We start from the raw sequence: 72,089 nt of genomic DNA on the forward strand, positions 1-72,089 counted from the left end.
GAGCAGAGTCAGAAGAAGATGATTTCATACCAAGTCCACTCTAGCCAGGAACTACTTACCTTTCATCTTAGTTTGGGTTTAGGGCCAGGAAATCCTGTAGGTTTTTGAACATGAATGCAGCAGATGTAGTTGGTTGTTCAGTAATGCAGGATTCAGACGAAGATTACATTCCACAAATTGTTGATACAGACATTGATCTGCAAGCTGATGATGACTTGTTTGACAAAAATGTTGATTGTCAGAAAGGCAAAGGTAAAGCAGTCCAAGAAGAAGCTGATGATCCTGCTGAAGATGTGGACATGTGCTTGCCTTCATCTAATGAAGATAAGGTTAAGCTGAATTTCAAAAGTTTCAAAGAGGAAGACCTGACTAAACCAGAGTTTCAAGTTGGCCAGACCTTTGGATCTGTTGTGTTCCTGAGGAAAGCTATCAAATAGTACAGCTGTCAGGAGAGAGTTGACATTAAATGCCCCAGAAATGATAGGAAAAGACTCAATGCCATTTGTGAAGATGGGTGCCCTTGGACCTTGTCTACATCATTTGATGGGAGAATCAACTGCTCCATGATCAAGAAATACAACCCAAAGCATAAATGCATAAAGAAATGGCGTGTTAAGTCATTCACTACTCCTTTTATGGCTGGAAAATATGTTGATTCTTTCAGAGCAGATGAAAACATGAATATGAATTTTTTTGCAAGGGTGGTTCAGAAAGATTGGAACATGACAGCAACAAGGAGCAAGCTCAGAAGGGCTAAGAGGCTAGTGAAGAAAGTCATTGAAGGAGATGAGTTGGAGCAGTACAACAGCATGTGGGATTATGCACAAGAATTCAGAAGATCAAACCCAGGCAGTTATTTCTATGTGGGTGTTAGTGATGGCATACTTGGAAGTTGTTATTTCTCTCTGGATGCCTGCAAAAGGGGTTTCATGCAAGCTTGTAGGCCTGTCATTTGTTTGGATGGATGCCACCTGAAGACAAAGTATGGAGGTGTTATGCTGTGTGCTGTTGGCATGGATCCTAATGACTGCATTTACCCTCTAGCTTTTGCAGTTGTTGAGGTAGAGAACACTGACACATGGAAATGGTTTCTGTCAAATCTGAAGAGTGACTTGAGAATTGTAAACACAGAGCCATGGACTATAATGTCAGACAAGCAAAAGGGGCTGATCAAGGGAGTGAGGCAGCACTTTCCTGATGCAGAGCACAGACACTGTGTTAGGCATATATGGCAAAAAATTCAGCAAACACACAAAGGAGATGTTCTTAAGAACCAGTTGTGGAAGTGTGCAAGGAGCACAACACCAGAACTGTGGGCTGAAAGCGTGGAGGAAATGAAGGTCATCAGCCTAGAAGCATACAAATGGCTTGAGCAGCTACCACCCAACACTTGGGTTAGGGGCTTCCAAAGAGAATTGGTCAAGTGTGATAGCCTTCTGAACAACAACTGTGAGGTTTTCAATAAATATATTCTTGAGGCTAGGGAGATGCATCTCAGATCAATGATATACAAGATCAAAACACAACTCATGGTCAGGTTCTACAACAAAAGAAAGGGGGTAGAGACCTGGCCTGGCTTAATATGCCCAAAAATTAGGAAAATAATTGAGAAGAATATAGAGCTGTCAGCTACATGCATGGTTTCAGGGGCTGCTGATGACATATTTCAGGCTGACAACAGGAACAAGACATACATTGTTGCCATGAAGGAAGAAAGTTGTACATGCAAAAGGTGGGATCTTAGTGGAGTTCCATGTCACCATGCAATTGCATGCTGCAGACATGAGAGGATTGATCCTAAGAGTTTGGTGCACTCCTGTTACAGTATAGAAGCATTCAAGCTAGCATAAAAACCCATTATCAAGCCTTGCAGAGATAGGAGTGAGTGGCAGAAGATGAATGGTTGTGAAGTCAAGCCATCTGTCTATGAAAAAAAGTAGGGAGGCCTTCAAACAAGAGTAGGAGAAAGCAGCCATATGAGATTGAAAAGAAAGATGGAACCAAGGTGACGAGCAGACATGGAATCACAATAACACATTCATACTGCCATGAAACAAGCCACAACATCGAAGGATGTAATCAAAGAAAGGCTGGCCTTTTGCCAAATCTAGCAGAGAGAACAACAAGAAGGGGTCCAAGGGTCAGGAAGGGTCATTCCTGATGATGTGTGAGATGATGAAATTGTTTTGGCACAACAAGATGATGGCCAAGGTACACAAGAGGAGGTTCACGTCACACAAGATGATGGTCAAGTTACACAGGAGGAGGGCCATATTGATTTCCAAGTTACATATGAGCAGGCCCATGTTGATGGCCATGATACACATGAGGAGGTCATTGTCACACAAGATGATCGAGAAGATACACCAGTTGTTTTTCAAGCAAATTCTCCACTTTTGTCCCTTCATTTTGACCACTTTTGCCCAATCCTTTTTGTTGTACTAATGCTAGCATGTGATGATTGTTTTGTACAGGTGCAGGACTTTGGATTTACAATGCTTCATAGGATGCAACAATCCAGACCTATTCCTAGAAAAGATACTGAAAGCATTTTGCCAGATTCTTCATTCATCTCACTAGAGCCAGTTCTCACACTTCAGCACAGACAACAACAACTACAAATAAAGGCAACCAGACCATGAAGTTGCTGAAGATGAAGAGAGAGAAAGAAAGACAGATGGCAGCCAAGAGAGATGCAGCACTTGAGGCCATGAATGAGATGGCAGAGAAGAAAGTAGAGGAGGCAGAAGCAAAAAGGCAAGAAATTGCAAGGAGGAAAGCAGAGTCTTCAGAAAGAAGAAGAAGAGGAGCACAAGCTCTGTTGGAAAAGGCAGTGCCTAGGAGGCGCTTAGGCACGCCTAGGCGCTAGGCAATGGCCAAACGCCTCGCCTAGGGCATAAATGGAGGTCTAGGCAGGGTAAGCAAGGAATTGCCTACGCAAGCAAGAAATCATGCCACATACTGCACTAATATGCCAAACGGTTTATATTCCAATGGTAGTAGATGGTAGTTAACTTATTTATATGCCCTAAACTAATATCAACACCCAAAATAATCACAAGTACACTACGAGTAAAAATATATTACCGCCTAGGCACCGCCTAGGCACTAGGCGAAGGCCAACCGCCTCGCTTACGCCTACCGCTTTTTCCAACCTTGAGCACAAGAGAAGAAAGCTCTGGAATCTGCAGCAAGGCTGGAAGCTGCAGCCACAAGAAAAGCTTCATTGCAAGAATAGAAGGAGGCTAGATCCCTTGAAGCAATGGCAGCTAAAGCAGAGGCAGCACTAAAGAGAAAAGAAGATCAAGAAGCAAAGAGAGCTATGGAAGCACTGAGGAGAAAAGAAGATCAAGACGCAAGGATGAAACAACAAGAAGAGGCCAAGAGAATAAGATCTGAGCCGAGGAAGCATGTAGGGCCAAGTGGACATGTGCCCAAGAAGCTGAAGAGAGTGAACATGTTTGATGAGTTTAGATGATTCAGTGTTGTTGCACTTGTAATTTTTTGGCAAAAACTACAATGATACTCTTTGAAACTGTTCGAGTTGAGATGATTCAGTGCTTTTGCTCTTGTAATTTTTTGGCAGAAACTACAATGCGACTCTTTGAAACTATTGGAGTTTAGATGATTCAGTGCAGTTGCATTTGTACTCATTCAATGGCTTCATTCACTGAATTCAAAATGAAAACTGTTAGAGTTTAGTGCAGAATCAGTGGCTTTATTCACTGAATTCAAATTGAAAACTGCAATGAACTAGTGGTTCATTTCTCTCTTCACTGGTTTTGTACTTATTTGTAAAAAATAACAAAATAAAAAAGGGTGGCCTGGATCTCGAACCCAGGACCTATGGTGTGAGAAACTGCATGCAATGCCAGTGTGATAGGAATGGTGCTTTGCTCAAGTGTTACTTGACAACCTACTTATTATGATTCCACTCCCCTCCCTGTTAACTGAATTATAACAGTTAATTGAACTTTAACAGTTGTCTGAATTTAGTTTGAAAAGAAAACTGAATTTTACAGTTAACTGAATTTAGTTTGCAAAGATAACTGAATTTTTCCAGTTAACTGAATTTAGTTTGAAAAGTTAACTGATTTTTTACAGTTAACTGAATTTTAACAGTTGTCTGAATTTAGTTATCTAAGAAATTTCAGTTAAGACAAAGTTCGGTTAAGACAAAATTCAGTTAAGACAAAGATTCATTTTTCTGAAAACCTTAGCAGCTGCTTCTTTTGGAATTATTGCCTTATATAGCAACAAGACACTTTTGGATTTTTTCCTTATATAGCAACAAGACTGCATCAACAACATTATATAGCATCAACTGCCACTTATATAGCATCAACACAGTTAAACACTTATATAGCATCACAGCCAGTTCAACACTTATATAGCATCAATAGCCAGTTCAACATTGCCAGCAGAAATTACGAATAACTTATGTGCTTAATATACAAGCACACCTAACAAACTACTATTTTATAACTTATATGCTAAAAATCTATATATTTCGGCACACTTAACTACTGCAACTGCATATTCTTCATGCCTGCTACTGCATCTTCTTCATCTTCAGTTCTTCATCTTCTCGAGGTGCTCCGAGCGGCGAACCTCCATGTCAAGTGCCACCTTCCTCTTCTTCTTCCTCTCTGGTTGCGCTGCAATGTCCACCTGTGCTTGCAGGGCCAAGACCACCTCCACCTCCTGCTTGACGATGTCAAGAACATTTGGAAGCAGCTCGATGTCAATGGGGCAGTGCTTGTCACCCTCCTTGGCGACGGGTTCCACCATCTGGACCTTCGGCTCGAGGACGACGGGCGCCGCCACCTTGACCTCCGGCTCATTGTCAGAGAGGACAATCACCTCGGGCTCCTTCCAGCCAATCGACCAGGATGAGTCAGCAGCATAGCCAGAGTCATCGTCGAAGCCAGAGTCGTACTCCAAGTCGGACGAGATGTACTCAGAGACGTTGTCACGCCCAAGGATATCGGGCTGGTACTGGTCCCAGTAGTTCATGTTGACAGGCGGTGGGACGGCCAGGTCGACATTGTGGATGCGCTCCGTTCACGAGCCAACGCGCGACGGATCCGGCTGCCGTGGCGCGGTGGCAGACCAGTACATCCACCACCAGGCTCGCTGCCCTGGGTCGTCGGAGCGCGTCTCCTGCATCGCGAAGCGGAGGATGAGAGCAGAAGGGATACCGTTGGGGTCGGTGCAGGCGTGGTCTAGCTCGTTGTTGGTCATGACCTTGAGGAGGCCACGCACGTAGTGATCCAGCATCCCAATGCTGGGGAACCACTTCCCGGTCTCCGTCAGATCTGTGTGCATCACCTTGTCATCGCCTGCGAGGTCATCGATGACCCTCTGCCAGGCGGGGTTGTTCTCCATGTCGTCGGCGGCGAGGGTTTTCTTGACGGCATAGTGGGGGTTTGGTAGCGGGGTAACCAAGGCGACGTGGGTGGACTGGAGGTGAGTGGACAGTGGAGCGGTGGGTGGGTGGGCTTAAAGAGCAGAGAAGAAAATCGAAAAGGCATGGGCCATTGGGCCACTAGCAACTACTAAATAGTTAGTTTAGTACCTGCCCTTGATCAAAGCACTACTACTTACCCCACTGGCATTTCCCCCAACGTTCAATACCACAGGTCCTGGGTTTGAGACCCAGGCAAAACTCTTTTTGTGTAATTTTTAATTTTTTTTCTTTAATCAAAATATGGTACATGCATACAAATTCAGACATAGAAAACAGCAAATCTTTCCAAAAGAAGAAACACCGACAATTAACTTCAATTTCTTATCTACATTTACTTATCTGAACCCAATTTAGTTAACATTTGACAGAAAGTACAAATGACACAAATCCAAGAGGAGGTTCATGTTCATTTGACATAAGGTACACATTCTAGGAAAGATACAAAGTCATTTTTTACAATGACACAAATTCAATCAAATTCGTTCAGCATGCCCTTCAGCTTCCTTATCTTCTCCTTGGTGGCCTCTTTGTGTTTGAATAGGTCACCAACCATGTACTCAAGCTTCCTTTTCTCATGCTTCAAATCATCCCTCTCTTGAATCACTTGGTCTCTCCTGCACTGCTTGGTCCCTCTCTTTCTCTGCTTTAACCCTGAAGACCTGATGAATGTTGGTTACTGACTTGTCTGTCATCTTCTTCTTCTCAAGTTCTTCCTTTAGATCAACCACCATCTTAGCAAAATCAAGCTTGAAATGCCTCAACTCATTCTCCATCTTCTTCTTCTCTTCAAGAACCTTCAAGTTTTCTTCAGCACTCACAACATTCTGTCTGAGCCTCTGTTTTTTCTCCTCTTCATACATGGTCCATATACTATCTAGGCTCATCTTCAGAGCATCAGGCCACTCAGAGTCAACCCACTCAACATATCTGCATTTAGGTACCTCCTAACAATTTAGACCAAACAAAAAATTCAGTTAACTGCTAGTATTCAGTTTTGTGCATGATGATGAAACTTAAAACATACTACAAATGACTTCCTGTTTAATAGTGCCAAATGTAAAAAAAATACTAACCTTTTGTGCACAAGCTAGAAACCTTCTGCCACTATCAACAGATTCAAATGCCACATGCTTCTCACACAAAGAACCATGCCCACATCTAAAGCTAGGCAGATATGTAGCTAAGCCACTCCATTCCTCACAGGAAATTGTGGCAGGTGGCTAAACAAAAGAGAGACATTTGGAATCAACTGAGAGAGAAACTCTAGCTGAGAAACCCTAGACTAGGTGGGGAGCACACTAACCTTGCTGGTCACAGAGTCATCTTCGGAAGAACTGGGAAGATCATCCCAGGACACCATGGTTGCTGCTAGATGAAGATGAGCAGGGGATCTGTTGGTGCTATTGGACAGAGGAGAGAAGAGATCTGGTGGTGCATGAAATTGAAGATGAAAGATGAGGAAGAAGAAGGGGATCTGGTGGTGGTGGTGGACTGGTGGTGGACCAAAGCTACATGTAGAGTGAAAGTTGCTGGGTGGGTGTTTGCAGCAGGTGCAAGTACATGCTTGCTTTTGAGTTTAGTTGTGTTGAGAAAGGGGGCATGGGCTGACATGAGTTACATTTATGACAGAAATTAGTTAACATAAGTTAGTTCAGTTATGACAGCAATTAGTTAAGTGCATTTCTGTTAGCAATTAGTTAACCCTAATTAGGTTAAGTGCATTTCTGTCAGCAATTAGGTATGAAAGCATTTCTGTTAGTAATTTGAAAGCAATGAGGTTAAGTACAATTCTAACAGAATTTGAATTAGGTAAACTTCTGCCAGAGGTAGTTTAACTACACTTCTGACATCAAATACATCTGTTAGTAATTTCAAAGCAATTAGGTCAAGCAGACTTCATATTACTGACATATTATCCATTACAACAAGCATTCCAACCAAGACTTCATACTGAGCAAACAAGAGATCTCTACACTGGCATTTAGTATGCTAAACTTAGAACAAGAGATCTCTTAGAACACCTACACCTACTCATTTAACAACACTTCACTTCTTCATAATTAAGGTGAAATACATCACAGAAAGCACTATAACAAAAGCCATCAGCAGCAGCAAAATCTCTCTACCTAATCTTAAAAGCATAGCAATTTGCTGCTTGGTAGCATACTTATTCTCACTGGAGCTGGCATAATTAGCTCCGCCTACAGTGCCTCTTCCATCCATGCCTCTTCCAGCCATGCCCCTTCCGGTTGTGCCTCTTCCTACCATTGATTCAGTCCTCTGCCTCTCAAGCTCTTCCCTCCTATCCTCAGATGCACCAATTGCATCTACAGCGGCATCACCAACCAGACGCCTTGTTTCAACCAGATGCTCCACATATTCAAGCTCCCAGCGCCAGAAATCACAAGTGACCTGAGAACACAAAATTACAGAGTGATAGTAAACTTCAAAGTGCATGAATCAATGGTAGACTAGTTAACCAACTAGTTCTGTCAGTAATTTTGCAAACAAGGACAGTCTAAACTATTGTATTAATCAGAGCAATGACTAGTTAACCAACTAATTTTGCAACCAAGGACAATCTCAACTACTGGAGAGCACCTAAAGACCAATTTAATCAGTGCTCTGCTCCAATACTACAGTGAGTTGACACGACATGAATCAATCAACATGAAGCTAAGAACTGGCACTTACAGTGTGGTTGACGCACTTGTAGAAGATCCATCCATCATGCTCATCGGTGCTAGACTGGTAGAACCTCACCTGCTCGCCGCAATCCGGGAACCCGATCAATGGTATAGCAACAGAGCAGCCATGCAATGCAGAGTGGACGGAGCTGGAAGACGACATGACGACGGGGACGGAGGAGGTGGAGCAGGGCATTGTCGGTGTCAAAACTGGCGGGTCTCGGGTAGAGGGTCCCGAACTGTGCGTCTAAGGTCGATGGTAACGGGAGACAGGGGACACGATGTCTACCCAGGTTCGGACCCTCTCTATGGAGGTAATACCCTACTTCCTACTTGATTGATCTTGATAAATATGAGTATTACAAGAGTTGATCTACCTCGAGATCGTAACGGCTAAACCCTAGAAGTCTAGCCTGTATGACTATGATTATGATTCTCCTCCCTATGGACTAAGCCCTCCGGTTTATATAGACACCAGAGGGGACTAGGGTTTATACAAAGTCGGTTACAGAGAAAGGAATCTTCATATCCGGGCGCCAAGCTTGCCTTCCATGCCAAGGAGAGTCCCATCCGGACACGGGTGAGAGTCTTCGGTCTTGTATCTTCACCGCCCATCAGTCCGGCCCATGTCCAACAGGTCGGACACCCGAGGACCCCTTAATCCCGGACTCCCTCAGTAGCCTCCGAACCAGGCTTTCAATGACGATGTGACCGGCGCGCAGATTGTCTTCGGCATTGCAAGGCGGATTCCTACTCTGATGACTTCAAAGGGCTATATTCGGCCTTCCATTTAATGTCGTTCCCATTGGCTTTTGTGCATCCATAGCTTCAGCTTTCACATGTCGAGTGAATACGAGAGGTCGGGGTATTTTTTGCATATAACACCCCGGCTATGCAAGAAAAGTGTCTATTTAAAGGGATTGGATCTCAGATCTGTTCCGCATCACGCAAAAAATCCTTAGAGCTTGCTAGGAAAAACCACTCCAACATGGCCAATGCTCCCAGCTCTTCCTCCCGTCCCCGTGATCCAAAAAAAGGCGATTGGGAGAGATGTTCCGTATCCCACGGTCAGCTGGTGAAGCTACCAACACAGGGATTCACCCCCTCCCCCTCGCGGATCTAGTCCCTGTTCGAGCAGGATTGACTTCTTTCAACGGCAGGGCTCAGGCTGAGAATTTCCCCAATCCATCCAGGGGGAACGAGTGGGCTTCGTTCCCTACTTGCTAAGAGGTGTTAGATTTCCAATCCATCTATTCCTCTGAGGGCTTCTGGAGTATTATGGCATTCAACTGTACAACTTCACTCCTGCCTCCATCCTGCACATCGCGGGTTATGTCGCTCTTTGCAAGCTATTCCTGGGTTGCGAGGCCCATTTTGAATTGTGGAGGAAGCTATTCTGCCTCGTCCCCCACAACCAAGATGGATCAATATTTGAAGTGGGCGGAGCCGATGTATGGCGTATCGCGAGACCGAATACCTGTCCGGCACAATGAAGAAGGCATCATAAGAGTGGCCTTCCGAATGGTTCTATATCAAGGACGTCACACTTCTTGGCCCAGTTCAAATGGGTCTTCCTGAATTTACAAGTGTTCTGTGGAAGAAACGCCACAGTTGGCGCCCTCAGAGCTTCGAGGAGGAAAATAGTGTGGAAGTCCGTCAACTGATGAGAAAGATAAAGACGCTTGCCCAGTCTGGATTATCAATAGTCGAGGTAATGGCGACTTCCATAGTGCGAGGGGTGCAGCCACTCCAATACAGAGGGCTTCCCATGTGGCACTATAATGGGGAATATGACGCCTCCCGCTGCGGTCGGAAGGGTCCGGACACCCCCGCCGCTTTGGCAAAAATATTGGCCGAGCCGTTCAAAGGGGAGGAAGAGGAATTTATTTGTATTAAGCGTAGAGATGGATTCTCCATGTACAATCCTCCTAGCTGGGTGAGTTCCAACCCCGCTGTTCCACTTGTTCTACTCCCTGAGTCCCTTTTAATGAACATTAATCCGTCCATTTGTAAGAGAAATGGCAAAAGATCACCGAGGGGCTACACAGCCCTGCCCCACAGTCAGAGGACCACAACCAGGACCTTGACCCCAGATTTGAAGAGGATCCAGACATATTCGTTGTGCTCGAGTATGGGGTGTTCTACCAGGCGAGCTATGACGGCACGGAAGTGGCCATCACCGTCGGATATCCCGGTCTTCTCCCTGCCTCACACGTAAGTAATCAGGAGACATCTCCTCCAAAAGAGCCTCCTCGTTCTGCCTCACCCACCGCAGTGTCTCGTGCTCCAAAGGGGAGACGTTTGGCGCGCCATGTTGCGCCAGAGGCCACTCTAGAGAGAGCGACATCCATGCCGGGCAAGCCTTCAAAGAGGAAGGCAAACGAAGACCAGGACGAGCCTTCACCGAAGAGGTATGGCTTCGTAAATATGCCCCTTGGCAGTCACATCCAACTGTGACATTTTTCGTTTGTGCCTTCTTAGGAAAAGCGTTCGCCGGACTATGTCCGGGGTTACTGCTGGTCATACTCCCAACAGCCAGGTTCCAGACCCTGCCGTAAAGACAAGGGCAGATACAGGAGTGATGCCGGATTGTTCTTTGGCCGAGGATTCAGATGATGTATCCGTCACAAACTCGGAAGTGGAGAGCGCCATGGGTCATTGGTGTCAGAGGGCCGTTCTTCACGACCCTGGTTTTACAAAAGAGGCATTCGATGGCTTCAGCTCGGCGGATGCATACATCCGAGCTGCTCGAGTCGGGCTTACCATAGCCGCGTACCAGCATTTGAAAGATATGCGGGTAAGTTTATATTATACCAATCTGATAATTATATACCAGTAGCCCCTGAGACTTGAAGCAGTTGATACAACTGATTTAAGGATCATTGTATAACCAGGTGCTTACGGAGAAGAACAACCTGTTGTCTCAAGAACTAGAAAAGTATCGGACCAGCTAACTGCTGCTACTGTCAAACTGGAGAAATCCAAGAAGGCATCCCCTGGTAATGTTCCCCTCCATCGAGAAAACATAATTATATACCAGCAATGCTAACACTAGTGCTCATCTCATGGCAGGGTCATCAGATCAACTGAAGGAGCAACATAAAGCCACTCAAGCGGGGGAACAAGAAGCCAAAAGACTACTGGCCGTGGGAGAATGTGTGCTGACACGAGTCAGGGAGGAGAAAAACAAGCTCCAGGATTCCAACACCCAGCTGGGCGAAGAACTGAAAGATGTGCGGGCCCAGCTGGCTGACTCCGTGAAGGAAAATAAGAGGCTTCGAGGCAGCATATTGAGTATGTGGTCAAACTTACCTCAGTGTAATTTGGAGATAAAAGGGACTGACAGAGTTATTTTGTAGGTATGCTGACTGGCCGTCCCGAAGAGGAGATGTCCGGATTCTCGGGTGATCTGCTAGAAGAGTTGTCGCAAATGCACGAGCAAGCTCAGCAGGCGATGCAAAGTGTTGCCAAGGCTTTATGGCCATCCGCCTCCCCTCCATGAAGGATGCATGAGCTTATACAACTATTCAGGGGAGCACGACGGCGTTTCCAATTATGGAAGATATCAGCCTGTCGGGAAGGTGCACGAGAAGCCTGGGCCATGGTGAAAACACGGTATACCAAGCTTGATCCGAATCATATGGCTCGGGTCAGACCTCTAGGGTCATATGGAAAAGAAATTCCCGTTAATTTGGTATATGACCAAGTCGAAGTAGCCGCCAAATATTCCCAACAGGATTGTAAGTTAGACAACATGTTAGATGGTATAGAGGAGGAAATCTTTGAGTCCAAGTGATTATGTACTTTCCTTGACATATTTGTCCCCAGCCGGATTGTAAAACGATTGTCATGGCAGACCCTTTCGCTTCGACCTTTGGACCCGAAGGTGCGGAGTGTTTCCGAATACCTGAGCGGCAAAAATAGACCGGGGTATGCGTGGAAACTAGGCGTAGGGGTCATACTTGCTTGAACAAACAAGTTGTATCCGGCTAGCTATTTTATATTACATTGTTATTGTAAGAAACATCTTCTAGAGAGAATAGTTCTGTTAAGGGTTCCTTTCCCTGGGTGTACATGCATTAATGTGCATGTCCGAACTGTGATGGAAAAAAATCGCAGTGTATGTAACATCTGGGGGTTCACAATGGGGCGAATGCAAAAACATCTTTAGTCCGCTGACCGAATATTCCCTTAAGAACGCTAGCTTTCGGCTTCACCCAGTCTGAGGTACACATCCGGATGACCCGGCAGTAACAATCACAGAGGTGCTCCCTTTATGCCCTAGCTGAACTAATGGGAATGTAGGGCATAAGCACAGGAGCCAGGAAAACCAACTTGGCCAAAACTTAAGTCATATTGATGCATATAATGGCGAAGAAAAGGTACATATGGGGAAAACGCGCATTTGTGATGAGCGTGATGCTCGGAAAATAACAATAGTAAGCTTCTGTCCAAGAAGCCCCCAGGTACAATGGACGTACATATTTGAGGATGTGTATGTCATGGGTGCACGGTTTAGCCATGGGAAAGCTTTAAGGCTAAAAAGGAAAAACCGAAAAGAGAGTAAAAAATAATGGAAATAATAGGGAGAAGGAGACGAACAAAGAGTTCGGCGCTAGGCATAGAATCTTCGAAGTCTGTCGCGTTCCAGGGGTTTGGCTCTAGGCGATTGTGTGATGCATCATGCAGGCGGTACGGTCATCGAGTGAGAACTTCATCAATGATGAAGGGACCCTCCCACTTGGGCTTGAGTTTGTTCTTTTTCTTCTCCGGCAAGCGTAGAACAAGTTCGCCAACATTGTAAGTTTTGGCCCGTACTTCTCTGCTTTGATATCTGCGGGCCTATTGTTGATAAAATGCGGAACGGGCTTTTGCAACATCGCGCTCCTCCTCGAGGGCATCTAGGCTGTCTGATGACCCACAAGTGTAGGGGATCTATCATAGTCCTTTTGATAAGTAAGAGTGTCGAACCCAACGAGGAGCATAAGGAAATGATAAGCGGTTTTCAGTAAGGTCTTCTCTGTAAGCACTGAAATTGTAGGTAACAGATAGTTTTGTGATAAGATAAATTGTAACGAGTAACAAGCAGTAAAAGTAAATAAAGTGCAGCAAGGTGGCCCAATCCTTTTTGTAGCAAAGGATAAGCCTGGACAATTTCTTATAATGAGAAAAGAGCTCCTGAGGACACATGGGAATTATCGTCAAGCTAGTTTTCATCACGCTCATATGATTCGCATTTGGTACTTTGATAATTTGATATGTGGGTGGACCGGTGCTTGGTTACTACCCTTACTTGGACAAGCATCCCACTTATGATTAACCCCTATTGCAAGCATCCACAACTACAAAAGAAGTATTAAGGTAAACCTAACCACAACATTAAACATATGGATCCAAATCAGCCCCTTACGAAGCAACGCATAAACTAGGGTTTAAGCTTCTGTCACTCTAGCAACCCATCATATACTTATTACTTCCCAATGCCTTCCTCTAGGCCCAAATAATGGTGAAGTGTCATGTAGTCGACGTTCACATAACACCACTAGAGGAAAAGAAAACACACATCTCACCAAAATATCGAACCAATACCAAATTCACATGACTACTAATAGCAAGACTTCACCCATGTCCTCAGGAACAAACGTAACTACTCACAAAGCATATTCATGTTCATAATCAGAGGAGTAATAATATGCATTAAGGATCTGAACATATGATCTTCCACCAAGTAAACCAATTAGCATCAACTACAAGGAGTAATCAACACTACTAGCAACCCACAGGTACCAATTTGTGGTTTGGATACAAGATTGGATACAAGAGATGAACTAGGGTTTTGAGAGGAGATGGTGCTGGTGAAGATGTTGATGGAGATTGACCCCCTCCAGATGAGAGGCTCGTTGGTTATGACGATGATGATGATTTCCCCCTCCCGGAGGGAAGTTTCCCCGGCAGAACAGCTCTCCCGGAGCTCTAGATTGGTTCCGCCAAGGTTCCGCCTCGTGGCGGCGGAGTTTCGTCCCGTAAGCTTGCCCACGATTTTTTCCAGGGTAAAAGCCTTCATATAGCAGAAGATGGACACCGGAGGGCCACCAGGGGGCCCAGGAGACAGGGGGCGTGCCCAGTAGGGGTGGGTGTGCCCCCCACCCTCCTGGCCAGGGTGTGGGCCCCCTCTGGTGTTTCTTCCGCTCAATAATTCTTATTAATTCCAAAAATAAGTTTCATGGAGTTTCAGGATTTTTGGAGCAGTGCAGAATAGGTTTCCAATGTTTGCTCCTTTTCCAGCCAGAATTCCAGCTGCCGGCATTCCCCCTCTTCATGGTAAACCTTGTAAAATAAGAGAGAATAGCCATAAGTATTGAGATATAATGTGTAATAACAGCCCATAATGCAATAAATATTGATATAAAAGCATGATGCAAAATGGACGTATCAACTCCCCCAAGCTTAGACCTCGCTTGTCCTCAAGCGGAAGCCGAAATCGAAAAATATGTCCACATGTTTAGAGATAGAGGTGTCGATAAAAATAAAATACGGACATGAGGGCATCATGATCATTCTTATAACAGCAACATATACAGATTTTGTCATATGATTTCTTATGCTCAAGTAACAATCAATTCACAATGTCAAGTATGGTTCAGAAACTTCATTGGGAACTAACAAACTATAATCTCAGTCATTGAAGCAATTGCAATTTATCATAACATCAGAAAGAGTCAAGAATAGAGCTTTTCAGCAAGTCCACATACTCAACTATCATGTAGTCTTCTACAATTGCTAACACTCACGCAATACTTGTGGTTATGGAGTTTCAACCGTACACTGAGAAAGATAGGGGCCTATTGTGTTGCCTCCCAACGTATTCACTTTAGGTGATGTCAACAATAATAGTCCATGCTAACTTACATCCAATTGGATATATATATATCAAGATCTTTCAAACACGAGGAGCTTGCCAAAGGATAAAATGAAAAAGGGAAAGGTGAAGATCACCTTGACTCAAGCATAAAGTAAAAACATAAAGTAAAAGATAGGCCCTTCGCAGAGGGAAGCAGAGGTCGTCATGTGCTTTTAGGGTTGGATGCATGAAATCTTAATGCAAAAGAATGTCACTTTATATTGCCACTTGTATGTGGACCTTTATTATGCAGTCCGTCGCTTTTATTGCTTCCACAACAAGATCGCATAAAGCTTATTTTCTCTGCACTAATAAGTCATACATATTTAGAGGGCAATTTTTATTGCCTGCAACATGACAACTTACTTGAAGGATCTTACTCAATCCATAGGTAGGTATGGTGGACTCTCATGGCAAAACTGGGTTTAAGGATATTTGGAAGCACAAGTAGTATCTCTACTTGGTGCAAGGAATTTGGCTAGTATGAGGGGGAAAGGCAAGCTCAACATGTTTGGAAGGTCAATGACAATATACTTTAACGGAGATGTGAGAAAACATAAACCATTACGCTGTCTTCCTTGTCCAAGATCAACTCTTTTAGCATGTCATACTTAATGAGTGCTTCACAATCATAAAAGATGTCCAAGATAATATATTTGTATGTGAAACCTCTCTTTCCTTATTACTCCCTATTAATTGCAACGATGACCAAAACTACGTTTGTCAATTCTCAACAACATTTATGCCTCATACTTTCTATGTGTGAAGTCATCACTATCCATAAGATCAATATGAACTCTTTTATTCTTTTTATTCTTTCTACTTTCTCAAGATCATAGCAAGATAGCAAAGCCCTTGACTCAACACTAATCTTTATTATAGATAGCTCACGGACTCGATTACATAAAGAGATCACAAAGCAAAACTCAAAACTACTTGATACTAAAACTTCAATCTACTAGATCAAGATACTACTAAAAGGATCGAACTAAATAAAACGGTAAAGATAGGAGCGTGATGGTGATACGATAACGGGGCACCTCCCCCAAGCTTGGCAGTTGCCAAGGGGAGTGCCCATACCCATGTGATTATGTCTCCTTCTTCACGGTTGGTGTTATGATCTTCTTGGCGATGATGCCCCTCAGGATACGGTTCTCCTCCTCGAGCTTATTGACTTGTTGTTTGAGGTCCATAATTTCTTTACGGAGCTTGCCCGTAACGGTTAAAGCTCCCTTTACCCAAGGATGCTGCATAGCTTCTGGAGAACAAGTGACACTCTTTTTCATATTTTCATAAGAAAGAAATCTAAAGTTGGAAGGGATGACCGAATTTGGAATAGCCGAGCTATGTAGTTCCCCCATCATGAATTCTGCTTGGAGACGAGAGGTAACTTCTTGATCTTCCTCCATGGCATCTATCCTTTTCAAATCGGCCTCCATCTCATCCTTCGTTGATGGTCCAAAGTGATAAGCACTGCTATTTGCTCCTGGACCTGGTGTTGGGTGAGACACCCGACTCTCCCCGACTGACTCTTGAGAAGACATCTTGCTCTTAATCTGCAACAGGAACAGCTCGAAACGAAAACAGAGGATATTTGCGTGATACGGTGGTCAAAACCTTCGGGAGATTATATAATGAATTTTTACCAACCAAAATACGTAACGTGCAAGAAAACGGAGTCCGGGAGGCACACGAGGTGGCCACGAGACAGGGGGCGCGCCCAGGAAGGGTGGGCGCGCCCTCCACCCTCGTGGAGGCCTCGTGTCCTTCCCGGACTACTTCTTTCTTCCTAAAATTCTTAAATATTCCAAAACTGATAAAAATTGCCATTAGAATTGTTTTGGAGTCGGTTTACTTACCGTACCACATACCTATTCCTTTTCGGAGTCTGGAACGTTCTGGAAAGTGTCCCTTATGTATTCCTCCGGGGTTAGGGTTTCAATAATATTAGTTTCAACATTGATAGGATTACCTGAGATATAATGTTTAATTCTTTGACCGTTCACCACCCTCGGACTTGTGCCTTCGAAGTTGTTGATTTTTATGGCACCAGAACGATAGACCTCCTCGATAACGTAAGGACCTTCCCATTTAGAGAGAAGTTTTCCTGCAAAAAATCTTAAACGAGAGTTGAATAATAACACATAATCACCTACGTTAAACTCACGCTTTTGTATCCTTTTATCATGCCAGCGTTTGACTTTTTCTTTGAATAGCTTGGCATTCTCATAGGCTTGGGTTCTCCATTCATCAAGTGAGCCAATATCAAACAACCTCTTCTCACCGGCAAGTTTGAAGTCATAGTTGAGCTCTTTAATAGCCCAATATGCTTTATGTTCAAGTTCAGAGGTAAATGACAAGCTTTTCCATAAACCATCTTATATGGAGACATACCCATAGGATTTTTGTATGCAGTTCTATAGGCCCATAATGCATCATCAAGTTTTTTGGACCAATTCTTTCTAGATCTATTGATAGTCTTTTGCAAAATTAATTTGAGCTCTCTATTGCTCAACTCTACTTGACCACTAGACTGCGGATGATAAGGAGATGCGATTCTATGATTAACATCATACTTAGCAAGCATCTTACGGAAAGCACCATGAATAAAATGTGAACCACCATCAGTCATAAGATATCTAGGGACTCCAAACCTCGGAAAAATAACTTCTTTAAGCATTTTAATAGAAGTGTTATGATCAGCACTACTAGTTGGAATAGCTTCTACCCACTTAGTAACGTAATCAACAGCAACTAAAATATGTGTATAACCATTAGAGGCAGGAAAGGGTCCCATATAATCAAAGCCCCAAACATCAAACGGTTCAATAACAAGAGAATAATTCATAGGCATTTCTTGACGTCTACTAATATTACCAATTCTTTGACATTCATCACAAGATAAGACAAACTTACGAGCATCTTTGAAGAGAGTAGGCCAATAAAAACCAGATTGCAATACCTTATGTGCAGTTCTATCTCCAGCATGGTGTCCTCCATATGATTCAGAGTGACACTAGGATCTGTTCCTATTCATGCTTAGGTACCCAACGTCTAATAACACCATCTACTCCTTCTTTATAAAGGTGTGGGTCATCCCAGAAGTAATGTCTTAAATCATAAAAGAACTTTTTCTTTTGCTGGTATGTGAAACTAGGTGGTATAAATTTAGCAACAATGTAATTAGCATAATCAGCATACCAAGGAGCAGTACAAGAAGCATTAACGACCGCCAATTGTTCATCAGGAAAGCTATCATCAATAGGCAGTGGGTCATCAAGAACATTCTCTAACCTAGACAAGTTGTCTGCAACGGGGTTCTCAGCTCCCTTTCTATCAATAATATGCAAATCAAATTCTTGGAGCAAGAGAACCCATCTAATGAGTCTAGGCTTAGCATCTTTCTTTTCCATAAGATATTTAATAGCAGCATGATCAGTGTGAATAGTAACTTTGGAATCAACAATATAAGGTCTAAACTTATCACATGCAAACACAACTGCTAAGAATTCTTTTTCAGTAGTAGCATAATTTCTCTGGGCAGTATCAAGAGTCTTACTAGCATACTGGATAACATTCAATTTCTTATCAACTCTTTGCCCTAGAACAGCACCTACAGCATAATCACTAGCATCACACATAATTTCAAAGGGTAAATTCCAATCAGGTGGCTGAACAATAGGTGCAGTGATCAAAGCTTTCTTAAGTATTTCAAATGCTTCTACACAATCATCATCAAAGACAAAAGGAATATCTTTTTGCAATAAATTAGTCAGAGGCCTAGAGATTTTAGAAAAGTCCTTAATGAACCTCCTATAAAAACCGGCATGACCAAGGAAACTTCTTATACCTTTTATGTCCTTGGGACATGGCATCTTTTCAATAGCATCAACTTTAGCTTTATCAACTTCAATACCTCTCTCGGAAATCTTATGCCCCAAGACAATGCCTTCATTAACCATAAAGTGGCACTTTTCCCAATTCAAGACGAGACTAGTGTCTTCGCATCTCTGCAAAACTCGATCAAGGTTGCTCAAGCAATCATCAAAAGAGGATCCATAAACGGAGAAATCATCCATGAATACCTCACAAATCTTTTCACAAAAGTCAGAGAATATAGCCATCATGCATCTTTGAAAGGTAGCAGGTGCATTACATAAACCAAAAGGCATACGTCTATAAGCAAAAGTACCGAAAGGGCAAGTAAAAGTAGTTTTTGATTGATCCTTCGCTGACACAGGTATTTGAGAGAAACCAGAATAACCATCTAGAAAGCAGAAATGTGTGTGTTTGGATAGTCTTTCTAGCATTTGATCAATAAAAGGTAAAGGGTAATGATCTTTCTTAGTAGCTTTATTTAATTTACGGAAATCAATTACCATCCTATAACCTGTAATAATTCTTTGCGGGATCAATTCATCTTTATCATTAGGAACGACAGTAATACCTCCCTTTTTAGGAACACAATGGACAGGGCTTACCCAATCACTATCAGCAACGGGATACATTATACCTGCCTCAAGGAGCTTTAACATCTCCTTTCTTACCACTTCTTTCATCTTAGGATTCAACCGTCGTTGAGGGTCTCTAACTGGTTTGGCATTGTCCTCCAAATTAATTTTGTGTTGGCATAACGTGGGACTAATGCCCTTGAGATCATCCAGAGTATATCCAATAGCAGCACGGTGCTTCTTCAGAGTTTTCAATAATCTTTCTTCTTCTTGCTCTGAAAGGTTAGCACTAATAATAACAGGATATATTTTCTTTTCATCAAGATAAGCATACTTAAGATTATCAGGTAATGGTTTGAGTTCAAACACGGTATCACCCTTGGGTGGAGGGGGATCCCCAAGAATTTCAACGGGAAGGTTGTGTTTCAGCATAGGTTCCTGTTTAGGGAACACTTCATCTATTTCCCTTCATTCCTTCATAAACATATCATTTTCATGGTCTAGCAAATATTGTTCTAACGGATCAGTAGGAGGCACGGCAATAGAAGCAAGACCAATAATCTCATCCTTACTAGATGATTCTCTATCACGAGGTTGTCTACGAAACTTAGCAAAATTAAACTCATGAGACATACCCTCTAAGCCAATTGTAACAGTATCCTTTTCACAATCAATCCTAGCATTAACTGTATTCAAGAAGGGTCTACCAAAAATAATGGGACAAAAGTCATCTTGTGGGGAACCAAGAACAAGAAAATCAGCAGGATATTTAACCTTCCCACACAAGACTTCAACATCTCTAACTATCCCAACTGGTTTAATGGTATCCCTATTAGCAAGCTTAATAGTAACATCAATATCCTCTATTTCAGCGGGTGCAATATCATGCATAATTTCTTTATATAAGTCATAGGGTATTGCACTAGCACTAGCACCCATATCACATAAGCCATGATAACAATGATCTCCTATTTTAACAGAAATAACAGGCATGCCTACCACAGGTCTATGTATCTTAGTATCTGGTCTAACAATATTAGCAGTCTCACCACAGAAATAAATAACATGCCCATCTAAATCATCATCCAAGAGATCTTTAACCATAGCAATACTAGGTTCACCTTTGATTTTCTCAGGAGGTGTATAAGTCCTAGTATTACTCTTACGAACAACAGTTGAAGTTTCAGCATGATCATTAATCCTAACAGGAAAAGGAGGTTTTTCAACATAAGTAGTAGGAACAATAGGATCACTATAGGTGACAGTCTTTTCTTCAACTGTAATAGGTGCAACTACTTTTACTTCAACGGGAGGATTATATTTAAACCACTTCTCCTTAGGGAGATCAACATGAGTAGCAAAATATTCACATAAAGAAGCTACTATCTCAGAGTCAAGTACATACTTACCGCTAAATCCACGAAAAGCATCGGTATCCATAAAAGATTTAACACAGTCAAACTTAGGTGTCATACCTGACTCCTTACCATCGTCGGAACCCCAATCTTCAGAGTTTCATTTAATTCTTTCCAATAAGTCCCATTTGAATTCAATAGTCTTCAGCATATAAGAACCAGCATAGGAAGTATCGAGCATGTTGCGATCATTGGGAGAAAGACGAGCATAAAATTTTTGAATAATCATTTCTCTGGAGAGCTCATGATTGGGGCATGAATATAACATTGAATTAAGCCTCCCCCAAGCTTGAGCGATGCTTTCTCCTTTGCGAGGCCAGAAATTATATATGTAATTACGATCACGATGAACAAGATGCATAGGATAGAACTTCTGGTGAAATTCCAACTTCAATCATTTATAATTCCAAGATCCCGTATCATCACATAGCCTATACCATGTCAATGCATCTCCCATCAAAGATAAAGGGAAGACCTTCCTTTTGACAACATCATCGGGAATACCTGCAAGCTTGAATAATCCACAAACTTCATCCACAAAGATAAGGTGTAAATCGGGATGCAATGTTCCATCTCCTGCAAATGGATTAGCTAGCAGTTTCTCTATCATACCCGAAGGAATCTCAAAGTAAATATTTTCAGTAGGTTCAGTAGGTTGAGGAGCAACTATTTGCTCTTCTGGTTGGGGTGAAGATACCCTGAACAAGCCCCTCAAAGGATTAGTTTCCATAGTAACAAGTGACAGAAAATTTCAGCACACTATATAAATATTTCCTTACCAAGTTCCACTCACCAGAAGCGCTACGCTCCCCGGCAACAGCGCCAGAAAAGAGTCTTGATGACCCACAAGTGTAGGGGATCTATCGTAGTCCTTTCAATAAGTAATAGTGTCGAACCCAACGAGGAGCAGAAGGAAATGATAAGCAGTTTTCAGTAAGGTCTTCTCTGCAAGCACTGAAATTGTAGGTAACAGATAGTTTTGTGATAAGATAAATTGTAACGAGTAACAAGCAATAAAAGTAAATAAAGTGCAGCAAGGTGGCCCAATCCTTTTTGTAGCAAAGGATAAGCCTAGACAATTTCTTATAATGAGAAAAGAGCTCCTGAGGACACATGGGAATTATCGTCAAGCCAGTTTTCATCACGCTCATATGATTCGCGTTCCGTACTTTGATAATTTGATATGTGGGTGGACCGGTGATTGGGTACTGACCTTACTTGGACAAGCATCCCACTTATGATTAACCCCTATTGCAAGCATCCGCAACTACAAAAGAAGTATTAAGGTAAACCTAACCACATCATTAGACATATGGATCCAAATCAGCCCCTTACGAAGCAACACATAAACTAGGGTTTAAGCTTCTGTCACACTAGCAACCCATCATCTACTTATTACTTCCCAATGCCTTCCTCTAGGCCCAAATAATGGTGAAGTGTCATGTAGTCGACGTTCACATAACACCACTAGAGGAAAAGACAACACACATCTCATCAAAATATCGAACCAATACCAAATTCACATGACTACTAATAGCAAGACTTCACCCATGTCCTCACGAACAAACGTAACTACTCACAAAGCATATTCATTTTCATAATCAGAGGAGTAATAATATGCATTAAGGATCTGAACATATGATCTTCCACCAAGTAAACCAATTAGCATCAACTACAAGGAGTAATCAACACTACTAGCAACCCACAGGTACCAATTTGTGGTTTGGATACAAGATTGGATACAAGAGATGAACTAGGGTTTTGAGAGGAGATGGTGTTGGTGAAGATGTTGATGGAGATTGACCCCCTCCCGATGAGAGGATCATTGGTGATGATGATGATGATGATTTCCCCCTCCCGGAGGGAAGTTTCCCCGGCGGAACACCTCTGCCGGAGCTCTATATTGGTTCCGCCAAGGTTCCGCCTTGTGGCGGCGGAGTTTCATCCCGTAAGCTTGCCCACGATTTTTTTTCCAGTGTAAAAGCCTTCATATAACAGAAGATGGACACCAGAGGGCCACCAGGGGGCCCAGGAGACAGGGGGCGCACCCAGTAGGGGTGGGCGCGCCCCCCACCCTCCTGGCCAGGGTGTGGGCCTCCTTTGATGTTTCTTCCGCACAACAATTCTTATTAATTCCAAAAATAAGTTTCGTGGAGTTTCAGGATTTTTGGAGCAGTGCAGAATAGGTTTCCAATGTTTGCTCCTTTTCCAGCCAGAATTCCAGCTGCCGGCATTCCCCCTTTTCATGGTAAACCTTGTAAAATAAGAGAGAATAACCATAAGTATTGAGATATAATGGGTAATAATAGCCCATAATGCAATAAATATTGATATAAAAGCATGATGCAAAATGGATGTATCACTGTCCCGCTGATCAAGCTCGGCCTCTCTCTCTCTTCGTACATGTGCACTTGAGGTGAGTCATGAATAATGTCGCAGGGTAACACAACCTCCGTGTCGTACACCATGAAGAAAGGTGTATATCCAGTAGTGTGGTTGGGCCTGGTCCGCAACCCCCAGAGTACGGAGTCGAGCTCCTCAACCTAGTGCTTGTCTAATTCTTTCAAAGACCGCACTAGTCTGGGTTTAATGCCGCTCATGATAAGACCATTGGCCCGTTCAACTTGACCATTTGTTTGTGGGTGATAGACAGAGGCGTAATCGAGTTTAATGCCCAGATTAGCACACTAGGTTTTCACCTCATCGGATGTGAAATTGGAGCCGTTATCGGTGATGATGCTATGTGGAACACCATAACGGTGCACAACACTGGATATGAATTCAATCACTGGCCTGGCTTCGGCTATTTTAACTGGTTTGGCCTCTATCCACTTACTGAATTTATCCACCATGACCAGCAGATACTTTTTCTTATGGCTTCCTCCTTTAAGGGGTCTGACCATATCAAGCCCCCAGACCGCAAAAGGCCAAGTGATGGGGATTGTTTGTAGAGCAGTGGGTGGCATATGGCTTTGGTTGACGAAAAGCTGGCATCCGACGCAACGTTGGACAAGGTCCTGTGCATCTGCTCGGGCTGTCGGCCAATAGATACCTGTACGGAAGGCCTTTCTTACAAGGGCCCGAGCTGAGGCGTAGTGACCACCGAGACCGGCATGACTTTCAGCCAAGAGCTGCCACCCCTCTTCCTCGAAGATACATCTTTGAAGTACTCCAGTAGAGCTTTTCTTGTAGAGTTCTCCATCGTGAACCTTGTAGGCTTTCGAGCGTCGGACAATGCGGCGAGCCTCATTCTGATCCTCAGGGAGTTATCGCCTATTAAGGTAGGCCAAGAATGGTTCGGTCCATGGGGCAATGACTGCCATGATGAGATGGGTCGTCGGTGTTATTTCGGTGGCTGAGCCCCTGATGATATCGATGTGTTCGAGATCTAGGGTTATAGTCGGATCCGGACTGGTGTTGCCACTTTCCCCTTGCCACACCACGTACGGCTTAAGAATCCTTTCTAGAAAGATGTTAGGTGGGACGGGGTCGCGCTCGGCACCGATGCGAGCAAGGACGTTCGCCGCTTGATTACTTTCTCGAGCCACATGATGAAACTCGAGCCCCTCGAGTCGAGCCGAGATTTTGAGAACGGCATTACAGTAAGCCGCCATTTTTTGGTCTTTGGAATCGAAATCTCCATTTATTTGAGATATTGCGAGGTTTGAGTCCCCGCGCACTTCCGGGCGTTGTATGCCCATGGAGACAGCCATCCGAAGACCATGCAATAAGGCCTCATATTCGGCTGCATTGTTGGAGTCTGCGTATAATATTTGGAGTACGTACTGAACTACGTCTCCAGTGGGGGACTTTAAGACAATGCCTGCTCCTAACACCACCAATATTTTGGAACCATCAAAGTACATAACCCAGTTGGAATATGTGCCGTACGCTTTAGGGAGTTCGGCCTCTGTCCATTCGGTAACGAAGTCAGCCAGTACTTGGGATTTAATGGCGCGGCGCGGTTTGTATGTTATGTCGAAGGGATAATTAGATTTATGGCCCTAGTTGTGTCCCAATCATTTGTTTTACCCCTAATTTCCAAAAGTCACCGGTTTTGTCCAAGTCACTTTGCTCCTCTTATGCTTTTGCCCTTTGACCGTTTGACCGTTAGTTTGAAAACTTCATAACTAATTCATACTAAATAAGAAAAATGCAAATAAGATACCAAAATGTTCAGAAAAACATCACCTATATGTCAGTGTCATTTGCATTCATAAAAAAAGTGTTAGAAAGTGCACATCCGAGTTTTAGCTCTTTTGATACCACCATGAATAGTAAACTCTAAAAAAATTCCAAAAAATTCAAAAAAATATGGTGGCAAAGAACGACAAATGTTCTAAGTGCTTGCCAGGTTTCATTAGGGAACGACATTCGTGGAAGTTGTGGCAAAAAATAATAATCCATTTTGCAGTGCTTGTTTTTTTTGCCACGGCACCCACGAATGTTATTCCCTGATGAAACTTCGCAGGCACTTAAAACATTTGTCATTCTTTGCCACCAATTTTTTTGAAATTTTTGAAGGTTTTTAGATTTTACTATTCATGGTGGTAGCATAAGAGCTAAAACTCGGATGGGCACTTTCCAACACTTTTTTCATGAATGCAAATGACACTGACATATAGGTGATGTTTTTGTGAACATTTTGGTATCTTATTTGCATTTTTCTGATTTAGTATGAATTAGTTATGAAGTTTTCAAACTGACGGTCAAACGGTCAAAGGGAAAAAGCGTAAGAGGAGTAAAGTGACTTGGACAAAACGGTGACTTTTGGGAATTAGGGGTAAAACAGACGAGTGGGACACAACTAGGGGCATAAATCTAATTATCCCTATGTCGAATGGAAGGAGCTCAATGGCCCACTTAGCAATACGGCCCGTGGCATCGCGGTTGTTTATTATGTCGTTGACTGGTACCTTGGAAGCCACCGTAATCGAGCACTCTTCAAAGTAGCGTCGCAGCTTCCGGGATGCCACGAAGATCGCGTATGCTATCTTTTTGTAATGAGGGTATCGGGATTTGCATGGTGTGAGGACAGTGGATACGTAGTATACCGGTTTCTGGAGCAGGAATTTGTGTCCGTCCTTCTCTCGCTCAACGACGAGCACGGCGCTCACCACCTAGTGTGTTCCCGATATGTATAATAACATGGGTTCACCGATGTTCGGCGCGGCCAGGATTGGGTTGCTTGCTAAAAGGGCCTTTATTTCCTCCAGTCCGGCCGTTGCCACGTCCGTCCACTCAAAGCGGTCGGTGCATCGGAAAAGGCAATAGAGTGGCAATGCTTTTTCTCCCAATCTGGAGATAAAGCGGCTTAAAGCTGCCATGCATCCCGCGAGTTTTTGGACCTGTTTAAGGTTTGTTGGCGTAGCCAATTGTGACAAAGCTCGGATTTTCGTCGGGTTTGCCTCGATTCCTCTATTGGAAACGATGAAGCCCAACAGCATGCCAAAAACACACTTTTCCGGATTGAGCTTGATGTCATATGTATGGAGGTTGTCAAATGTGAGACGTAGATCGTCTATCAATGACTCGACGTGCCTAGTTTTGATGACGACGTCATCCACGTATGCTTCAACTGTCTTGCTGATCTGTTTCTCTAGACATGTTTGGATCATGTGTTGGTAGGTGGCGCCAGCATTTTTGAGACCGAAAAGCATAGTGTTGAAGCAGAAAGGCCCATATGGGGTAATGAATGGCATTGCGGCTTGATGGACTCCTTCATCTTGATTTGATGGTATCCGGAGTATGCGTCGAGGAAACACAGTGAGTCGTGTCCTGCGGTTGCATTAATAATCTGATCGATGTGAGGGGGGGAAGGGATCCTTAGGGCAGGCCTTGTTGAGGTATTTGAAATCGACGCATAGGTGCCATGATTATCCTTCTTTGGTACCATCACTAGGTTTGCTAGCCCAGTCCGGGTGTTTTATTTCTCTGATGAATCCGGCCTCGAGTAACTTGGCTAGCTCCTCTCCCATAGCTTGTGGTTTGGGTTCAGAAAAACGCCGTAGTGTTTGCTTGACCGGTTTATATCCCTTCAATATATTGAGGCTGTGTTCGGCTAACCTGCGTGGGATTCCTGGCATATCAGAAGGGTGCCAAGCGAATATGTCCCAGTTCTCACGCAGGAACTCTTGTAGCGCGGCGTCGACCGTTGGGTCGAGTTGTGCCCCGATGGATGTTGTCTTCTTGGGTCCGTCGGGTGGACTTGAAATTTGACTATTTCATCTGCTGGTTTAAAGGAGTTGGATTTGGGTCGTTTGTCCAGGATTACGTCATCCCTATCCATAGTAGAGCGCAACGCGGTTAGCTCTTCAGCCGCCGAGTACTTCAGACAATGCCTCGAGGGCCAGGGATGCGGTTTTATTTTCGGCGCGGAGTGCTATGCCCAGATCACTGGCAAGAGTGATGATACCGTTGGGCCTGGGCATCTTGAGCTTCATGTATCCGTAATGAGTATAGCTTGGAAGCGTGTAAATGCATCTCGCCCCAATAGGGCGTGATATCCGCTGTTGAAAGGAGCCACTTGGAAGGTTATCTCTTTGGACCAATAATTCTCCGGTGTGCCGAATACCACGTCGAGCATGATTTTTCCCGCGCATCATGCCTCCCGACTGGGAATGACTCCTCGGAAAGTTGTGCTACTTTGCTTGATGTGGCTCCTGTCTATTTCCATTTTATTGAGCGTATCCTCGTCGATGAGGTTTAATCCGCTGCCGCCATCCATGAGCACTTTGGTGAGCCGAAACCCGTCCACAATTGGATTGAGGACCAAGGCGGCTGGTGCCCGGACTGTCTGGAACTTTGGTTCGTCACTAGCATTGAAAGTTATGGTCGTGTCATTCCAAGGGTTTATTGCTACGACTTGGCAGACTTCGGCGAGGTCGCGGAAAGCCCTTTTACGCCGATTGTTTGAAGAGAAAGTCTCTAAGACTGTAAATACACTGAGGTCGTCATCTTCCGGGGGGTGTTGCACTGGTGTATTTTTGGTGAGGATATCTTCGCCGCTCTTGGCCACTTGCCGGAGTATCCAACATGCTCTAAGGTTGTGGGTTGGTATGGTGTCCGGTGTTGCATGTATTTTGCATGGCCTATCGATCCATCCCTCCAGAACGGTTATGCGCCCCGTGATGTGCTTAGATTTCTTTACTATTGGATCTGGTGCGCTGCGAGGATGCACCCTTTTTGCCCGGACGAAGGGTTGAGTGGAAACCGATGGTTCCCAGAGAGCTGCCTGAGTTTTCCAGGCACTTTCCATTGCACAGTACTTTTGTATGATGGTTGCCAAGTCAGGGAAGTGTAATACGCGACGGCGATTGATGGCGTTGAGAAGTCCTTCGTCCGTGCAATTATTGCAGAATGCTGAGATCGCGTCTTCGTCACGTCAATCTTTAATCTTGTCTTTGCCAAGGAGGAATCTGGCCCAAAAGTGATGGACTATTTCCTGAGACTGCTGCCGTATGTACGTGAGATCGCGTCTATCTGGGTGGGTGGGTGGCTTTAAATCTGAACCCTGACCCAGTTTAGAATCCGGAGTTTGAAGAACTTCCGAACTTAATAGCTCGGGCTCCGGGATATTAACTGATTTTTCAGGCCCATCGTCCGATTCTAGGTTCGGAGGGCGGGCTATGTCCTTCTGTAGGCAAGTGTCTGGCTCTTAGAGCTCGGAAATCCAAACACAGTTCGTCCTCAATATAGAGGAAGAGTTGTCGTCTTGATCCTCAACTACCGCTATCTGGTGGGTGATCGGTGGAGATTTAATTTCTCTCTAGTCGGGTTTAAGCCCAATCCGATCGTACTCTGTAGCGACCCCCAGGGAGGCGATGCAATCTAGGAGCTCGTTCAAAGATGATAACTCAGTCGGATCCATCTACTCAGAGTATTCAGAGCTAACACGGAGGTGGTTTTCGATGACCCGAGAAGTCATCATTGGCTTAAGGTCGTAGGGGCGGTCATGGTAAAGCCGCGCAGCCGGAGGGTTTGACCTGAGGTCACGGCACCTCCGGCGGTGATACTGTCCTTGTTAACAAGGCGAGCCATCAATCCTGTCTTTGACGTCACAGCAGAACTCTCAATGAAAGCACCAATGTCGGTGTCAAAACCGGCGGATCTCGGGTAGGGGGTGTCAAACTGTGCGTCTAAGGTCGATGGTAATAGGAGACAGGGGACACGATGTTTACACAGGTTCGGGCCCTCTCTATGGAGGTAATACCCTACTTCCTGCTTGATTGATCTTGATGAATATGAGTATTACAAGAGTTGATCTACCTCGAGATCATAATGGCTAAACCCTAGAAGTCTAGTCTGTATGACTATGATTATGATTCTCCTCCCTATGGACTAAGCCCTTCGGTTTATATAGACACTGGAGGGGACTAGGGTTTATACAAAGTCGGTTACAGAGAAAGGAATCTTCATATCGGGGCGCCAAGCTTGCCTTCCACGCCACGGTGAGTCCCATCCGGACATGGGTGAGAGCCTTCGGTCTTGTATCTTCATAGCCCATCAGTCCGGCCCATGTCCAACAGGCCGGACGCCCGAGGATCCCTTAATCCAGGACTCCCTCAGGCGTCGGCAATGGCTGCGGCAGCAGAGAGCGACAACGTCGGCAATGGTTTCGGCGGCGGGGACAGGAGTTGGGCTAGGGTTTGGAGGAGAGGAAGAGGAGAGCGAGGGGATAAGCGAGCAGGCCGACCAGGTGCGACCAGGTGCGCGGTAGGTCCGACCAAGTGCTACCAGGTCCTGGCAATTTTGCAAACCCCCCCCCCCAGATGGACTAGTATTGACCAAGGCTCGACCAGGTGGCGGTCAAAGTCGAGCTGGCGGCCGCTGACTCAGCCAAGTCAGCGAATATGTAGATGAAATCATACATACGGACCAAAGTGAACGCTGTGTGCAAGTACGTGGACCGTAGTTCGGGTATTTTGAAGTAGTGGTACTAAAGTGTCAGCCGGCTCAAGTTTTGTGACCTACAGTGAATTTTTCTCTAGATATAAATAATGATGGCTTTCGAGAGAGTCCATCACGGATAGCTAAGTTTCCTAGTACCTCATTGCTTGTCATATAGGAGAAACTAATTGTATTTCACATCACTACACGTGCTAAGTGCACAATGTATATAACATGTAGAGTAAAAAAGCGATGCAACAAGTGTACAACCTCTTTGGGTTGGTCACTGAGGATGCTACGGTTGATGTGGCTGTTGGAGGAGGGGAATAAGATCTTAGGTGTCTGGAGATGGAGCTGAGGGTACTGCTCTGCTGTGGAGGGTTTCGTTGTTGGAGCAGCTCCGTTGAGGTGTATGACGGTGAGGATGAAGCAGGACAAGAGAGACAATGTTAACTTGAACTGGTATTCTAATAGCATCTCCAATAGATGATGTAAAATACATCACCAAAAAGTGTTATATGTAATATACATTAGCCGCTCATCTCTGAACTTACTGTCAAAACTGAATTTTAGTGTCGGAACTGAACACAGTAGTAGTGGAAAAGCAGTGCACTAATAGTTTTGGCCGCTCGAGCACTAGTGGCAGAGCAGTAGTGATCTATATCGGTAGCCGCTCTAGCAGGAAACGTACTACCACAGAGTAGCCAGGGTAGCTGGTTGTGCTGCAGCAGCGCCCGGAGTAGCAGCGCGTGCGAGAGACGAGGCAGTTGGTCGTGTAGTAGCATCTCAGGTAGCAGCAGCAGGGGCTCAAGCGAGAGTCGGAGAAGCTGCTCATGTAGAAGCATCGCGAGCAAGAGTAGAGTAGCAGCGCAAGCAAGAGCAGAAGCGTGAGCAAGAGCAAGAGTAGACCAGGTAGGGGACTAAGAGCAAGAGCAGAGCAGCAGCAAGAGCGAAAGCCGAAGCAGTAGTAGTAGCAGGGCCAGCGAGAGCCACCATAGTAGCAGGTCCTACTGATGTGGGCGTCACTGCCGAGGGAGTGACACCGTGAGGGAAGTGTCCGGTGACACCATCGTAGATGGAGCCGCACCATGGTAGCTCGGGACCGAGCCCTCGCGGCAATGTGAGATCGAATCAAGAACAAAATGCAGGGATAAGTGTAGAACCTCTTTGGTGGCGCTGATTAGGCCTGAGCTTCATCCGAGGAATCGGTTATGGTGCTGCTCTTTCGGTGGTGCAGGTGAAGACAGCGTGATGGGAATGGACGTGGCGTGACAGACGAGGCGAACATCGAGGCAGCTCCTTGGGGGTGGAGGACGGGGTGGCTGAATCGACGGGACAACGAGATCGATGACAGATCCTCATCCGGCACGATGAATGAGGGATGTCGAGTTGTTGGAGTGGATGATATCGTCGGGGAAGAGGCTCAGGCTGGGCGGTGGTCGAGTGGCAGACGGAGGAGGGTGTAGGGCTTCACGGCTTTTCGTAGCCTCGGTGTATGAATGGGGGCCGGGGGCAGAGGGGACGGGAGGGGGAACCATGGCTTAGGGACGCGCTTGTCTGAAATGTGGGGTAAGTTACGAAAGTACCCCCACCGATTTGAACTAGGCGGTTCTTTCGGTTCACGGGTATAACCGGGATTTTGCAGAAGGTGGGAGTTTTCGCACGTGTTGTAATTTTCAGATAGCAAGGCGTGGGTTGAGATGGAGGGAGTTTTGGGAGCACAACAAGACAAAGAGATCTTAAAATTTTGGGATAACAAGGCGCGGGTTGAAGAGGCGGGAGTTTCACAGCACAATAGACAAAGAGATGCAAGCTTGAAATTTCAAGATAACAAGGCGTGGCTTGAAATTTCGGGAGAACAAGTTTAACGTGTACAAAAAACAAAACAAAAGACAATTTTCACCCCACTAGAGAGATCCATGTCCTGTTTTACTATAGTAATACAAATGCCATTCAAAAATAACAACAAAAAACCAAAAAAAATCGGCAGAACAACCTTAACGTATACAGTACCAAATCAATTTGCACTTCCCTCAACAATAAAAAAACAATTCATACTGTCTAGCATAAAGACTAAATTTGAGTACATTTCCCTATTCGAATGGGATTGTACTCGGGTTAGTTATACAACCATCTAAATATTATCTTCACAACACATGACATGAATATAGGAGTAGTAAATTCCCATGTAAATATGAACTACATGTACATACGATCTCGAATTCAAATCATAGTACGTATGCTCTAGCTAGATGTTCGAAATCTAAACCATGTTTGATACTATGTACAATGTGTTTAACATGCACAACACACACACACACACACACACACACACACCATTTAGATATGAGTTGGGAAAGCCACTCATCATCTCTAATTTAAATAGTTGTGTTCATGCATGGATGCAATGTGGCCAAACGATGCCTGCCATCGATATCCCAAATTCAAATCAGTTTGCCCTTGTTCAATGTGTATACGGTATAGCATGCTCGTTTCAAAACCACACCACACATATCTCAATTATATTCATGCATGCTTGGGTTTCAAACATCATGATCTCTTATTCAAATATTTGAATTCAACTTTTTAGAGAAAAGGCCGAGGCCCGACTTTAAATTAATGAAGCCAAAAGGCATTGAGAGTCACAACCAAACCTGACCAGCCACATAGTAGCAGCAGTATCACCAAAAGAATAAATAGAACGGACACAACCGGTATTAGAGAACACAGGCCCGAGAGTTTCCTAAGGGCAGACTAAACTAGGAAGGCGAAGAACATTGCGGCATCAACAGCTAGATCACATGGCCCGATCCCTTCCAGATAAAGATACAACAGTAGCACGCACGCGGTCAGTAAGGGCCACCACCACCTCCTTGTCCTCCTCCTTAATCAGAGATTTCCACTGCTGCAAAAACATGCATAGTTTGAAGATAACATTAGCCACCGAGCTAGGGAACACCTTTTCAATGGTAAACTTGTTTCTGGTGGTCCACAATGTCCAGCACATAGCCAAGAAACCAAACCAAACAAATCCTTTTAGTTAATCCCGGTAGTGTAGCTGAGAGGGGACGGAGAGCAGCGAAATCAGCAGGGGCCCAGGAAATGCCCAACCAATCCCTTAGACAACTCCAGAGCAATAAGGCCAGAGGGCAGCGAAAGATGATATGGTCTGTGTCCTCAAGACTCCCGCAGAGAGAGCAGAAGTGAGAGCCCGTCCCAAGCCATTTCTTAAATTGATCAGCAGTAGGCAAACGGCCGCTCATAGCCTACCACATAAAAATACGGATCTTCGGGGGCAACTCGGGCGGACCAAATGGGCTTGAACTTAGAAAGCTTAGGACCAGAAGATAGCACACGGTAGCACGACTTAACACAAAACCAGCGGAAAGCAGAATGAGGCCACGAGACCTCATCCTGAGCCTCTAAGAGCATGGGGAAGAGGGTAGCAAGACGGTGCCACTCCTCCAACTATACAGGAGACAGGACTCGACGGAAGCCAAGATCCCAACCAGCGGCCGCAACTTTCGCGATGGAGATAGAGGGCGACATCACAAAAGAAAAAAGCACAGGAAACAAAAGAGCAAGAGGACGATCACCCATCCACCAGTCCAACCAAAAATGCACAATAGAACCATTACCAACAGAGAACTTCACCAAGGATTTGAACTCATCACACACCATCAGGAGCTGGCACCAAAATTGAGAAACCAAATGACCAGAGCCAGAACACGGAGTGGCCACAAGTGGATGGGAGGTGGGGAAGTACTTGGCTCTCAGGATATGCACCCAGAGAACATCAGAGTTAGTATGAAGTAATCACCACCACAATTTGAGGATCAAGCATTTGTTCATAATGGAGGTGTTTAAAATCTCCAAGCCCCCCAACTCCTTAGATTTGCACATAAGCTTCCACTTAACAAGCATGTACTTTTTTTTGTTATCTAAAGTGTTCCAATAGAAACCACTCCTGTTCTTATCAAAGCCAGCATGTATCCCATCCGGAAGACGATAGAAACCCATTAGGAACATAGGGAGGGAAGACATGCAGGCATTAATCAAAGACACCCTGCCAGCCATAGAGTTATATTTGCACCCTATTACCCACCTTAGAAGAAACTGAAAACAAAAAGTCCTTAGACAGAAGTTTTAGGGGGGAGATAGGAAGACCAAGGTATTTAAAGGGGAAAACACCAAGGGAGCAGTTGAGAAGATCGGCCACCCTACGGGCTGCACCAGGGGACGCCCCGAGAACAAGCACCTCGCTTTTCAAAAAAATAATACATAGGCCAGACATCTCTTGGAAGCATAGAAGCAAGATTTAAGGTTAGCCAAGCAACGATCATCGTTCTGGGCCATGATAATAGTATCACCAGTGTATAGGAGGTGGGAAATATCAGCCGGCAGAAGGTTAGAATAGACTGGGGGGATATGGCCCGCGGAGGCAGCCCTGTTAAGAATGCAAGAGAATGTGTAGGCCACGCAATTGAAGAGAAGGGGGGATATAGGATCACCCTGCCTAAGGACATTGCCATTTTTGAAGTAAGGAGTAACCGAGCCATTCACCAAGACAATTGTGTGGCCACCACTAACAAGTTGCATGATCCATTAGGCGTAAGTACTGTCAAAACTCTTGGCTAGCATAACACCACGGAGGAAAGCCCAATTAACCGAATCATAGGCTTTCTCAAAGTCTAACTTAAGCACCACCGCATTAACACCGTTAGAGTTGAGATCATGAAGGATTTCATGGAGGCTCAAAATTCCGTCCAGTATGTAGTGGCTCTTAATAAAAGAGGATTGCTGGGGGCCTATCTGTTGGGGAACGTAGTATTTCAAAAAAAATCCTACAATCACGCAAGATCTATCTAGGAGAAGCATAGGAACGAGCGGGGAGAGTGTGTCCACGTACCCTCGTAGACCGAAAGTGGAAGCGTTTAGTAACGTGGTTGATGTAGCCAAACGTCTTCATGATCCAACCGATCCAAGTACTGAACGTACGGCACCTCCGCGTTCAGCACACGTTCAGCTCGATGACGTACCTCGATCTCTTGATCCAGGTGAGGATGAGGGAGAGTTCTGTCAGCACGATGACATGGCGACGATGATGATGAAGTTACCGGCGCAGAGCTTCGCCTAAGCACTACGATAATATGATCGAGGTGTGTAACTATGGAGGGGAGCACCGCACATGGCTAAGACAATTGTCTGTTGTGTCTTTGGGTGCCCCCTGCCCCTGTATATAAAGGAGGGGAGTAGGAGGCAGGTCAACAAGGGGCGCGTCAGGGAGAGGTGGGTCCTACTAGGATTCCAGTCCTAGTAGGATTCGGCCCCACCCTTTTTTCCTTTCTACCGGAGGAGGAAAAGAGGAAGGAGAGGGAGTAGGAGAAGGAAAGGGGGGTGGCGCCCCCTTCCCATGTCCAATTCGGCCTCCTCCCTCGTGAGGGGCGCACCCACCCCTTGTGGGCTGGTTAGCCTCCCTCCTATGGCCCATAAGGCGCATAACTTCTCCCGGGGGGGTCCGGTAACCTCCTGGTACTCCGAAAAAATGCCCGAACCACTCGGAACCATTCCGATGTCCAAATGCAACCTTCCAATATATCAATCTTTCCCTCTCGACCATTTCGAGACTCTTCGTCATGTCCGTGATCTCATCCGGGACTCCGAACAAGATTAGGTCATCAAATCACATAACTCATAATACAAATCGTCGTCGAACGTTAAGCGTGCGGACCCTACGCATTCAAGAACTATGTAGACATGACCGAGACACATCTCCAGTCAGTAACCAATAGTGGAACCTGGATGCTCATATTGGATCCTACATATTCTACGAAGATCTTTATCGGTCAAACCGCATAACAACATGCGTTATTCCCTTTGTCATCGGTATGTTACTTGCCCAAGATTTGATCGTCGGTATCACCATACCTAGTTCAATATCGTTACCCACAAGTCTCTTTACTCGTTCCGTAATGCATCATCCTGCAACTAACTCATTAGTCCCAATGCTTGCAAGGCTTATAGTGATGTGCATTACCGCGAGGGCCCAAAGATACCTCTCCGATACACAGAGTGACAAATCCTAATCTCGATCTATGCCAACCCAACAAACACCTTTGGAGACACTTGTAGAGCATCTTTATAATCACCCAGTTATGTTGTGATGTTTGATAGCACACAAGGTGTCCTCCGGTATTCGGGAGTTGCATAATCTCATAGTCAGAGGAACATGTATAAGTCATGAAGAAAGCAATAGCAATAAAACTCAACGATCATAATGCTAAGCTAACGGATGGGTCTTGTCCATCACATAATTCTCTAATGATGTGATCCCGTTCATCAAATGACAACACATGTCTATGGTCAGGAAACTTGACCATCTTTTATTAACAAGCTAGTCTAGTAGAGGCATACTAGGGACACTCTGTTTTGTCTATGTATTCACACATGTAGTAAGTTTCCGGTTAATACAATTCTAGCATGAATAATCAACATTTATCATGATATAAGGAAATATAAATAATAACTTTATTATTGCCTCTAGGGCATATTTCCTTCACTATCACCTTATGAGCCACCGGGGCGAGGCGGTTAGCAAAACCCTTAGAGGATAACTTGGCGATATTATTGATCAGAGCAATAGGTCTAAAGAGTTTAATCGAGTCCTCCCCTTTAACTTTGGGAAGAAGAGATATGACCACATAATTCAATCTGGAGATATCCACCATGCCCAAGTAGAAACCTGTAATGATAGCATACACGAGGGGTTTGAGAGTTGGCCAGAATTTCTTGAAGGAGTAGAGAACCCGTCCGGCCCAGGAGCAGAATTAGATTTCAAGGAAGAGACCACCGAGTCAATTTTGTCATAAGAGAGGGGGATCGAGAGTAGAAGATTTTTGTCCTCAAACATCCGCTCAGAAGGGGCCCAAAGATCCTGAGAGATGTATACGTCTGCAATCTGACTAGCCCCCAATAAATCATAGAAGAAGGAGAATATGTGTCGTTTGATGATCTCTGGGTCAGCCACTACCTCCCATTGATCCGAAGCCAGAAAAGTGAACACCTCCTGCGACGGCCCCTTGCAATGGGAAAGAAATACGCCATGCATGAGTCCCCCTTAAGCAACCATGAGAGGCCGCCACGTTGTTGCTAGTATACCTCTTCCTGCCTAAGCAAGCATGGGAGAGCCTCTTTGAGGGCATATCGATCCAACAACCCAGTTGAGTCAAGACCAGTAGTGTTGGCACATGAATCAAGGCTTTTAATCATGGAGAGGATCCGATATTTATCCTTCCTAGCAATCGAGGCACGGTTCCAGCTCCACCCCTTCAAGAAGCGCCTGAGATTAGAAGCAGTATAGTGCCAGTCATCTAGAGGGCCGAAAGAGCAATGAGGGGCAAAAAACAGGGCAAGAATTTTCTCAGAAACCATTTGGGGAAAACCATCAACAAGAATCCAGGAGGCATCAAACCGAAAAGGCCAAGGACAAGCCACAACAGTCAACCCAAAATTGAGGAGGAGCGGTGTATGGTTGATGTCTACTACACAACCTTCTTCTTGTAGACGTTGTTGGGCCTCCAAGTGCAGAGGTTTGTAGGACAGTAGCAAATTTCCCTCAAGTGGATGACCTAAGGTTTATCAATCCGTGGGAGGCGTAGGATGAAGATGGTCTCTCTCAAACAACCCTGCAACCAAATAACAAAGAGTCTCTTATGTCCCCAACACACCCAATACAATGGCAAATTGTATAGGTGCATGATACGTCTCCAACGTATCTATAATTTTTGATTGTTCCATGCTATTATATTACCCCTTTTGGATGTTTATGGGCTTTATTTTACACATTTATATCATTTTTGGGACTAACCTACTAACCGGAGGCCCAGCCCATATTGTTGTTTTTTTGCCTATTTCAGTATTTCGAAGAAAAGGAATATCAAACGGAGTCCAAATGGAATGAAACCTTCGGGAGCGTGATTTTTGGAAGAAACGTGATCCGGAGATCTTGGAGTGCAAGTCAAGAAGCTTCCGAGGGCCCCACGAGATAGGGGGTCGCCCCCCCTGTAGGGCGTGCCCCCTGTCTCGTGGGCCCCTCGGCCAGCCACCAACGTACTTCTTCCTCCTATATATACCTACGTACCCCAAAAACATCCAGGAGCACCATAAAACACAATTTCCACCGCCGTAACCTTCTGTATCCGCGAGATCCCATCTTGGAGCCTTCGCCGGCACTCTGCCGGAGGGGGAATCAACCACGGAGGGCCTCTACATCAACATCCTTGCCCCTCCGATGAGTTGTGAGTAGTTTACCACAGACCTAAGGGTCCATAGTTATTAGCTAGATGGCTTCTTCTCTCTTTTTGGATCTCAACACAATGTTCTCCCCCTCTCTTGTGGAGATCTATTCGATGTAAACTCTTTTTGCGGTGTGTTTGTCGAGATTCGATCAATTGTGGGTTTATGATCAAGTTTATCTATGAATAAGATTTGAATCTTCTCTGAATTCTTTTATGTATGATTGAGTTATCTTTGCAAGTCTCTTTGAATTATCAATTTGGTTTGGCCTACTAGATTGGTCTCTCTTGCCATGGGAGAAGTGCTTAGCTTTGGGTTCAATCTTGCGGTGTTCTTACCCAGTGACAGAAAGGGTTGCAAGACACGTATTGTATGTTGCCATCGAGGATAACAAGATGGGGTTTATATCATATTGCATGTGTTTATCCCTCTACATCATGTCATCTTGCTTAATGCGTTACTCTGTTCTTATGAACTTAATACTCTAGATGCAGGCAGGAGTCGGTCGATGTGTGGAGTAATAGTAGTAGATGCAGGAAGGAGTCGGTCTACTTGTTATGGACGTGATGCCTATATACATGATCATGCCTAGATAATCTCATAACTATGCGCTTTTCTATCAATTGCTCGACAGTAATTTGTTCACCCACCGTAATACTTATGCTATCTTGAGAGAAGCCTCTAGTGAAACCTATGGCCCCGGGTCTATCTCTTATCATATTTGCTTTCAATCTACTTTATTTGCATCTTTACTTTTTGCATCTATATTATAAAATACCAAAAATATATTTATCTTATCATACTATCTTTATTAGATCTCACTTTCGCAAGTGGCCGTGAAGGGATTGACAACCCCTTTATTGCGTTGGTTGCGAGTTCTCAGTTTGTTTGTGTAGGTGCGTGGGACTTTTGAGGAGCCTCCTACTGGATTGATACCTTGGTTCTCAAAACTGAGGGAAATACTTACGCTACACTTTGCTGCATCACCCTCTCCTCTTCGAGGAAAACCAACGCAAGCTCAAGACGTAGCAAGAAGGATTTCTGGCGCCGTTGCCGGGGAGGTCTTCGCTCAAGTCAAGACATACCAAGTACCCATCACAAACCCATCTCCCTCGCATTTACATTATTTGCCATTTGCCTCTCGTTTTCCTCTCCCCCACTTCACCCTTGCCGTTTTATTCGCCCTCTCTTTCCCAATCTCCTCCTCTCTTTTCGCTTGCTCTTTTTCTGTTTGCTCGTGTGTTAGTTCATTTACCATGTCATCATGGCTAGCCCTCCTATCCTTATTCTCACTCCCGAACAAGAAATTCACAATTTTAAGCAAAGGGAGAGGGAAAGTTTAAAAGATGCTTGGCATAGAATTTGCAATGCCCAATATAAAGCTACTAGGAAGCTTGCTACTTCCGTTCTTCTCCGCAATTTTTATGTAGGCATTACTCCTTGGAATAGATGTGTTCTTGATATTGCTACTGGAGGTGATTTTATGAGTAGCCATACTTTTGATGCTTATAATGCTATGTTAGATTTGTTTGGCCCACCACCTCTTTTGGTTAATTGAACGGTTTTAACTCTATAACATGTGATGCAACGGCTTGATATTATTGAAAATAAAATTGCCACTATTGAGTTGATTGAAAATTTTGATAAAAAGATTCATAATCACATTACCCAATTTGGATCTAGGGTTGGAGTTACTTTGAAGAATCTTAAAGAAAAAGAACCTATAGTCAATGAAAAAATAGATTTAAACTCTGCTAGAATCGGTAAACTTGAGGATATCATTACAAACTTAGGTTCCGCGTTTTTCCCCATGAAAAACACTCCAAAACCCTCTACTAAAACTGCCAGGTTTATTTATGTTCCTAAAAATAAGGGTGAATCTTCTAAGGGAGACGCGGATCTCAAATCCATAAGCGTTCTCCCCAATTGTCTTTCTATCGTTAAGGGACCTTTTGCTACCAATGAATTTCTTGAATTTTTACCTAAAGGTTTAACCATTGCTAAAAAGGGAGAAATCCCTAGAGATCACAATCTCTCTACTTATGAATTTAGTGCCAAAGATGGCACTCGTTAGATCTATCTTTGCTTTTTATGCCTAGCTAGGGGCGTTAAACGATAGCGCTAGTTGGGAGGCAACCCAATTTTTCTTCATGTTTTTTTGTTTTTGCTCCTGTTTAGTAATAAATCTTGCATCTACCTTCTGGTTAGATGTGTTTTTATCTTTTAATTAGTGTTTGTGCCAAGTAGAACCTATAGGATAACCTACGATGATAGTTGATTTGATTCTGCTGAAAAACAGAAACTTTGCGCGCACGAATATAATTTTTTTAAATCACAGGAACATGCTTTTGCGTTGATTCTTTTGGCTGCTGTTCAATAAACAAATTTTCCAGGACTTCCTATTTTTGTAGGATTTTTAGAGTTCCAGAAGTTTGCGCTAGTTACAGATTACTACAGACTGTTCTGTTTTTGACAGATTCTGTTTTTCGTGTGTTGTTTGCTTATTTCAATGCATTTATGGCTAGTAATTTAGTCTATGAACCATAAAGAAGTTGGAATACAGTAGGTTTAACACCAAAATAAATAAATAATGAGTTCATTGCAGTACCTTATGTGGTGGTTTTGTTTTCTTTCACTAAGGGAGCTTATAAGATTTCCTGTTGAGTTTTGTGTTGTGAAGTTTTCAAGTTTTGGGTAAAGCTTTTATGGACTATGGAATAAGGAGTGGCAAGAACCTAAGCTTGGGGATGCCCATGGCACCCCAAGATATTCAAGAATAGCCAAAAGCCTAGGCTTGGGGATGCCCCGGGAAGGCATCCCCTCTTTCGTCTTCGTTCATTGATAACTTTACTTGGAGCTATATTTTTATTCGCTACATGATATGTGTTTTGCTTGGAGCGTCGTGTATTATATTAGTCTTTGCTTTTTAGTTTACCACAATCATCCTTGTTGTACACACCTTTTGGGAGAAGCCTATTTGATTAGAATTTGCTAGAATACTCTATGTGCTTCACTTATATCTTTTGAGCTTGATAGTTTTTGCTCTAGTGCTTCACTTATATCTTTTAGAGCACGGTGGTGTCTTAATTTTGAAGAAATTGCTAGTCTCTCATGCTTCACTTATATTATTTTGAGAGTCTTTTAGAACAGCATGGTATTTGCTATGATCATAAAGTTGGTCCTAGAATGATGAGCATCCAAGATGGGTATAATAAAAACTATCATAGAAAGTGAATTGGATGCTATGATCAATTTGATGCTTGATAATTGTTTTGAGATATGGAGGTAGTGATATTAAAGTCATGCTAGTTGGGTGATTATGAATTTAAAGAATGCTTGTGTTGAAGCTTGTGATTCCCGTAGCATGCACGTATGGTGAACCGCTTTGTGATGAAGTTGGAGCACAATTTTATTTATTGATTGTCTTCCTTATGAGTGGCGGTCGGGGACGAGTGATGGTCTTTTCCTACAAATCTATCCCCCTAGGAGCATGCGTGTAGTACTTTGGTTTTTGATGACTTCTAAATTTTTGCAACAAGTATATGAGTTCCTTTGATTAATGTTGAGTCCATGAATTATACGCACCCTTTCACCCTTCCACCATTGCTAGCCTCTCTTGTATCGTGCAATTTTTGCCGGTACCTTACACCCACCATTTACCTTCCTCAAAACAGCCACCATACCTACCTATTATGGCATTTCCATAGCCATTCCGAGATATATTGCCATGCAACTTTCCACCGTTCCGTTCATATGACACGCATTACTTTTGTCATATTGCTTTTTGCATGATCATGTAGTTGACATTGTATTTGTGGCAAGGCCACCTTCATAATTTTCATACATGTCGCTCTTGATTCATTGCATATCCCGGTACACCGCCGGAGGCATTCATATAGAGTCATATCTTGTTCTAGCTTTGAGTTGTAAATCTATAAAAGTCTGATGATCTTCATTATTAGAGCATTGTCCTAGTGAGGAAAGGATGATGAAGACTATGATTCCCCCACAAGTCGGGATGAGACTTCGGACTTTACAAAAAGAAAAAAGAAAGAGAAAGGCCAAAAAGAAAAAAAAGAAAGGCCAAAGAAAAAGAAAAGAAGAAAAAGAAAAAAAGAAAGAAAAAATAAAATGAGAGAAAAAGAGAGAAGGGACAATGCTACTATCTCTTTTTCCACACTTGTGCTTCAAAATAGCACCATGATCTTCATGATAGAGAGTCTCATATGTTGTCACTTTCATATACTAGTGGGAATTTTTCATTATAGAACTTGGCTTGTATATTCCAATGATGGGCTTCCTCAAAAGTGCCCTAGGTCTTCGTGAGCAAGCAAGTTGGATGCACCCCACTTAGTTTCTTTTGTTGAGCTTTCATATATTTATAGCTCTAGTGCATCCGTTGCATGGCAATCCCTACTCACTCACATTGATATCTATTAATGGGCATCTCCATAGCCCGTTGATACGCCTAGTTGATGTGAGACTATCTTCTCCTTTTTTGTCTTCTCCACAACCACCATTCTATTCCACATATAGTGCTATGTCCATGGCTCACGCTCATGTATTGCGTGAAAGTTGAAAAAGTTTGAGATTATTAAAGTATGAAACAATTGCTTGGCTTGTCATCGGGGTTGTGCATGATTAAATACTTTGTGTGATGAAGATAGAGCAACAGCCAGACTATATGATTTTGTAGCGATACCTTTCTTTAGCCATGTTATTTTGAGAAGACATGATTACTTTGATTAGTATGCTTGAAGTATTACTATTTCTTATGTCAATATGAAATTTTATTTTGTATTCATTTGGATCTGAACATTCATGCCACAATAAAGAAAATTACATTGATGAATTATGCTAGGTAGCATTCCACATCAAAAATTTCTTTTTTATCATTTACCTACTCGAGGACGAGCAGGAATTAAGCTTGGGAATGCTTGATACGTCTCCAACATATCTATAATTTTTTATTGTTCCATGCTATTATATTACCCCTTTTGGATGTTTATGGGCTTTATTTTACACATTTATATCATTTTTGGGACTAACCTACTAACCGGAGGCCCAGCCCATATTGCTGTCTTTTTGCCTATTTCAGTATTTCGAAGAAAAGGAATATCAAACGGAATCCAAACGGAATGAAACCTTCGGGAGCGTGATTTTTGGAACAAACATGATCCGGAGAGCTTGGAGTGCAAGTCAAGAAGCTTCCGAGGGCCCCACGAGATAGCCCCTCCCATAGGGCGTGCCCCCCTGTCTCGTGGGCCCCTCGGGTGGCCACCGACATACTTCTTCCTTCTATATATACCTACGTACCCCGAAAACATCCAGGAGCACCACGAAACACAATTTCCACCATCGTAACCTTTTGTATCCGCGAGATCCCATCATGGAGCCTTCGCCGGCACTATGCCGGAGGGGGGATCAACCATGGAGGGCCTCTACATCAACATCCTTGCCCCTCCGATGAGTTGTGAGTAGTTTACCACAGACCTAAGGGTCCATAGTTATTAGCTAAATGGCTTCTTCTCTCTTTTTGGATCTCAATACAATGTTCTCCCCCTCTCTTGTGGAGATCTATTCGATGTAAAATCTTTTTGCGGTGTGTTTGTCGAGATCCGATGAATTGTGGGTTTATGATCAAGTTTATCTATGAATAATATTTGAATCTTCTCTGAACTCTTTTATGTATGATTGAGTTATATTTGCAAGTCTCTTCGAATTATCAGTTTGGTTTGGCCTACTAGATTGGTCTTTCTTGCCATGGGAGAAGTGCTTAGCTTTGGGTTCAATCTTGCGGTGTTCTTACCCAGTGACAGAAAGGGTTGCAAGACACGTATTGTATTGTTGCCATCGAGGATAACAAGATGGGGTTTATATCATATTGCATGTGTTTATCCCTCTACATCATGTCATCTTGCTTAATGCGTTACTCTGTTCTTATGAACTTAATACTCTAGATGCAGGCAGGAGTCGGTCGATGTGTGGAGTAATAGTAGTAGATGCAGGCAGGAGTCGGTCTACTTGTTATGGATGTGATGCCTATATACATGATCATGCCTAGATAATCTCATAACTATGCGCTTTTCTATCAATTGCTCGACAGTAATTTGTTCACCCACCGTAATACTTATGCTATCTTGAGAGAAGCCTCTAGTGAAACCTATGGCCCCTGGGTCTATCTCTTATCATATTTGCTTTCAATCTACTTTATTTGCATCTTTACTTTTTGCATCTATATTATAAAATACCAAAAATATATTTATCTTATCATACTATCTTTATTAGATCTCACTTTCGCAAGTGGCCGTGAAGGGATTGACAACCCCTTTATTGCGTTGGTTGCGAGTTCTCAGTTTGTTTGTGTAGGTGCGTGGGACTTTTGAGGAGCCTCCTACTGGATTGATACCTTGGTTCTCAAAACTGAGGGAAATACTTACGCTACACTTTGCTGCATCACCCTCTCCTCTTCGAGGAAAACCAACGCAAGCTCAAGACGTAGCAGTGCACTAGTTCGGCGAAGAGATGGTGATACAAGTGCAATATGGATGGTGGATATAGGTTTTTGTAATCTGAAAATATAAAAATAGGAAGGTAACTAATGATAAAAGTGAGTGTAAACAGTATTGCAATGCTAGGAAACAAGGCCTAAGGTTCATACTTTCACTAGCGCAAGTTCTCTCAACAATAATAAACTAGATCATATAACTATCCCTCAACATGCAATAAAGAGTCACTCCAAAGTCACTAATAGCGGAGAACAAACAAAGAGATTATGGTAGGGTACAAAACCACCTCAAAGTTATCCTTTTTGATCGATCTATTCAAGAGTTCATAGTAAAATAACACGAAGCTATTCTTTCTGTTCGATCTATCATAGAGTTCGTACTAGAATAACACCTTAAGATACAAATCAAACAAAACCCTAATGTCACCTAGATACTCCAATGTCACCTCAAGTATCCGTGGGTATGATTATACGATACGCATCACACAATCTCAGATTCATCTATTCAACCAACACAAAGTACTTCAAAGAGTGCCCCAAAGTTTCTACCGGAGAGTCAAGACGAAAACATGTGCCAACCCCTATGCATAAGTTCATTGAACCCGCAAGTTGATCACCAAAACATACATCAAGTAGATCACGTGAATATCCCATCGTCACCACAGATAAGCACGGCAAGACATACATCAAGTGTTCTCAAATCCTCAAAGACTCAATCTGACAAGACAACTTCAAGGGGAAAACTCAATTCATCACAAGAGAGTAGAGGGGGAGAAACATCATAAGATCCAACTATAATAGCAAAGCTCCCGATAAATCAAGATCGTATCACCTCAAGAACACGAGAGAGAGAGAGAGAGAGATCAAACACATAGCTACTGGTACATACCCTCAGCCCCGAGGGTGAACTACTCCCTCCTCGTCATGGAGAGCGCCGGAATGATGAAGATGGCCACCGGTGAGGGATCCCCCCTCCGGCAGGGTGCCGAAACAAGGCCCCGATTGGTTTTTGATGGCTACAGAGGCTTGTGGCAGCGGAACTCCTGATCTATTGTGCTCCTCGACGTTTTTAGGGTATAAGGACATATATAGGCGAAAGAAGTCGGTCAAGGGAGCCATGAGGGGCCCACGAGGGTGGGGGGCGCGCCCAGGGGGTAGGGCGTGCCCCTGACCCTCGTGGCCACCTCGAAGCTTCCCTGACGTCTACTCCAAGTCTCCTGGATTGCTTCCATTCCAAAAATAACTCTCCCAAAGGTTTCATTCTGTTTGGACTCCATTTGATATTCCTTTTCCTAGAAACACTGAAATATACAAAAAAATAGCAATCTGGGCTGGGCCTCCGGTTAATAGGTTAGTCCCAAAAATGATATAAAAGTGTTTAGTAAAGCCCATAAACATCCAAAACAGGTAATATAATAGCATGGAACAATCAAAAATATAGACACGTTGGAGATGTATCAATGGTCACTGCCAATGGAGGACTCCGCAAGCAATGAGGAACAAGGGAAGATCAGATCCCACTCGGGGGACACTAAAACTCTATCCAAAACCGACCGCACTGGGTCCAATTGGTGGTTGGACCAAGTAAACCTAGCAGCAGAGCTGGACAACTCGCGCAGAGAGAATTGAGACACAAAATCATTGAAGCTATCAGTCCTAGCCCAACAGAAATTAGAATTATTTTTATCACCTGGAAACCTAATAAGATTGAAATCCCCTCCCAAAACAAAAGGGACCATAGCAGCATCCAACTTAGCCGAAAGTTCGAGCAGGAAGGCCTGGGAGACAGAGTAATTAGCCGGTCCATACACCCCGATGAACTCCCAGCGTTTATCCAGCGCCCTATGATGAAGGACCAAGCTCACAAAAAAAAGAACTCGAATCAAACGCCAGAACATCAAACACATCTGCCCAGGCCCCCAGAAGGATACCACCCGATTGGCCCACAACAAGAAGCCACTCCCAAGAGAACACACCATCACCAGCTAAAGAAGACAGTTCGCGCTGAGAGAAAGAACTTTTGATAGTTTCTTGCAAACAGATTGTGTTGATGGATTAAGGCATTAACTTTCTCTATGCTAATTTTGAGAACAAAATTATATATGCGAGTAGATCTTAAATAGTTGATACGTGATGAATGTTTAGCCGTGACATGATGGAACTCATGTGAAGCATTTGCAACACTCTGAAACAATCTCCTAAATATTCATGAAAGTTGGATATTCTTAATCCGGTGTTACATGCACGTTACATGAGTTTTCTTTTTAGAAGAAAAAGTGGTATAACACTGATACGTCTCCAACGTATCTACTTTTCCAAACACTTTTGCCCTTGTTTTGGACTCTAACTTGCATGATTTGAATGGAACTAACCCGGACTGACGCTGTTTTCAGCAGAATTGCCATGGTGTTATTTTTGTCCAGAAATAGAAGTTCTCGGAATGACCTGAAACTTCAGGGAGAATATTTTTGGAATAAATAAAAAATACTGGCGAAAGAATAAACACCAGGGGACCACACCCTATCTACGAGGGTGGAGGGCGCGCCCACCCCCCTGGGGCGCGCCCCCTGCCTCGTGGGCCCCTGAGGCTCCACCGACCTCAACTCCAACTCTATATATTCACGTTCGGGGAGAGAAAAACCAGAGAGAAGGATTCATCACGTTTTACGATACAGAGCCGCCGCCAAGCCCTAATCTCTCTCGAGAGGGCTGATCTGGAGTCCGTTCGGGACTCCAGAGAGGGGAATCCGTTGCCGTCATCATCATCAACCTTCCTCCATCACCAATTTCATGATGCTCACCGCCGTACATGAGTAATTTCATCGTAGGCTTGCTGGACGGTGATGGGTTGGATGAGATTTGTCATGTAATTGAGTTAGTTTTGTTAGGGTTTGATCCCTAGTATCCATTATGTTCTGAGATTGATGTTGCTATGACTTTGCTATGCTTAATGCTTGTCACTAGGGCCCGAGTGCCAGATTTCAGATCTGAACCTATTATGTTTTCATGAATATATGTGAGTTCTTGATCCTATCTTGCAAGTCAATAGTCACCTACTATGTGTTATGATCCGGTAACCCCAAAGTGACAATAATCGGGACCACTCCCGGTGATGACCGTAGTTTGAGGAGTTCATGTATTCACTAAGTGTTAATGCTTTGGTCCGGTACTCTGTTAAAAGGAGGCCTTAATATCCCTTAGTTTCCAATAGGACCCCTTTGCCACGGGAGGGTAGGACAAAAGATGTCATGCAAGTTCTTTTCCATAAGCACGTATGACTATATTCGGAATACATGCCTACATTACATTGATGAACTGGAGTTAGTTCTGTGCCATCCTATGTTATAACTGTTGCATGAGGAATCGCATCCGACATAATTATCCATCACTGATCCAATGCCTACGGGCTTTTCACATATTGATCTTTGCTTAGTTACTTTACCATTGCCATTGTTACAATTACTACAAAACTGCTACTGTTACTTTTGCCACTATTACCGTTACTTCCATACTACTTTGCTACCAAATAATTTGCTGCAGGTATTAAGTTTTCCAGGTGTGGTTGAATTGACAACTCAACTGCTAATACTTGAGAATATTCTTTGGCTCCCCTTGTGTCGAATCAATAAATTTGGGTTGAATACTCTACCCTCGAAAACTGTTGCAATCCCCTATACTTGTGGGTTATCAAACACCGGTTTGTTTACATGACAGGTACATGAGTTCTCTTTACATAACAATACAATAATTGCAAACAGAGTTGCATAAGTGGTACATTGTGGGTAAGTGGTTACACAATGAAAATTGGGGTATAAAAATGAGTGTGGGCCAGTTTTCCGGTCATAGTAGCTCCCCAAGTGAGATGAGAGGGGAAGTTGTTTTGTTTGATCGCTCAGAAACTGGGTAAATTGTTGAACTTACATGTGCGGCGGGGGTAAATGGCCAATCTTCTTGTTCCACGGCCTCGGTCTCGGCGCAGCATAAGCATCGGTTGTTTCGGCCGCTGGTGTCTCTGGCTGGGAAGTCTTCGGCGCAGCATAACTATCGGTTGTGCTGGCCGCCTCCGTCTCCGGCTTGGCAGTCTTTGGCACATCATAGTTGTCAGTTGTGCTAGCTACCGGTGTCTCTGGCTGAGCATTCTTCAACACGGTGTAGCTATCAGATGTTGCAGCCGCCGACGTCTCCGGTTGGGCCTTCTTTGGTTTGGCATATCTATCGGTGGTGTCGGCTGCTGGTACCTTTGGCTCCTCCTTCTTTGGTTCCACCTTTGGTGCGGTGTAGGTATCGGGCGTGGCAGCTTCTGGCTTCTTCGTCTCTTCCTTCGGTGCGACGTAAGCATCAGTTGTGGCCGGCGCTGACGACTTGGGCTTGTCATTCTTCTTAGGCTCTTCCTTCTTTAGCATCTCTGGTTTCTTCTTGGCCCCAGCCTTCTTGGGCGAATCTACTTTTGCTTTTCGTTTCTTCTCCGCACCTGTGTATCCAGAGGCGTCCTTCTTGCCTTTGGACTTCTTCTCGGTACCATGGTCGTTTTTCCCTTTGGGTTTCTTCTCAGTTGTGGAAGGCTGGGAGGGCTCGCTCTTTTTTTTGGATTTCTTCTCTGAGGCAACCTCAGATTTCTTCTTCCCGGCGGCCTTGGTGGCACCTTCAGGGTTCTTCTCCATGCCGGCATAGCCAGAGGAGTTTACCGGATTCTTCTCTACAACAACATTGTCGGGGGCGACATCAGGTTTCTTCTTAGCACCGGCGTAGTCGGCGACGACTTCGGGTTTCTTCTCCATGCTAGCGGAGACGTCGGAGACGGCTTCAGGTTTCTTCTCAGGGATAGCAGAGGCGTCAGTGGCGACCTCGGGTTTCTTCTCAGCGCTGGCAGAGACGTCAGAGGCAGCTTCGGATTTCTTCTCAACGTTGGTAGATACGTAGGAGTCGGCCTCGGGTTTCTTCTCAGGGGCGGCTTCGGTTTTCTTCTCGATGTTGGCGGAGACGTCAGAGTTGGCTTCAGGTTTCTTCTCAGCACTGGCGGAGACGTAGGAGTCGGCCTCGGGTTTCTTCTTAGGAGCGGCTTCGGGTTTCTTATCGACGCTGGCAGAGACGTCGGAGGCAGCTTCAGGTTTCTTCTCGGCGCTAGTGGAGACGTAGGAGTCGGCCTCAGGTTTCTTCTCAGGGGTGGCTTCGGGTTTCTTCTCAGCGCTGGTGGAGACATCGGAGGCGGCTTCAGGTTTCTTCTCGGCGCTGGCGGAGACGGCTTCAGGTTTCTGTTCAGAGCTAGTGGAGACGTAGGAGTCATCCTCTGGTTTCTTCTCTGCATTGGCAGAGACGTCGGAGGCAGCCTCGGGTTTCTTTTCGGCGCTGGCGGAGACGTCAGAGGCGGCTTCAGGTTTCTTCTCGGTGCTGGCGGAGACGTAGGAGTCAGCCTCGGGTTTCTTCTCAGCGCTGGTAGAGACATCAGAGGCAACTTCGGGTTTATTCTGGGTGCTGGCTGCGACGGCTTCGGGTTTCTTCTCAGCGTTGGCGGGGACGTAGGAGTCAGCCTCGGGTTTCGTCTCGGCACTGGCGGAGACGTCCGAGGCGGCATCAGATTTCTTCACTCCACCACCATAGTCAAGATCGTCGGCGACAGCGAGGGGGCTGGTGGAGGCAACCGCGAGGGAGAGAAGAAGCGCTAGAGTGAGCTGGGCTCTCATGGCAATCAACCGGACAGTGGTGGTGTGGCGGTGGAATGAAATGTCAGCAAGAGGTTGGAAGGTATTTGAATGGCGAGCGAGGGAGGGAACGAGAGGTGGCGCCGGTCTTGCATTTTCCCTGGAACAGTAGCCGCTAATCTCCAACTGATTGATCCTGTAAAATTACGAGCCTGCCGTGAAGAAAGGAGCCGAAAGAGAAGGCGGGAGCTTTACAATCTCCGGTTTTGGTAAATAATAAGGATCCTTTTTTAACATCTTTTCTGGGAGAACAATGTGCTGTTTTCCTAAATAGGCAGCATGCATGCAATTTTCTTTTTCATTTTTTGAGAGACGCAGTTTTCTCAATAACATGTGGGCCCAGTCCCGAGCTGTCGACCATAACACACGGAGGGGCCAAACAATGTGTTACCACTAGACGCAAATCAGATTATTGTTATCAAACAACTTAGACACACCTCAAACCCTCAAAGAAAAAAAACTCAAACACCCCTGAAGAAAAAATCTGACAACTCAGACATGTTGCAAAAAATTGCTTTCATGCATCTAGCAAAAGTACCATGCTATATAGCCATGGTTGCAGCAAGTTCATCGCAATGGAAGATGGGATATTGCTGACTACAGAAACTCTAGATCTTCCTTCTGCTGCTCCAGAACAACTGTAGCAAGTGCCCGTCTATACGCCGCTGATCTCACGTTCCTGACAAGAACACAGATCTCTTGACCCAGCATACTCTTTTCATTCCATTGCTCTTGTCGCAACGCCGCCAGAAGCCTTGCATCACAGAACGCAACCGCGGCACCATCCTTCCCAGTGCTGCCATAATTAAAGCAGATGCAGGCTGAGTGTTCATTAGACAGGACAGCATAACACTGACATGTGCCAGTTGACAAGGAGAGCAAGTAACCTTCCATGTATGAAACCAGTCGTGACAAAGCCTATCGGCCATCTCAATGCTTTCCCTGTGGTGTCATCTTTGGGACCCAGACATGGAAAATAAGAACTGATATGGGACTGCGGGAGCTGGACTTTCCATTTTTCTAGACATTGTTCCTCATCCTCCTCTGATCTGTAACAATCACGAAAATGGATGACTTTTCTTGAACAGATTCATTCACCGCTTCCTTCCTATAAAAGAAAGCAGTGGGGTACAGAACTAAATGTTTTCGATTAAAAGAAGAGTAGCAAACGGATTTTCTTGAAAACGAAACCACACTCTACTAAATAAGATAACTGTGAACTATCTAAAAGAAGGGCAGCATGAATGTTAAAAACCATGACTTGTACTCCCTCCGTTCCTAAATATTTGTCTTTTTAAAGATTTCAAATGACTACCACATACGGATGTATATAGACATATTTTAAAGTGTAGATTCACTCATTTTACTTCGTATGTAGTCACCTGTTGAAATCACTAGAAAGACAAATATTTAGGAACGGAGGGAGTATATGTGAATCAGAATTTTCTTGCCTGCACGTCTACACCTACTCAATATACTCTTTTTGGAAGAATTTAATATAGCTCCAATGTCCAAACCTCCATCAGCAAATATAAAGCTTACAGATATGTACCTGGTTTTCCAAGCTGTAAGATCTGATAAAAATGGGGCGCAAACTACAGCGCCATCTTCAAAGAAACCTTCCTTGAACACTCGAATCAGGACCCTTGCAAGGTATAATCCATTTACAGGAGATGGCGTCTTAACAGTGCCACCAGAAGCCAATTTGGGTTCATCAATATCGATTTCCATCTCAGATGAAGAACTCAAAGACATCATATCAAGTTCTTTCACATAACGTCTCAACGTTTGAATGGTTCTTGGCACAAAGAGTTGGAATGAAGCAACGACATTTGTCGGTGATGATCCAGAATCCCCAGAGTTGGAATTTAATGAGAAACACTCAGGTAACACCGTATCAGAAGGCTTTAAGTCATCTACTTCAAGACATCTCACCGTGCCATCTTCTTTATTTAAACTAGCCATGATATGATGCCATGAAGGAGGTACAGGAACTCTTGGAGGTCTCTTGGCAGCAGGGCGGTACTCAGCTGCTTTATCAAAAACAGCAGCCTCTTCTGTCATAAATGATGAATATGCTTTGCTGTCTGGGTAATCATAAGGGAAGCATGGTATCTTTAACTGCAAAAAGGATGGCCAGTGTATTAATATTGAAGATATATCCAAATGAGCAATGGAAGCGGAATCACCACTGCTCTCCTTAATGCAAAATACTGAATAGTAACAGATGCTGTAGAAGTACAAAACTATAAGGAAGCTAATTCAGCAAAGGCAATAACAATTATAAGAACCTCGTATTACATATACAATACCTGTGATGCAATCCACCGTCTCTCTCTTAAGCCAATCGCGTGTGCACCATGAGATACTAGAAAGAGCCAAAAAGGCTTTACCCAGCTCAAAGGCACGATAATGGACCACCTGTACATTCATTGAACGTCAAACAGCAATTAGCTCAAAGAGAGAACATGAAGCGATAAGATATCTTCAAATAAAGGGGGTAACATGCTGATGTAATATAAATAGCAAAACCCTATAATAAGAAGATTAACCAAACGGATAAAAAATGCTGGATTTACCCGAGGGTACCAACCTTTCTTTAGCATGTTTCAGAAGAATAACAGGGCAGGATCGACTGAAGCAATCATTCACTTGAGTTGCTTGTCCTTGGTCATTTTCAGAATCCAGGCAGAAAAAATTTATACGTCTGTGGTGTTTTTCCATACAAAGGATCTCCTCTGCCACTGGGGGATTTATCTTACAGCCAGAATCCCACATTTCTCTACAGTCAGAAAGGAGCAAATCATGCCTTCCAGAGTGCATTTGCATCAATGAGAATATGTGTCTCTCCTCGGATGGTGCCTCCAGGTCTCCCCCCTCCAAGAGTTTGTTCTCCTGGTTCGTAACTGTTTCCGAAGGAGAATCTGTCCCCTGAGATGAAACCTCCCTGGGGTCATGAACTATCATGGACAGTATAGCACCAGGCTGAAGAATCTCAGCATGATCGATGACAGATGCTTCCAAAACATGAGGGCCAGTAGAGGAATACAGAGAATGATCAGTTGGTTTACACATATCACTTGTATCAAGTATCCTGTTGATCACACTTCAATAGCTCTCGTTAGAAAAATGTACGTTAGTATGCCTAGACATAATTATTATAAATGCAAAAAAGAAAGGAAAAAGAACAACTTACTTACTAACTGGGTGCAATATACTCTTAAGAGATTGCATAGCCTTGCATCCCATGACTTCCAATCTTGCAATTTTCCCCTCTAGTGAACAACAGTTGACCAGAACACCAGAATCTTGCATCTGCAATGTGAGGCAACATATTTTTTTGGCGATATGTGAGGCAACATATTTAATAGTGGCAAGAGAGTAAGGATGGTGTCACTACACGGAAGAAATTTGTTTTTTTAATTAAAGGGCAGCCCAGTGCATGTAGCTCCCGCTTGCGCAGGGTCGGGGAAGGGTCCGACCACTTTGGGTCTATAGTACGCAGCCTTTCCCTACATTTCTGTAAGAGGCTGTTTCCAGGACTTGAACCCGTGACCTCATGGTCACAAGGCAGCAGCTTTACCACTGCGCCAAGGCTCCCCTTCAAATTTGTTTTTTTAATTGCTATGGAGAAATAAGCCCTGAGTTGCATAAAATAAATTAAGCAAACCAACAGCATATAGGTTTGTCCTTTCAGATAATAAGAATAGATAATTTTGGAGTGTCAAGATACTCATACTAAGCAGATGGATGTCCCTCAGTAGAATTTAAGAACTGTTCAATTACTAACTTTATGTTAAAATCATGAAACAATGGAATTGGCTCTGCTAATGTTCTTTTAATGATGAAACAACAAAATTGACTTGTATCTTCTGGTTAAATAATAGCATGTGAACTCATGGTTATACTTGGACAGGGAGACTCGCATATAAATCATGAGATATGGCAAGAGTTATTCTACTGTTGTTTGTCTTAGACCCCAGTATTGACATGTATGCTATAAATGTTGGACATTCAACTCTTTAAATATAAAGAAAATGGACAGGTTTCCTTGAAGTCAACTGAATGTAGGTAAGATAAACAAAACAGAAAGGATAGACAAAGAGCACACAAAGAAAAGCGAGCATTCTGATTCTACAGAAATAGATGAAGCACCTGTTTGTCACATGCAATTCTTATTGCATCCAGCCCTTCATCCAGCATAGAAGGATGAATCCATATCCATAATTGCCGTTGTGATGAACTGCAGCTTCCTTGACTAAATCTAGTTTCAGAATTGGACAAATCTGCTTCTTTGGCCTCCAATTTGCTACTCCCTATTGAGAATGGGCGCCACATGTATGTCACTGGTCCAACAACATGAGAGTGGGGACACCCAGCACGCCGAAGCTGGAAAGACCAATTAAGCCGCATTTGTCATTCCAAACACTGTTCTACCTACACTGTCTGTGGTAAATATGCAAATACCGTAGCGTTCTCAATGCAAACACCTTGCATAACTTTATCTTGTAGGTGCTTTAAGTCAGGTGCTTTATCTGCAGGAGATGGACAAATAACCATTCCCAGAATGGATAATAGGGAGTCCTACAAAAGTTAGCCAGCAACAAGATTAGTTTGTTAGACTATTACAAATGTCAGTCGGTATTTGGTAATAAAGACAATCAAGATATAAAGCACAGGCTAGCAACAGAAGAAGGAACTTCCACCTCTGGACCGTCCAGTTGAATCGGAATGAAGTAGCTAGCATCATGAACAATTGTTCCATTTTTCAACCGCTTGAGAACTGCCCTTGAACCCCTCCCGCTGCAAGATGGGATGCTGATCTTGTTACTCATTTTTTCCACATATACGGTCTTAGTGTTCGTAAAATATAATCAATTTGTGAAGTTAGTCAACTGGATGTAAGATTAATTTCAGGAACACTGCTAACTTGTACTGTACAGCCTATTACATTCTACTCCACACAATAATGGAACTGGCACGTAATGATTTGCACACAAACTTTGCCTTTTGTCACTCAGATGAGCTAGCAATTTACATCCTTTTGCTAACCAAAAACGCTGTTTCAGAAAAGAGAATTACAAAGGATCGCCTTTCATTATGAATCAACACTACCAATTTGACACTGCTTTGAGCACGCCGACCAAATAAATTAACACTTGAGCATAGAAAACTTTATCTCATCTCCTCTCTCGGTTTGAGCAGAGGAACACAAATGGAAGGGCTCTTTTGGCACTCACCTCCCATGGGAGCCAATGGGCAAGACGAAACCCCACCGCCTTGCCATGGTGAACCTCTTGGCATGCCATATGTGGGTGCGCAGCCGCCGCGCGCCATCGCCGGCAACTGAGAACCCCTCCGCAGGGTTGCCAGCTAGCTCTTGCCGGCGCCTCACCCTCCTCGACTGAGGCGCCGAGGGGTTACCCTCCTCAGGAGCCTGGCCCGCCACGGCACCTCTGCTTGCGCGGCGGCGCTTGGAGGGGAGGTGCCCCGTGGTGCGGCGGCGTGCGGAGCGGGGCTGCTGGAAGCGGCCGTCGACGCGAGCTGAGACGGTCGCGTGCAGGGATCGTAGCTCTCCGACGCGGTCAGACGCGAAGCGCCGAACTTCGAGCTGCCGCGGTGGCGGGGGCACCGCGCCGCCGCCAGCCATTACTGGAATGGAAGGGTTTGTGAGAGTTTAGGGCCTGTTGGGAACCTCTCCCGACTCCCCCAACCCTGTAAATTCTGCTTCTCGCTCCACCCAGCGCCAGCTTGGGCCGGCTGGGACCAGCCCAATTCGGCAACCTGTACAGAGGCGAGGGCAAACAGGCGTCAATGGCTCGGGCGTCAATGGCGATGGGGTCGCTGCTCCTGGCTGGCGGCGGGGTCTCGGGTGTACGGGCTCCAGCGGGGAAGAGGTTCGGATGGACGAATCTGCCGGCGGAGGAGTGGCTCCGTCCGGCGATCGGGAGATCCGGGCGCGGCGGCGGGAACAGCGGCTCTGAGCCTTGCGGAGGGTCCGAGACTCGAGAGGGAGAGATGTCGAGGGAGGGTACAAACACGAGCAGACCCGGCACGGCACGGCGCACGCCTAATACACGGGCCGTGCGGGCCGGCACTCGTGCCGCGCGGGACGACCGCACGTTGAGCCCAGCAGTAGTTTTTGGGCCTATTTCGACTGTTTGGGGGCCTAATCTATAAAAGAAATCTGAAAAATAAAATAAAAAAGTAAATGGGTCGTGCCGGCGCTCCAGCCTATCCTCTCGTAGCCGGCATGCCAGCACGACCTGATTATAAACATGTCGGGCCAGGCCCACCACAGGCCTGACACACAGGCCACAGGGCCAGCACGCCAGGACCGACCCATTTGACCAACACGAGTGGACTGTCTAATCATTTTCTTTGATGGTGGCAATGCTTTTTCTTCACGAATGCTATATCTTGCTCTCTTTTTTGAGTTGATGTTATATATCACTTATAGCGAGTATATAACATCATCTCACCTATAGGGCCGGTCCATTAGTCAGGTCGCTCTATCGCTAGCGGTCACTCCCTCGTTCGACGTAGTGGTTTGGTCTGTTTTTCTTTTTTCTCATTTTTTTCTTTTTCTTCACCGGTTTTCTTCAGTTTTGTTTTTTGTTCATTGTTTTTCTTGGTTTCTTTCATGGTTTTACCAAAAACAATATTCTCATTTTTTTCTTACTCTGTTTTTACTGACTTTTAGCTTTGCTTTTTTTTTTCTTTGTTTCTTTACATCTCTTTTTCATTTTTATTTATTTTACTTGTTTTCTTTGTACATTTTTTATACATCTGAATTTTTTATATAAACATTATATGTTTTTGAAATAGATTCTTAATTTTTTGACAAACTATTTTTATGTCTATTTTCAGAGAAATTGTACATATTTTGTATACACAAGGAACATTTTTTATATACACGTTTAACATTTTATAAATACATTTTTAACATCTTTATACATATTATTGTTTATGTCTGCTTTTCATGAACATTGGATATTTTCTGTATACAGCACAAACATTATATATATATATATATATATATATATATATATACACACACGTTTAACATTTTACAAGTACACGATTAACATGTTTAACATATTTTTCATGTATATTTTTCCATAAACATTGTACATTTTTGTATACATCAGGAAACACGTTTAATATTGTCTAAATACATGATTAAAAATTTGAAAACTAATATTTGTTTGTCTACTTTTTCCATAAATATTGTATATTTTTTGTAAACTTCATAAATATTTTTTATACACATTTAACATTTTCTAAATTCATGATAAAAAAGTTAAAAGTATATTTTTATGTCTACTTTTTCATATACATTGTACAATTGTTGTACACATTTTTCATATACATCGGAAACATTTTCCTATACACATTTAACATTTTCTAAATGCATGATTAACATTTTTTAAGAATTTATGTAAAAAAATTGTAATATGTGTGTGTGTGTGTGTGGAGAGAGAGAGAGAGATAGATAGATAGATAGATAGAGAGAGAGAGAGAGAGAGAGAGAGAGAGAGAGAGAATATTTGGGAAATAAGGCAACAAAGGACAACAAAAAATGTGAAGAAAAAATGAGCACTTTTGAGGCATGTGGCCTCACGCGTGCTGTGCCGGCCCAGTCTAGCACTTGCTTCAGGCGAGGTAGCCATATGTCTCGCCATAAGCGAGACATAGGCGCGTCCGCTCTGTAGGTGGAGCTGGGTTTTCCTAGCTTCTCTAATTTGCACTACGGACTAGTTTAGCTTTTTTTAACAAGGTGGAGGCACTTAGGGCGCCAAATTTCATCCAAGCATAGCTCAAATATAGTATACAACATGGATTTGAAATCCTGAACATCAAGATGAAGAAGTGTATTAATGTAAGGAAACCTTGATTTCCAATGGGCTAGTTTGAGGCATGCAAAGACATGCGAGCTGCTATTAACACTTGATGAGCATAATCATGTGCAAACACCGATGAGGTCTCTTGAAATGTGAAAGATCCCTACACTACAGTTGTAGGAGTTAGAGTGGAATGTCGCAAGGTTTCCTGATATCCCAATGCATAGTGGGAGCGTTGATATTCTTTAGAAAGGTGGCTTCCTGCACCCCAGCTTAGCTGCAATGGCTGCCATGAGATGGAGTCCTCCCTCTTCTGCGACAAGTGGAGAGGAGGTTGTTGGGGGACGTAGTATTTCAAAAATTATGCCTACGATCACGCAAGATCTATCTAGGAGAAGCATAGCAACGAGCGGGGAGAGTGTGTCCACGCACCCTTGTAGACCGAAAGCGGAAGTGTTTAATCAACGCGGTTGAAGTAGTCGTACGTCTTCATGATCCGACCGATCCTAGCACCGAACGTACGGCACCTCCGTGTTTAGCACACGTTCAGCTCGATGACGTCCCTCGTACTCTTGATCCAGTTGAGGCCGAGGGAGAGTTTCGTCAGCACAACGGCGTGGCGACGGTGATGATGAAGTTACTGGCGCAGGGCTTCGCCTAAGCACTACCACGATATGACCGAGGTGTGTAACTGTGGAGGGGGGCACCACACACGGCTAAGACAAATCTTGAAGTGCCTTTGGGGTGCCCCCTGCTCACATATATAAAGGAGGGAGGAAGAGGAGGCCGGCCCTTGAGGGGGCGCGCCAAGGGGGGAGTCCTACTTGGACTCCCGGTCCAAGTAGGATTCGGCCCCCCCTTTCCTATTCCAACTAGGAGAAGGAAGGGAAGGAAGAAGAGGGGAGAAGGAAGGAGGGGGTGCCGCCCCCTCCTAGTCCAATTCGGACCAGCCAAGGGGGTGCGCGCGGCCACCCCTTGAGGCCCTTCTCTCCTTTCCCATATGGCCCATTAAGGCCCACTACTTCCCCCCGGCGAATTCCCGTAACTCTCCGGTACTCCAAAAAATACCCGAATCACTCAGAACCTTTTCGATGTTCGAATATAGCCTTCCAATATATCAATCTTTACCTCTTGACCATTTCGAGACTCTTCGTCGTGTCCGTGATCTCATCCGGGACTCTGAACAAACTTCGGTCATCAAATCACATAACTCATAATACAAATTGTCATCGAACGTTAAGCGTGCAGACCCTACAGGATCGAGAACTATGTAGACATGACCGAGACACATCTCCGATCAATAACCAATAGCGGAACTTGGATGCTCATATTGGCTCCTACATATTCTACAAAGATCTTTATCGGTCAAACCGCATAACAACATACGTTATTCCCTTTGTCGTCGGTATGTTACTTGCCCGAGATTCGATCGTCGGTATCATCAAACCTAGTTCAATCTCGTTACCGGCAATCCTCTTTACTCGTTCTATAATGCATCATCCCGCAACTAACTCATTAGTCACATTGCTTGCAAGGCTCATAATGATGTGCATTACCAAGAGGGCCCAAAGATACCTCTCCGATACACAGAGTGACAAATCCTAATCTCGATCTATGCCAACCCAATAAACACCTTTGGAGACACCTGTGGAGCATCTTTATAATCACCCAGTTACGTTGTGAAGTTTGATAGCACACAAGGTGTTCCTTCGGTATTCGGGAGTTGCATAATCTCATAGTCAGAGGAACATGTATAAGTCATGAAGAAAGCAATATCAATAAAACTAAACGATCATTATGCCAAGCTAATGGATGAGTCTTGTCCATCACATCATTCTCTAATGATGTGATCTTGTTCATCAACTGATAACACGTGTCTATGGTCAGGAAACATAACCATCTTTGACAAACAAGCTAGTCAAGTAGAGGCATAATAGGGACACTGTGTTTTTGTCTATGTATTCACACATGTACTAAGTTTTCGGTTAATACAATTCTAGCATGAATAATAAACATTTATCATGATATAAAGAAATAAATAATAACTTTATTATTGCCTCTAGGGCATATTTCCTTCAGTCTCCCACTTGCACTAGAGTCAATAATCTAGTTCACATCGCCATGTGATTTAACACCAATAGTTCACATCGTCATGTGATTTAACACTCTATAGTTCACATCGCCATGTGACCAATATCCAAAGGGTTTACTAGAGTCAATAATCTAGTTCACATCGCCATGTGATTAACACCCAAAGAGTACTAAGGTGTGATCATGTTTTGCTTGTGAGAGAAATTTAGTCAACGGATCTGCCACATTCAGATCCGTATGTATTTTGCAAATTTCTATGTCTACAATGCTCTGCACGGAGCTACTCTAGCTAAATGCTCCCACTTTTAATATGTATCCAGATCGAGACTCGGAGTCATCCACATAAGTGTCAAAGCTTGCATCGACGTAACTCTTTACGACGAACTCTTTATCACCTCCATAACCGAGAAATATTTCCTTAGTTGTGACGTCCGGATACTTAAGCTACAGTAAACCTCTGTTAATGATGCCACGTCACCACAATTACTGTTGCTAATCTCGCGTTAGTTCGAAACTGATTCAAATTCAAATTTTGAAATTAAGTCAAACAATAAAAGTTTTCAAACATTAAAATAAAAATCTTCGGTTTGTACTAAATATTACATAGATAATTATGGTGTAGAGGACATAGTTTTATAAAATGCATAAATATTTTAACTTGAATTAAAACATAAGAGAAAAAAAAATAAAAGAAAGAAAATACAAAAGAGAAAAACAAACAAACAAAAAGGAAAATAAACCCCCGGGGCTCCGGCCCAGCAGGCCACCGGCCCAACTGGGCCACGACCTACCAGGCCGGCCCAGCTCCCCCCTGGCCCAACCGGCCACACCTTATCCCCTCACCCCCCCCCCCGCAAACCCTAACCACCCACACCCCCACTCCTCTCTCCCCCTCCCCACGACCCCACGCCCCTCTTCCCTTCCCTGATCTAGATCGGGATCGGGAGGGACGAACCTCCCCACGGCACTCGGACCCCGTCGCCTCGTCCTCGCCACCCAGCGGCGCCGAGCACCGCCACCCCTTCGCCTTCTCCTCGACGGACCCCCGCCCGACACCGCCACCCGTCGCCTCCATCTCGCCCTCGTCCGTCGCCACGCCGCCCCACGCCGCCTGGAATGCCGCTTCGCCGGCCGCCTCCTCATCTTGTGACGCCCGGATAATCAAGCTACAGTAAACCTCTGCTAACGGGGCCACGTCACCACGATTACTGTTGCTAATCTCACAATGATTCAAATCTCGTTCAAAGTCAAATTCAAAATCAAGTCAAACAAATAAAGTTTTCAAAAGTTAAAACTAAAATGTTCAAGATGGGTCAAATAAATCATGAGTAATTATGGTGGAGAAACCACATTTTGATAAAATAGTTAGATGCTCAAAAATAAACAAAACAATAACAAAAACAAATAAATAAATGCCTTTTTCAATTAATAAAATATTAACTAAGTTATGTCATTTCCCAAAACTGTTGGGGCAGTGGAATATTTATTAAAACTAAATTAGGTACAACTTTGGTATTTTACAAAACTATAATAAAATAAAAAACTAAAAGAAAACAGAAAAGAAATAAAAGGAAAATAGAAACCAAAGAAAAGAAAGGCAAAGCCCCCCTCCCCCTGGGCCATTCGGCCCAACTGGGCATCCAGGCCTCTAGGAGGCCCACCCCATGCCCCCTGTATAACCCCTCCCGGAACCCTAGCTACCCACCCGATCTCCCACTTCCCCCCCCCCCCCGCACGATCCCCTCTTCCCCACCCCACGATCCGATGTGGATCGGGGGCGCTCGCCCCCCCCCCCGACCCTGGTGACTGCGCCGCCCCGCGCCCCGACACCGGCGCCTTCCCCGGCGCCACCCCACCATCGAGGCCTCGCCTCCTCCCGGAGCCCCCTTCGTCGCGACGCCCTCCCGCCTCTGCACCAACCCCGGCGAACGCCGCCCCGTCGCCCACGGATCCCGTCACCGTCGCTTGGAACGCCCCTCGCCGGAAGCGTCCTCGCCGGACCTCCTCGTCCTCCTCCCCGAGTCGCTCCCCGCGCACCGCTGCCAAGTCCCTGCAAACCCGATGTGAGCGCACGCCTTTCCCCCTCTGCTCCCGTCGCCGGATCCGGCCGCGCCCGCTTACCCCCCCTCCCCTCGCGCCTCCTCCGCTCGGCCGGGGCCTCTTCCCCCCCCCCCCCCCGCCGCGCCAGGCCATTCCGCCCCCGGCCCTCCCTCTCTCTTCCTCGCCCGCGACCGTGCGAGCCCCGCCGTGGCCGCGCACGCCGGCCCGCCGCTCGGAGGCCTCCCCTCCCTCGCCGGACCTCCCACATGGAGCTCCTCCTCGCCTCGGCACCGCTCGGGTAGCCCCGTGCCGGCCGCGCCCCTTATCGCCACCACCGAGCCACGGCCCCGCCGAGGGCCGCCGTCGCCGCCACGCCGGGTTGCGCACTGCCGCACCCCGCGCCTCCCCGTTCGCTCCCTGCTCATCCCGCTCCGGCAACGCCCACGTCTGCCGGGCCCCGCCGCCGCCCTTGCCTGCTCGACACCGCCGCTCGCCGGTACGGGCCGGTCCTCCCCCGACCTCATTGGCCCCGCCCCGGGCTGTCGTGCCTGTCGTCGCCCCGTGCGCCCTTGGGCGTGCGCCCGCTCGGGCTGGCGCCCGACGCCCATCTCCACCCCAGCACCCGTTAGACCGAACCGCTGTGGCCCCTTTGGCCCAATGACACAGGGGCCCACGCCCCAGAACTTTATTAAAAAAAATATAATAAAAATGAAATAAATAAATAGATAATAATAATTAAATTAATTAACTAATTAAAAAATTAATCAAGTTATTTAATCACAATTAGATTAACCTAATTAACTGATAGTTAATTAATCAAACAATGGCAGTGGGGTCCACCCCCCTAATTAATTATGATTAGTTTAATTAATCTGTTAATTAAAATGTGTCACTGACCAGTGGGACCCACTAGTCAGGTTGACCAGTCAACTCTGTTGACTGCTGATGTCAGCATGACATCATGCTGATGTCATTAAATCATTTTCGAATTAATTAAATAATTAATTAAATCCCAGAAATTAATAAAATCTTTAGAAAATCATATCTTTTAATCCGTAACTCGGATTAAAATATTTTCAACATGAAAGTTGCTCAGAACGACGAGACGAACCCGGATACGCAGCCCGTTCGTCCACCACACACCTCTAACATACCAAACACGCAACTTTCCCCCTCCGGTTCATCTGTCCGAAAACGCGAAACACCGGGAATACTTTCCCGGATGTTTCCCCCCTTCGTCGGTATCACCTACTACCGCGTTAGGGCACACCGAACACCGCGTATTGCCTTGATATATTTTGTGGTGCTTTGTTTGCTCTGTATTCATTATTTCTTCCCCCTCTTCTCTCCGGTAGACTACGAGACCGACGCTGCTGCTGACCAGTTCGACTACGGAGTTGACGACCCCTCTCTCTTGCCAGAGCAACCAGGCAAGCCCCCCCTTTGATCACCAGATATCGCCTATTCTACTCTATACTGCTTGCATTAGAGTAGTGTAGCATGTTATTGCTTTCGTTAATCCTATTCTGATGCATAGCCTGTCACTGCTGCTACAGTCATTGATACCTTACCAGCAATCCTAAATGCTTAGTATAGGATGCTAGTGTTCCATCAGTGGCCCTACACTCTTGTCCGTCTGCCTTGCTATACTACTGGGCTGTGATCACTTCGGGAGGTGATCACAGGCATATACTATATACTTTACACTGTTACATTACCTGTGATACTGTTCGGAGTTGGGGGCTGAAGGGGCAGGTGGCTCCATCCCGGTAGAGGTGGGCCTGGGTTCCCGACGGTCCCCGACTGTTACTTTGTGGCGGAGCGGCAGGGCAGGTTGAGACCACCTAGGAGACAGGTGGGCCTGGCCTTGTTCGGCATTCGCGGATACTTAACACGCTTAACGAGATCTTGGTATTTGATCTGAGTCTGGCTACTGGCCTATACGCACTAACCATCTACGCGGGAGTAGTTATGGGTATCCCGGCGTCGTGGTATCAGCCGAAGCACTTCAGACGTCAGCGACGGAGCGGCGCGCGCCGGATTGGAACGTAAGCCTGCTCTTGTATTAAGGGGGCTAGTTCTGCTTTCGGCCGCGTACGCAACGTGCAGGTGTGCTATGGGCGATGGGCCCAGACCCCTGTGCGCTTAGGTTAGACCGGCGTGCTGGCCTCTCTGTTTTGCCTAGGTGGGGCTGCGACGTGTTGATCTTCCGAGGCCGGGCATGACCCAGGAAAGTGTGTCCGGCCAAATGGGATCAAGCGTGTTGGGCTATGTGGTGCACCCCTGCAGGGAAGTTAATCTATTCGAATAGCCGTGATCTTCGGTAACAGCACGACTTGGAGTTGTACCTTGACCTTATGACAACTAGAACCGGATACTTAATAAAACACACCCTTCCAAGTTCCACAGACAACCCGGTGATCGCTTTTCCGCAGGGCGACGAGGAGAGGATCGCCGGGTAGGATTATGCTATGCGATGCTACTGGAAATGCTACTTGGAGGTGCTATTTGGAGGACTTCAGTCTACTCTCTTCTACATGCTGTAAGACGGAGGCTGCCAGAAGCGTAGTCTTCGATAGGACTAGCTATCCCCTCTTATTCTGGCATTCTGCAGTTCAGTCCACTGATATGGCCTCCTTACACATATACCCATGCATATGTAGTTTAGTTCCTTGCTTGCGAGTACTTTGGATGAGTACTCACGGTTGCTTTCTCCCCCCTTTTTCCCCTTTCCTTTCTTTCTGGTTGTCGCGACCAGAGGCTGGAGTCCAGGAGCCAGACGCCACCGTCGACGACGACCCCTACTACACTGGAGGTGCCTACTACTACGTGCTGCCCGCTGACGACGTCCAGGAGTAGTTAGGAGGATCCCAGGCAGGAGGCCTGCGCCTCTTTCGATCTGTATCCCAGTTTGTGCTAGCCTTCTTAAGGCAAACTTGTTTAACTTATGTCTGTACTCAGATATTGTTGCTTCCGCTGACTCGTCTATGATCGAGCACTTGTATTCGAGCCCTCGAGGCCCCTGGCTTGTATTATGATGCTTGTATGACTTATTTTATTTGTAGAGTTGTGTTGTGATATCTTCCCGTGAGTCCCTGATCTTGATCGTACACATTTGCGTGCATGATTAGTGTACGATTGAATCGGGGGCGTCACAAGTTGGTATCAGAGCCGACTGCCTGTAGGAATCCCCCTTCCAACTCCTTGGCCGAAGTCGAGTCTAGACTTTACAAAACTTTTACTAACATGGCTGTGCGGCCCATGGGCCCACGTTGCCATTGGGTGGTATTAGGATCTTTTACTCCTCGATCTTTACTCTGGGATTCTGAACTCTCTTCTATTCGGGTTAAACGATTTTGCTAAAAACAAAACTAACTTTAGGTTCTCGCAAGTACTTTCTCCCGGAGAGCCCCTCACTTCAGATGATCGTCTGCTAATCAGAAGATTCCGAAGATACTCTCGGATGTTCTCTCGAGACTTTGTGCCCATCACTTTTGCTATTCCCGACCACCGATAAATCCGTGGATAACTACTTACACTTGCCATTCATACCATCATCCCCCATTGATCTTATTATTGCAAGATACTCCGAAGTTTTCTCTATTGTTCCGAGAATACTTTGTGCCTACTGCCTAGCAGTTCTTTGCCACATGAATACCCCTTCAAATAAATCCTCGCACTTGTCGAGTATCCGCTCAACCCAGTTGTTCATGTGATTCACAAAATACTTTCAAATACTACTCGATCTTCCGAAAATCCTGAGCAGCCTATTGCTCTTGAAATTCTTGCTTGCTTGCAATATGATTAATCCCATAAGTCTCGTAATCTTAATGGCATACCTTGTCATTATCATTTTGAGTCTGTTGATTCAATATGTTGCGAATTCTCGCAATACTCAAATAGATCCTAGAATTCATCCTTCCGGCTCAGACGTCATTTTGAACATGAGTTGGTTCTCGACCAAACTATCTGTCATCGATTGTGCCTCTGGTATATTCAATTGATCCATCCTTGATCAGAACGTCTGCTTCTGGTCCTTTGTTTTGGAAATCATAATTCCTTTGCATTTAAGCGGTGAATTATTCAGATGCTTCCATAACCTGTTGCATTTGCATTCCTTCCTCTTCTGGTTGAGTATCGATACTCATATCAGATCCTTTGTGGACCATCAAGTCCTTTGTTGGATTGTTATCCGACAATGTCCTTCACACTTGATCACTTTGTGAGTTCTTCCCCTGTTACATAATGCCTTTGTTAAGTTATATCCTCCGCTTGGCCAACCTTACTCTGCTTTCGGGCTTGTGTTATTTACTCTTGAAATTTGTGGTATATGTTCGTAAGATGCCCGGATGGGTTGAACCTATGCCTTCTCTAAACCGTGTGAACCCGAAAGTTTTCATGAGTCATACTCTTCTGGTGCTTCACCAGATAAAATTTCAACACTGCAACTTCCTCGAACGTGAGAAGTGAATGAAAGGTTATGCATTGGAGAAGTGGGAGTCGACCTTGAACTTGTGTTCATGCCCATGGACACGATGTAGATCTTATCATTAAAGCTTCTCTTAAATAAATTATTCCTTTGGTATAAGTTCTTCTTATATCTAGGATCTGGCCTTTTGCAACCGTGGTTCCGACCATGATTGTTCTTCTTTGATCTCATTTCTCGAACAAGTTAAAACAATTGTCTTCTATGGATCAATACACTAGTCCAACCTTTACTTTGATCTTGTGTCGAGTATTACCCCCCTGGCATCTCGAGATTATCATGGAACTGCATAATTTTTTATGAGTTCTTCATCAAATGCTACCTTCCCACTGATTCCAATTTTTCGCGGGCTCTGAGTTATTGAACACTCAAAGACACCGATAACTGAACCGAGTCCGCACTACGGTTCAACAACTCTTCGGTAAGCTTCTATAAGTACGAGTTTGTACCCGATCACGCCATTCCTAGCCTGTTTGGCTATATCATTGTCGTGACGATTCTAACGGTGCTACCTAGTCCTTATTCTCGGAGCACCAATTTTCGACGATGAACTAACCTTACGTCGATTTTTCCTCGTCATACCCTTTCACCTTAAACAACAAGCTTGAGTTCGAGTTTGTGTCGTAACTGTGGTTCCAATAACCTCTTGCTTCATCATTCCTTTGACTTGATGTCATCGCTGATTGACTACATCTGCATGAAATCTCTCGACAATTGTGTCGTGATCATCATCAACCTTATGAGCTCTTCCAGGAATTCAATTGAATTCATGATGCGTAATACCATCCTTGCCCCTTGATGATTCCTGTTCTCATCGACCACTTTATTGCCTTCCGTTCAACACAACTTGTTCGCGTTTTGTGTAAACCTTGAGATCACTGCTACCCAGCAGTTGATCTTCCTTACCTCGGAAGTATTACCATCACTTTTTGTCAAGAATGTGGTGAGAATTTCACCACCTCTTAATAATTCTTGATATCTTAATACTTCTTGCCATCTTCGTTCATTCCTTGGTCCCCGTATTGTTTTCAACCGGAATACCGACAATGGAGCTATGACGTGTGAATTCAAAACTTCTAGCAACCCTATTGCTTTGAAGTGAATGGGCGATAGTTCATTCTAAGTCCTTCGCTAACTGAATCACCATTCTGACATTGGTCGTGCAACCCAACCCATATTTCGGGCGCACCTTTCAACCAATGTTTAATTGTGTATGTTTTCCTCGAGCATACTTCCTTATATCATTTGATCTGACCAATGTTATCTCCTTGTTCACTTAATTGTGGAAATCCATCTTTTGGGAATCTCGGTGAATTGCCGTTGAGTTCACCAGACACCTCCTTGTCCTCTCCTTGGTTTAATGATGAACTATTGCTTTAGAAACCCGCTCCCATAGTTCATTTCTCGAGGATCTTGCAATGTCATTTCGATGATTTGTGCTGCACCTTTTTCCTCTCGGACCCCCTGAGTCTGAGGTTTCATGACACCAATTGGATATGAATCTCGGTCAGATATGATGGTTGGGACAACTTTCCAAGAGTTATGATGTTGATCCTTTGATGACCCGGTAACTTGATGTCATGCCTAGCACCCCCCCCCCCCGGCTGGAGGACCTATCATTATAGATTCCTTTTCAGCAAGGTTATCCATTCATCCATGAGGAAATTGTAAGACTTATTCTACAAGTTATTCCTGATGGATCCTTCTTGTTTCCATAGTCTGATCTTCACCTGATGACCATGTCAATGCTATCTCGAAGCATGTCTATGGTACTCTGATTTTCAACAAGACCATTTGAAGCCCAATGCTAAATGTTTCTTGCTCAATTACCCAAACACCGTTGTATGGGCAATGTCATGAAAATTCTCTCCCCTACCTAAAGAGTTTTCTACATTATATCCTGACATGGATATCATGCTCTGCTTGTCCTTGGGAAGGATATACCCCTGAAATATGTGTTTAAACACATTTTCCTTTCCATTGTTCTGTTTAAGCTGATGATCATATTTTCCTTCCATTGTTGGTTTAACCTTTCTTGTGAACTATATGATCTGAGCAGTAATATCCTCCTGCTTATGTAAACACCTCATTGTACAATTCTGTCAGTAAGACCCTGTTACTTTTGTTGATGACATTTCGGTATCCACCGATGGACGAGAACTTCGCCTACTGGTCCGCCTCGTTCAACGAGCAGGAAAATGGTTCTCTTCGTCCCTCGCCCTTGGTACCGACATTGTTGCCGACATAACTGACATGCTACTCTCTGACAGGCCTTGCTATCGCGATCGTACAAGATTTCAGCCCTCCCTTTCTACTTTTAACCCACATGGTGGGCCCATAACCCACAGTTCCACAGGATCGAAACCTGACACTCTTGTACACCCTGTTGTCAAAGTTATTCCTCGCGCTTGACTTTGTAGGTAATTCACGGGCCACCTGCCTGTTGATCTATTCAGGTATCAGATGCAATGCTTATTTACATTGCTCTAAACCCCTTCAACACTTCGTTTCAGGCATCGAACGATTGCCTGCCCGCTCGAAACTTCCCAGGATACCTCCTTACTCTGCTCTTGATATTTTCTTAAGTTTCAATTCGAGAGTTACTTCCGTCACCCTCCCCGATGTTATCGACCAGATAGTAAAACCTGCAGAGGTCCATTCTCTCGGAATAACCCCGCCTTATTCTATCGTAAGTACGATGGAGATCCCGAAGAAAGGATGACGAGTTGATCATGGTGATTTGAAGCAGAGAAATGAAGACATCAACGAAAGGGATCAACCTCTTCGAAAGGACAACCAAGACCGAGAAGACTCGTTAGGTTCCTCGCCACCAGCACCTCCCCCCCTACTCTCCTGCTTAAATCTCGGGACGAGATTTCTTGTAGTGGAGGAGAATTGTGACGCCCGGATAATCAAGCTACAGTAAACCTCTGCTAACGGGGCCACGTCACCACGATTACTGTTGCTAATCTCACGATGATTCAAATCCCGTTCAAAGTCAAATTCAAAATCAAGTCAAACAAATAAAGTTTTCAAAAGTTAAAACTAAAATGGGTCAAATAAATCATGAGTAATTATGGTGGAGAAACCACATTTTGATAAAATAGTTAGATGCTCAAAAATAAACAAAACAATAACAAAAACAAATAAATAAATGCCTTTTTCAATTAATAAAATATTAACTAAGTTATGTCATTTCCCAAAACTGTTGGGGCAGTGGAATATTTATTAAAACTAAATTAGGTACAACTTTGGTATTTTACAAAACTATAATAAAATAAAAAACTAAAAGAAAACAGAAAAGAAATAAAAGGAAAATAGAAACCAAAGAAAAGAAAGGCAAAGCCCCCCTCCCCCTGGGCCATTCGGCCCAACTGGGCATCCAGGCCTCTAGGAGGCCCACCCCATGCCCCCTGTATAACCCCTCCCGGAACCCTAGCTACCCACCCGATCTCCCACTCCCCCCCCCGCACGATCCCCTCTTCCCCACCCCACGATCCGATGTGGATCGGGGGCGCTCGCCCCCCCTCGACCCTGGTGACTGCGCCGCCCCGCGCCCCGACACCGGCGCCTTCCCCGGCGCCACCCCACCACCGAGGCCTCGCCTCCTCCCGGAGCCCCCTTCGTCGCGACGCCCTCCCGCCTCTGCACCAACCCCGGCGAACGCCGCCCCGTCGCCCACGGATCCCGTCACCGTCGCTTGGAACGCCCCTCGCCGGAAGCGTCCTCGCCGGACCTCCTCGTCCTCCTCCCCGAGTCGCTCCCCGCGCACCGCTGCCAAGTCCCTGCAAACCCGATGTGAGCGCGCGCCTTTCCCCCTCTGCTCCCGTCGCCGGATCCGGCCGCGCCCGCGTACCGCCCCTCCCCTCGCGCCTCCTCCGCTCGGTCGGGGCGTCTTCCCCCCCCCCCCCCCACCGCGCCAGGCCGTTCCGCCCCCGGCCCTCCCTCTCTCTTCCTCGCCCGCGACCGCGCGAGCCCCGCCGTGGCCGCGCACGCCGGCCCGCCGCTCGGAGGCCTCCCCTCCCTCGCCGGACCTCCCACACGGAGCTCCTCCTCGCCTCGGCACCGCTCGGGTAGCCCCGTGCCGGCCGCGCCCCTTATCGCCACCACCGAGCCACGGCCCCGGCGAGCACGCCCGCGCCCGAGGGCCGCCGTCGCCGCCACGCCGGGTTGCGCACTGCCGCACCCCGCGCCTCCCCGTTCGCTCCCTGCTCATCCCGCTCCGGCAACGCCCACGTCTGCCGGGCCCCGCCGCCGCCCTTGCCTGCTCGACACCGCCGCTCGCCGGTACGGGCCGGTCCTCCCCCGACCTCATCGGCCCCGCCCCGGGCTGTCGTGCCTGTCGTCGCCCCGTGCGCCCTTGGGCGTGCGCCCGCTCGGGCTGGCGCCCGACGCCCATCTCCACCCCAGCACCCGTTAGCCCGAACCGCTGTGGCCCCTTTGGCCCAATGACACAGGGGCCCACGCCCCAGAACTTTATTAAAAAAAATATAATAAAAATGAAATAAATAAATAGATAATAATAATTAAATTAATTAACTAATTAACAAATTAATTAAGTTATTTAATCACAATTAGATTAACCTAATTAACTGATAGTTAATTAATCAAACAATGACAGTGGGGTCCACCCCCCTAATTAATTATGATTAGTTTGATTAATCTGTTAATTAAAATGTGTCACTGACCAGTGGGACCCACTAGTCAGGTTGACCAGTCAACTCTGTTGACTGCTGATGTCAGCATGACATCATGCTGATGTCATTAAATCATTTTCGAATTAATTAAATAATTAATTAAATCCCAGAAATTGATAAAATCTTTAGAAAATCATATCTTTTAATCCGTAACTCGGATTAAAATATTTTCAACATGAAAGTTGCTCAGAACGACGAGACGAACCCGGATACGCAGCCCGTTCGTCCACCACACACCTCTAACATACCAAACACGCAACTTTCCCCTTCCGGTTCATCTGTCCGAAAACGCGAAACACCGGGAATACTTTCCCGGATGTTTCCCCCCTTCGTCGGTATCACCTACTACCGCGTTAGGGCACACCGAACACCGCGTATTGCCTTGATATATTTTGTGGTGCTTTGTTTGCTCTGTATTCATTATTTCTTCCCCCTCTTCTCTCCGGTAGACTACGAGACCGACGCTGCTGCTGACCAGTTCGACTACGGAGTTGACGACCCCTCTCTCTTGCCAGAGCAACCAGGCAAGCCCCCCCTTTGATCACCAGATATTGCCTATTCTACTCTATACTGCTTGCATTAGAGTAGTGTAGCATGTTATTGCTTTCGTTAATCC

The 72,089-nt window shown here is 44.9% G+C and overlaps 2 protein-coding genes and 1 pseudogene across 3 annotated transcripts; all 3 read right to left on the bottom strand.

The window, feature by feature from the left end:
- Positions 1-5,939: 5,939 nt before the first annotated feature.
- Positions 5,940-8,353, bottom strand: LOC123090043 (uncharacterized; annotated as a pseudogene).
- Positions 8,354-48,275: 39,922 nt separating this feature from the next.
- LOC123094675 (nucleolar protein dao-5) lies at positions 48,276-50,319 on the bottom strand. Its single transcript, XM_044516625.1, has one exon. The coding sequence runs from the start codon at positions 50,295-50,297 to the stop codon at positions 48,534-48,536; it is 1,764 nt and encodes a 587-aa protein (XP_044372560.1). The 5' UTR covers positions 50,298-50,319; the 3' UTR covers positions 48,276-48,533.
- A 278-nt stretch (positions 50,320-50,597) lies between these two features.
- On the bottom strand, positions 50,598-56,341 carry LOC123091618 (ribonucleases P/MRP protein subunit POP1). Of its 2 annotated transcripts, none has more exons than XM_044513180.1 (10): positions 55,556-56,341; positions 55,022-55,118; positions 54,783-54,899; positions 54,471-54,704; positions 53,512-53,630; positions 52,909-53,409; positions 52,628-52,736; positions 51,868-52,436; positions 51,203-51,364; positions 50,598-51,111 (listed from the first exon to the last, which is right to left on the bottom strand). In XM_044513180.1, the coding sequence occupies exons 1-10, from the start codon at positions 55,963-55,965 to the stop codon at positions 50,913-50,915; spliced, it is 2,517 nt and encodes an 838-aa protein (XP_044369115.1). In that variant the 5' UTR covers positions 55,966-56,341; the 3' UTR covers positions 50,598-50,912. The 2 variants fall into 2 exon arrangements, with proteins under 2 accessions (XP_044369115.1, XP_044369114.1); XM_044513179.1 differs by having other exon boundaries at positions 52,909-53,421.
- Between the last annotated feature and the right edge of the window lie 15,748 nt (positions 56,342-72,089).

Source organism: Triticum aestivum, chromosome 4B, assembly GCF_018294505.1.
Source record: "Triticum aestivum cultivar Chinese Spring chromosome 4B, IWGSC CS RefSeq v2.1, whole genome shotgun sequence".
NCBI lineage: Eukaryota > Viridiplantae > Streptophyta > Magnoliopsida > Poales > Poaceae > Triticum > Triticum aestivum.

What these genes read in the sequence shown, in the direction of transcription:
- LOC123094675 (XM_044516625.1), bottom strand. Translation starts at nt 50,297, where the DNA reads ATGAGAGCCCAGCTCACTCTAGCGCTTCTTCTCTCCCTCGCGGTTGCC.
- LOC123091618 (XM_044513179.1), bottom strand. Translation starts at nt 55,965, where the DNA reads ATGGCTGGCGGCGGCGCGGTGCCCCCGCCACCGCGGCAGCTCGAAGTT. An exon ending in TTTGCATTGAGAACGCTACG is followed by an intron (nt 54,705 to 54,782) that starts GTATTTGCATAT and finishes TGGTCTTTCCAG; the next exon opens with CTTCGGCGTGCTGGGTGTCC. An exon ending in GAATTGCATGTGACAAACAG is followed by an intron (nt 53,631 to 54,470) that starts GTGCTTCATCTA and finishes CTCACATTGCAG; the next exon opens with ATGCAAGATTCTGGTGTTCT.